The sequence below is a fragment of the Carcharodon carcharias genome, chromosome 2, assembly GCF_017639515.1.
Source record: "Carcharodon carcharias isolate sCarCar2 chromosome 2, sCarCar2.pri, whole genome shotgun sequence".
In the NCBI taxonomy this organism is placed as follows: Eukaryota; Metazoa; Chordata; class Chondrichthyes; order Lamniformes; family Lamnidae; genus Carcharodon; species Carcharodon carcharias.
In genome coordinates this window covers 38228136-38300224 of record NC_054468.1, presented here as the reverse complement: position 1 = coordinate 38300224, position 72089 = coordinate 38228136, and the positions used below count along the sequence as shown (strand labels likewise).

At 44.2% G+C, this 72089-nt stretch overlaps 1 long non-coding RNA gene across 1 annotated transcript; it reads right to left on the bottom strand.

Annotated features, from left to right (window-relative positions):
- Nucleotides 1-33058: 33058 nt before the first annotated feature.
- On the bottom strand, nucleotides 33059-70458 carry LOC121272913. The gene is made up of 3 exons (XR_005941922.1): nucleotides 70387-70458; nucleotides 57242-57316; nucleotides 33059-33217 (listed from the first exon to the last, which is right to left on the bottom strand). It is a non-coding gene; the product is annotated as an uncharacterized LOC121272913 (long non-coding RNA).
- Nucleotides 70459-72089: the final 1631 nt, after the last annotated feature.

Genomic DNA, 72089 nt, shown 5'->3' with positions numbered 1-72089 from the left:
ACATGCAGAAGTCAGAACTTAGCTTTAGGGCCTTGCTCAGATCCTGGATGTCTGAGGAGAAGAAGGTGCTGGAGCTCTACAGCGACTGGACCCTGGAGAAAAACGTGCATCAGGTGCTGGGTGGATCCTCATGCACATGGATCCACCGCGAAGCAGCTCTCGGAAGCTGGGAAATCTCTGTTGATTCTTTGGGCCTGCTTCGAAACATCACAGTCTTGGCTATGGGCTGCTATGGATGATCAGTGAAGGAGGGGAGAGGAAGGTCTAGGTATGAGTGGGAGAGGAAGGGGGGTGTGAGATTGGGAGTGGGGGTTGAAGGTGTTGGGGGGTGAGACTGGGAGGAGGAGGGACAAAGGTGTCTTGGGTGGTGAGGTTGCGGGGGATAACAAGAGTGTCGGAGGGTGCAGTGGGGAGCATGGGGAGAGGAGCGTGTAACGGGGGAGAATGCTGCAAATGGGGAGGTAGGTGTATGGGGGGAGGAAGGTGTAAGTAAGGGAGTTCAGAGAGGGGAAGGTGTCTGGGGGGAGGAGGGAGTAAAGGTGGATGAGGGAGTAGGGGTGGAGGAGGGGATAAAGGGGGGATGTCCAGGTGAACATGCAAAGGAGGAATCTTTGGAGTCAATGGCTGCCTCCTGGGGAGCAAACTGAACATGGGTGTGGTAAGAGGTAATGGTGAGTGTGAAAGGGGGCAGAGGGAGCCGGTAGGCTGGGAGGGTGAGGGTTTGTCGGTAATGGTAGACACAAAGGTGGTTTGTGGGGACCGTGGGGAGGGGAAGGAGGAGGCTAGGGAGATCAAAGTGGATGGAGATGGGATTTTCAGGAAGATAGGCAACGTACACGTTCACCTGGACATCCTGGAATGACAAGGGTGTGGATTGGTAGGTGATGGTAGGGAGATTGCAGGTGGTGATGCCAGGGCGTCCACAGTGATGGAGGAAAGGACATAGGTGACTGGGGGGAGGAGAAAGGATGGAGGAGTTGATCAAAAACTTGACTATGACCATGGTTTCCAAGCCGAAAGTGAGTGGAGCCTTGTGTTGGACGGGCACAGGTGCTGCTTGGGAGTGTGATCAACGGGTGGGCGGAGCTCAGATGGACAACTGAAAGAGAACCCCAACAGGCAGCTTTGAAAATGCTTGGGACAGTGAGATGAATGTGCTGGATGAAGGCTCCGCATGCGTGGGCGAATGCTTGCATGAGGCTCCGAAAAGTCCTGCCACACACACACTTCTCCCTCCAGAATCACTCGTGGTCCAGCTGCATGCAGCTGAAGTGCTGGTGGAGGGGGTATGTAGGGGGAGGACTCGTGAAGCCTGTCAATAAAGCTGAAATCCAACAATACATATATTTTCAGATTATAAAATGGCAAAATGTGTTCACCCATGCAACCACGTGATTAGAATTTCTTAACTTTGAGGCTACCTTCTTCTAGAAGCTGCCTTGACATCGATAGCAAGGGTGGAGATAGCCTGTGCGATGGTTGGCCCTGTTGCCTCTGATGACTTTGGTGTGTGTACTCTGTAGAGCTGAGGTCTTGATGGCCCCAGGTTGCTTTAGCTGTCCTCCTGTGGGCCAGATGCACCCTCTGTGGTGACAGAGGATGAGGTTGAAGGAGTCAAATGCAAAGGGGACTCGGAGGGAGCCCCTGAGATTCCTGATTGGATGACCTATGGGTGTCCAGTTGCTGCTGCTCTTCCCTTTGGGTGCCCAAGGGCCCTGGCCTGACTCCTTGAGGGGAAGGAGCACCTAGAGGGATGTCGAGGTGGCCAATTTCACCCTTGCGGTGCCAATGCAGGAACTCACCCATGGTTCCTGCAATTGAGTGCAGGTCTGTGCACATCTCTGTGTTCTGCTGGACCAGTGTCTCCATGGTGTCCGCCATCCTTTCCATGAGACCTTCATACACATACATGTGGGCACCACTTCACCAGAGAGCAGACAGACGCACTCCTGCGACTCGTGTGCCATTCTGTTAAGAGCTTCCGACAGCTCTGCGTGATTTTCCCCTGCCTTCTGTTGACTCTCCAGGATAAACTGGAAGGCTAAAACCAGAGGCTTGTTGTCTGACTCAGACCTCCCAGATGTCTCTTCCCCAGTAGTCCTTCAAGTGCCACGAAGCTCAGCTGAACCTGCCTCCTCCTGCTGCGGACACGTGTCCATGCGGTGACCACCAGATTGTGAACCCAAGCCTGCTCTAGATTTAGGTCCCACCGAGGGTGTGTGTCTCTGCGCTGGTACAGGGTGTGGGTAAGCCCTGTGACAGGCTGCTTATTTCCAGCTCTTCAATGGAGGAGTTGTGCTTTTGGCTGGAGGTGAGGACCTGGATGGAGCTGAGGGACTGGCTGGCTAAGGGTGTCGGTCACTAGGCCGAGCTCCCTGTGAACCAAAGTAGAGACAATTAGTGCATGGCAGCAGAGTCAAAAGCAGGAGAGAGAGCACTCAGAGTTGCATTGAGAGAGGAATGATGTGGTGCAGGATCCTCACAGTGTTCACCACTGACCTCTCTGTTGCTGCAGGCACAGTCCAGGTCCTTTCCAGTCAGCACGATGACATGCTCCTCAAAGTGAGTGAGGGGCCTAATGTGGGCCACTCCACCTACCACCCCCCCCCCCCCCACCCCCACCACCCCGGTGTAGGACCTCTCCCTGCTGTTGTGAGCCAGTTTCTCCTGCATGAAAACAGATGCAGAAAGCGTAAGCAGGATGCAAGGCACTGGATGGAATGTTTGTGAGCGGATCAATGGACTGGATGAGGATGTGAATTCCAGAGGGTATGAGCCTGATGGAGATGTGAGGGTGTGTGTGAGAGTTAGTGGTCTTGTCCTTTGAGGTGTGAGATCCCTGTGGATGTGTGATGGGTTTTTGAGTGTGAGAGTTGAGAGTGATGAGGTGGTTGACTTATCCTGATGGAACAGATGAGAGCATTCATCCTCTTCCTGCACCTGACCTCCTCTGTGCTCCAGTGGTGCTGACCACCACTGCCACTGCCACTGCCACTGCCTCCCAGGCCAGATTGGCAACTCTGATGGACCTCCTATGGCCTTAGTGGGGTAGAGGACATTGCGGCGGCTTTCCACTGCATGCAGAGGCGTCACTAAACTTGGGGGCTGCCATCTTCCTGGATCTTGGGGCCATCTGTCGCCTGGAGCAGTCCTGATCTGTAGGCATGAAGGAAGCTGCGCTCTGGTGCACTTTAAATATGGCACACGGACCAAGGAAGTTTGCAGGTCAGGGCATGGTGGGTAAATCTGAGCCTGTTTGCCCTTGATCCAGCATGTTTCCTGTAAATGCATTATTAATGAGATGGGACGCATCATGAAGGGAATGATACAGCGTGACAACCTGCTGGTGGGTAAAACGTCTTTGTTCACACCCGCTACTGGACCTAGTGCAAATGTAGGACGATTTTGCCCGAATTTAGGAAACATTTATGACCACAAAGGCTGGTAAAAGTGCAGTGTTCTCTTCCACAAATGATAATTGATGCTAGATCAATTGTAAATTTTAACTGTGAGATTGATAGATTTTCATGAACCAAAAGTATTAAGACATATGGGTAAAGAGGGTATATGGACTTGGGTTGCATATTAGCCATAATCTCATTGAACAGTGGACAAACGTGAGGAACTGAATAGCCTAGAGTTCCTATAATCCTATGCTGGGGGCGGGGTGAGGTGGGGGCAGGTGGGGTGGGGGCAGGGGTCGGAGATTCTTATGTATCTTAATGTGATTAGATCCAGAACTAATCTACATTCTCCCAGCAGAATATCCAACAGTTTCTTAAATGGTTCCAGAGTTTTCCTCATACTTAAAGGTATAAAAGAATATGGGGCAAAGGTGGTTATAAGGAATTAGGTCACAGATCAACCATGATCTCATTGAATGGCGGAAAAGGCTCAAGGGTTTAAACAGCCCACTCCTGTCCCTATGTTCCTATTACCCTATCCGAAACCCAATTCTACATTCACTACTCTTGATCTATCTAACATCTGTCCAAAATTGTTCTTTCACCAGTTCAGACATGTACCTCCTTTAACTATTATCACAATTTAATTTGAAGCAATGTTTGAGATTTATGATTTCCATGGTGTTTATTATTACATACTCTTCTGGAAAGTCACTTGTTAGTCTCTTCCTTTTAAAGCTAAAAAGCCCAAGTTTGTCTTATCTTCCCAATAATCCTTTGATGCAAGGGATCGGTCCCATGGTTCTTCTCTATACTGCCTCCAGGGCTTGAATGTTCTCTTTGTGCCTTCACCAGATATACTGTAGCACTGTTCATCCCAATGTAAAATTCCCCACAATTTTTACTTTTGTGACAAATGCTGGTGAATCTTATGAGGTAAATGTAAATCTAAGTTGTTACAAGTATATACCTAAACATATTTCAAATAACCATCTCAACTCTGAAAAGCATTGTTGAATTAGTTGTACCATCGTTAAGTTTCATTTCTCAATAAATATTAATGAAATAGAACACTTCTCAGAAGACCAGCTAGATCCGATGACTGTGTTAAGCAGTAGACATTAAATAAGCATGCTTGGGCACCAACATCTCAACACTGGAAATAAAGTATGCATGAGTAGATGTGAGATATGCAATTACACAACGACTTAAAGCAGCTTTATTGCACAAAGTATTGCAACTAATAAAGGTTAACTTGGAAAGAACTTCTCTTATAGCAAATATCACAACATATTTTGTGACCTGAAGTTCCAGAAATAACAATGCACTGAAAAGTAAACATAACAGAGATTGTGCAGATGATAAAAAATAGAGCAACTTTTTGTAAATTCTGCACAGAAATCACAAATCGCATTTGAAACAGGGAAAGTAGTTTCAATATACCGAGAAAAGCACAGCTAAGGACTTATTTTAAAACAATACAAGGTTAGCTGTTTCTATTGCTGGTTAACCAATTGCTTTCCAGCTTTACTTGTTCCCATGCTGCGAAATTATAACATTTTAAATATCTATTACAATATTGATGGAAGTAATTTGGATGCTGCATTGTTTCCAGTGAGATTGCTCTGCATTTTATTATATACACTTGTTTGGTCTTATCACTTTGCCTTATGTGGTCAACATGCTTAGTCATAGAGATACAATAGTGAGATCTGTAGTGAAAGGTTAGGAAATCATAAATCAGTTTGTGCTAGCTAGCAATCATCCTCATCATCAGGCAAGCAGCAATAATGGAAAGGAAAATATAAAAGAAAAAGATTAATATGAAAGGAATATAACAAGTAGAGTCTGGGATTTCAAGAATGATAAAGAAAAAACTTTTAATGCATTTTACGCTGACTGCCATGCCATGATACATAATAAAGAATGGATTAAAAATGTCAATTTCTGTGAGTGTTCGATAACTTGGTTCTTTGTTGCTCAAGTCAAAGCCTGTCTGAGTGATGGATCAAAAAGATAAAGAGAAAATGTAAGATGCACAAGCAAAAATGAAGAGTGAAACAGAATCATCGAAAACCTAGTCCATAATGTAATACTTTACAGTAAAGACCTGTAGGGTAGGAGCCAGTCCCATTAGGATGTATCCAAGCAGCACTAAAAGCTAATGTCTTGTCCAATCAAAGCTATTTCTATGGCTACTTGGGCTTCTGCAACACTGTCTTTACACTAGACTGAAAACTCTTTGTACTAATTGCCAGATTGTACCAGGTTTTCTGGTTCAGTTGCATTCTATAATTGGTTGACAAAGATGGGCAAAAAAGGAGAAAAATTCAGGCTCACTACTGCAGGCAGAGGGTCAGATAATGTTTCACAGAGAGGCCATCATCTTCTGGCATTCTGTGCAGGATTAATCAAGCACCATCTGTAGATCTGCTGCTCATCTTCCTCCCTCGGCCAGAGGCCTAAACTTGGGAGGCACATGAAAAGAGTTCCAAATCATTTTAAGTAATTTGTCTATTTTCTTTAACAATGTTCTCATTAAAAGCTTGGGGAATGCTGTTGGCTGTTTTTCTGCAAATGCAGGAGCTTGTCATTGTAATCCCCTAAAGGGATTCTCCTGTTCTGAAGTTTTATGGAAACCCTATTAAATACAGTACCTGTATTTTCCAATACCCAAACAAAAAGTTCAAAATAAAATCAGCTGTTGCATGGAACTAGAATGAAAAAACTAAGTGACACAATGCTAATTACAAATTACTTTGATTTGATAATTACTCAAAACCTCAGTATATTTGCTATAATTTCTTCACACTTGCTTTATAGATGAATAATTTGGTCAAAATAATGGTATGAACATAATGTGGAGTTTAAAGTGTAACATTTTAAGTTGCAATGAGGCTCCTGGCAGCTTCCATTAAATCAAATCTGGAAAACACTTGCTAGCTAGTTTGAGGGAACCAGGAACTAGTTCAAGTCCATTAAGGCCAGACACTGCTTTATAGGGAACATACGAACTGACCTGCATATCCACAGAGTTGTATGCTTAATATTAAAATGTATTTATTATTTCTGATGCAAACATATATGTCGTATGTTAAATGGGAAACATTATTTTATGACAAAGTAACCTAAACAAAATTTTTATAATTGCTTTTGACATTATAGGTAGAAAATAATGTTAGACATACAGAAATCTTGCTGTATCATGCAAAAGAAACTTTTAGGTCTGATTTATGTAAGTTTCTCCCAAGTTTCAATTTCATGTGCCGCACAGCTATTCCTAAAATATTCCAATTTGATTACAAGCAACATGAGTCACCTTCTAAAGTCACGTTTTTTAATAAAGTTTCTTATTTCATACAGACGTATATTGGAATTGGCTTTTATGCAATTTGAATCAATAAAATTTTGGCTGTGCTACAGGATATACAAGTGGTCTACAGGGTCCAATATTGCTTCATGCAGAGTTAATCTTTCTATAGATAAGTCTGGTTTTGATTTTGTGGTAAGTTTATCACAGCAATTTAATGAGATTATTTTGCAACATTAGACATGACTGTTACAAATATAAAGGAACAAAATAAGATCCTTCATTTTCCAATTGCAATCTCCTTTAATTTCAACATCATAAAAAACCATTCTTAAGAAAACTGTACCTTATGTTTACTTATAAAGTTCTCCACCCAACTTATTGCTAGTGGAAGCATCATTCTCCTTCCCCCAAAAGCAGCCCATGGTGAGGAAAACCATATCTGTACTACTAGAAACACTCATTGCTTTAAAACAATCAAATCCAAGAAAACAGTTCAGCCGGAAAATGGAACTTTATAGACAAAAATCAGTTTGGTAAAAATGGCTGCAATATCAGCTTTCCATTCAAGTATAAGTCTATTAACTGTTCAGCAAAGTCAAAACATAAGAATTGTGCAAGGTAGTGATCACTGACATTGGTTGGACCCATATATATGTTTTGTTCCTGTGTTGTTTGGCTTTTGATATTGAGATTCACAGTAACTTTCTGGTAACATAGAACATTGGTGAAATTATGAATTTGACGAAATATGCCGATAGAGTTTTAGAAATTGGCAGGTTCAGCTGGAGTCAGCAAAACAGTTTGTAGGGCTTACCTTCACACAAAATACAGACATCTGTATGAGGCCTAAATCCGCAAATAAATCCAGAGGTTTTCCCGGACACACAACTCTAACAGGTGTAACACTACATAGGTAAAACACAATACCTAATATTAACAAAATAAAATAAGATTTGAAACAGAAGAGAGTAAGAGAGTAAAATGTCTTCCCACAGCCACAACCAGCTCTAATGCAGGGGGAGTTAGGAATGCACTGGCTATAGACTTTTTCCAAAGCTGTAGGTCTTTTTTACTGAAGCAAGATTAGTTCATACAAAACTCAACAATACAGCACTGAAACCCATTGTTGATATTCAACATTTTTCACATAGCGGAACAGAATAGACAATATGGTAGCTAGGAAACCATGGGCTGGATTATAAGTAGATCATATCTCATTCATCCACTGTTCAGTGATCCTTTTTTCTTAACCAATCCAAATGATTATGGGGAGCATAAACCAAAATCAATATCAGTCTGCATAAATGAAAAAAAATTCAATGGAATAAGATGATCGATGCATGGACAAGAGAATTTCTTGATCAAGTAAAATATTGTGATGATATTTTAAAAATTGAAATTTTAATGACAGAGGTCCAGAGAAAAATAAGGACATTTCTGGCTTCAGTATTACAATCTGTACTCTGCTTTTATTGAGCAAAATATGCTACCCTTTGAAATGTACTTTTGAAGAGAGTATCTGACTAGATAACCTTTAACAACAAACAGTTTGAAACATTTAAGTGGAAAAATAAACTATGAATGCTGAATGAAGGGGTATAACCAGAAGATTAGCCTGTCTTTTCTCCTCGGAGATCCTGACTAATCTGCTCTCCATTCCCAGCCTTTAGATTTTTGTTTCAGTTTGATACATTTGCTCAATTCACTTTCCCTTCAATTCTTTTAAAACAAAATAATTTTTGGCTAAATTTAAAAGTATAAACCTACAAAATATTTCTTCCCACAACTTAGCCTTAAAAAAAATCAGCATCAACATGAAACTCCAAAAGCTAATTAAATCTCTGTTACAATGAGGCATTAATTTTTGTGATGGTGTAAAATAACTTGGGTTATGTTTATGTGTCCTTTTTCCCCTATCATTTCCTTATTCCCTTTATTCATTTCTAAATCCCATGTTCCTTTTTTAAAACAAAGATCCAGTTCCCAGTTTTCCTTCAGACCACTGAATGCTCTAGGTAGCCATAGAAGTGATTGTTCCTACCAGCTTCTTTTCATCAGTTCAGCAATTGACCAATTGACAACTGATTGATGGTTATCTTTTCAGTCTTACAATAGGAGAAATTACCATTACTAAAGCTATGTACAGTAAATGCCTCCAGAGTAAATTACATGATTCTAAAATTCTCTTTCACTCACTTAGTACAATAGCTACACAACAAAAAGTTTCCTTTTTTGTCCCCTTTCTTATACTGTAGATTTGGCCTTTCCTGCCAACTGCAGAAAGGAACTTGACAGCTTCTTTAAAAAGAGGAGCATAAAGGAACTTGAATGAGGGATGGCACTGGGCCGGACTTAGGCTCCTATTCAAAGTAAGAGCTATTCTTTGCAGAGAAAAATTAGGCATGTGAGTGTAAGATAAGATGTGTCTGAATAGACCATGGAATACTCAGTTTGACCTTGAACTTTTTCCACATTTTGTTAACTATTAATGTTCTGTACAGTTAATATGGCACTCATTTGAGCGATACTTTTTTATTGGCAAGGAAGCAAAAATAAGATTGATATCTTATAACTAGTATAGAATTGGTGTGAAGCCATTTTACTTTGCACCAACACTAAAATTATATAAAACAAAAACAAAAATACCTGGAAAAACTCAGCAGGTCTGGCAGCATCTGCGGAGAGGAACACAGTTAACATTTCGAATCCATATGACTCTTCAAGAGTTCTGTTGAAGAGTCATACGGACTCGAAACGTTAACTGTGTTCCTCTCCGCAGATGCTGCCGGACCTGCTGAGTTTTTCCAGGTATTTTTATTTTTGTTTTGGATTTCCAGCATCTGCAGTTTTTTGCTTTTATACTAAAGTTATATAGTTGAACTCAATCAGGTCATTCAGGGCCTAGTCTCACACCAGAGCAAAGTAGATGGAGCCTTTACTTGGAAGAAGTCATCTCACTCCAGTTTGTTATAGAGTTAAGTTGGGCCCAGATTTACAGTATATACTACCTCCATTAGTACCTGTGCAAAATTTCAGCCTTAAATGCAGAGTTGCTGCATAAATTAGGCAATTAAAAACAGTGTTAAACTGTTCACTTCTTCTCCAAATATATAATCACTATCTACAATTGTTAGTTATGCTGATCAACTTTATTTAGCTCAGCTACAGGTTTTATTTCGTCTCCAGGGTTTGTAAATTCATAAAAGATAATTCATCAGAATCATCAGAATTAAATTGTGGCAATTAACCTACATCATTGAACTATGTTGGCTCCCATTCAAACAACATCTTGATTTTAAAATTCTCATCCTTACTTTCAGATCCCTCCATGGTCTCGCCCCCCACTATCTTTGTAATCTCCTCCAGCCCCACAAATCTCTGAGGTATCTGCGACTCTCTAATTGAGCATCCCTGATTTTAAATTCCTTCCCCTCAGTCCTAAGCTCTGGAATTCCCTCCCTACACCTCTCCACCCCTCTACATAGCTTTCTTCCTTTATGACACTCATTAAAACCTACCTCTTTGATCGAGCTTTTGGTCATTTGACCTGATATAATTTCATATGGCTCAGTGCCTTATTTTGTTTTAAAATACTCCTGTGAAGCACCTTGGGATGTTTTATTATGTTGAAGGTGGTATACAAATATACGTTGCTGTTGCAGTTATTTCACGAGTGTGAAAGACACAATTCCTGTTTGCCCGAATGAGTTGGGATGGCCTTTTGCACAACAGAAAGAAGTCCTGGCCCTCACAGTCACGGGGTGGAAATGCTACTGTAATTAAAAGACAAACTATCAAAACGAAATGGCACAAAATCAATCTGAAAAGCATATTGCTGAATACCCACTGCTACCCTGAATGGACAACAAAATTCATCAGTTTGAGGTGTAAAATTAATCATTTACTGTCCCCACAGCAAACCCTTGCTTTATACAAGAAATAGCCATTTTGTGAGCAATTATTGTTTGATTACATTTGTCATTATTGTTGACCGATAGTCAGATAAGAAGCTTTACTCATTTATAATAATAAAAAGTGGCAAACCAAATCTTACAATCATTAATTTGTTAAGATTTTGAGGAGATTAAAAAAATTTCAACCTAGCAGCAGAAGAGTTGGAGCGTGTATTTTCGCATGAGCCTAGATTGTCGCATGATCACTGCAACAGCTCCAATGTGACTATCAAAAAGTTCCCCCTCTCCTGTGATGAGAGCACAAGAATCAAAGGAGTTGGAGATCACTCTAAATACTGGCAGGTAAAATGTTAATTAATGAGTGATAATTGGGTCTCTTCTGGTGGCTCAGCAAACAGCTGAATCACACAGGCCAAGAGTGTGCCAAGTTTGATCATTATGTGCTGTAATGACTGACCTCAGCTAGAGTGGTAACAATGCTCAACAATTGGCCTCAGTATTCTTGGGTTAGGGAGGGGGTACCAACCAGAGTTCCCACATTATTGGGAATTGCTGCACATTGCTACAAGATAAGTGGTGTAACCAGGGTCAGATTGGTCACATGAACAGTGAATGATTCCATTGCAATTTATTATCAGTACATCCCCCCCATTTTTTGAATGAGTGTGGCATCCTTTCGGGGGGAGCCAGTTTATCCTCAAGAATAACTTCATCATTAATGCTTCTCACTTACATGAAATTCTCAGTGGACACAGAAAAGACCAATTAAACTCAAAGAATAAAATTCAGTAACTGTCAGTGACTTTTAAAGAGAACATTTAATTTTAATATTTCTTCCTTCTTTACAAAGATTTCATGATTTCCCTGGAAACATCTTTCACAGAACATTGATGGCCCTTTCAAATCTGGCTACCCCAGGGATTTCACATATTTCGAACAGCATTCATTAAGAGATAATGCTACACTCACAATATTTCCTATCATACTGTCAGAACAAAACGGCAGCAGACAACATAATGTGCAATGTATGTCCATCAGAAAGCAGGAATCTGCAGCTTCAGATCACATCAAAGCTGTGTAAATGCCCCAGCATTGTTGTTAAATATGCTTCCTCGTGTCACACTATCCATTTTTCCAAATCGATTGTCTTGTCAGTTACACAGATGTAATCTCAACTAGCCACTATGATATTTAGGCACACCATGCAAAGAATGGTCTCTCATTAACAGTGGTCCTTGGCTGTGTTTGCATAAAGTACTGTTGTACCTGAAAAAGGGTATTCTTATTTAGTATTATTGTCAAACGTTAGGCAGAAATCATCACAGTACAGCTTCAGACACAAACCTGAGTATTTGAAAGCAATAGCATTAACAATATTGCACAGTTGAGAAGAAACATTCTTGCAACATTATGTAATGTAAGAATGCTTGTGCCAAATGACAGTAAGGGGACACTTCAGATCAAAAACAATATTTTATAGTCAGAACTAGCTGTACCAAATAGTTCACTTTATTCCTCAAAAGTGTCACAGAAACCTTCTAGCACTAGTTAGAATGCTGATCAATTTCATTTTCCTCAACTGTTTATTTATAATCAACACAAAATAATTCCCCATTGAATAAAAATAGAAAGTGCTAGAAATACTCAGCAGGTCTGGCAGCATCTGTGTAGACAGAAACAAAAATATTGCTTCAAATCGAACATGACTTTTCTTCAGAACTGAATGAGGGTAGAAGTGTGACGGTTTATAAGCTTTCGGGGGTGTGGGGGGTAGAACAAAAGGGAAGGTGTGGGATAGAGTTGAGGGCGGGAGAGATTAGATGACAAAAATATCATGGAACAAAAGGCAAAGGAGGAGTAATGGTTGTAGTTTCGCTAGTGCTGTTGTGAGGGCTTTAAGCTAACTCAGCAGGGGTGTGGGAACCAGGGGAGAATATTAGAGAAGAATACCAGGGTGCACAAAATACTAGGAGAGACAGGTAGCACTAGTATAGAGATCAGTAAGTTAATAGGTGGAGTTGGAGTAAGAGAGGAAGTCTAAATCAGGGTTACTGTGCATGTATGTGAATGCATGGAGTACAGCAAATAAGTAAAGAAGGTGCAGATTTCCATGTGGAAATATGATGCTGTGGTGATAACAAAGACCTGGCTCAAGGAAGGGCAGGACTCGATGTTAAACATTCCTGGGTACAAAGTGTTCAGGAAAGATAGGACAGGAAGAAAAGGAGGAGGGACGGCGGTATCACTTAAGGAGAGCATTGCAGTGCTGGAGAAAGAGGATGTCCCAGAGGGTTCAAGGACAGAATCAATTTAGCTAGAGCTAAGGAACAAAAAGGGTGTAATTACATTGCTTGGTGTAGTTTATAGACTGCCAACTAGTGGGAAGGATGTAGAGGAACAAATCTTCAGGGAAATTACAGAGAGATGCAAACATTATAGAGTAGTTATAATGGGGGACTTTACTTACCCGAATGTATACTGGGACAGTGGTAGTATAAAAGGCGGAGAGAGGCAAAAGTTTCTAGATTGTGTTCAGGAGAATTTTCTACAGCAGTATTTGTCCAATCCAACAAGAAAGGATGTATGGTTGGACCAGATTCTTGGAAATGAGGTGGGCCAAGTAGATCAAGTTTCAGTAGGGAACATTTAGGAGACAGTGATCGTTGTATCGTAAGGTTTATGATGACAGTAGAAAAGGACAATGTGCAATCCAGAGTAAGAATAATTAACTGGGGGAAAGCAAACTTCAATGGGGCAAGAATGGAACTAGGCCAGATAGATGGGAACCAAAGGTTGGCAGGAAAATCTGTAGCTGAGCAATGGGCTACCTTCAAAAAAGAAATGGTTTGGGCAAAGTCAAGGCATATTCCATCGAAAGGGAAAGGTAGGGCAAACAAAGCTCCCTGGGTGAAAAAGGAGATAGAAATTAAGATAAAGAAGAAAAAGTGTAATTATGACAGGCGTCAGGTAGAAAATACAATTCAGAACCAAGCAGAATACAGAAGGTTCAGAGGGGAGGTGAAAAAGTAAATAAGAGAAGCAAAGAGGGATCATGGGAAAAGACAGGCAGCCAAAATCAAGGGGAATCCCAAAATCTTCTGTCAACACACAAATAGCAAGAGGCTGGTAAAAGGAGGAGTAGAGCCAATAAGGGACCAAAAAGGGAATTTACACATGGAGGCAGGGGGCATGGCTGAGGTTTTAAATGAATACTTTGTATCTGCCTTTACTGAGGAAGCAGATGCTACCTAGGCCCAGTAACAGAGGAGGAAACTCTGTCATGAGGAGGGTTCAAAATTGATAAGGAGGAAATGTTGGATAAGCTATTGGTATTTAAGGTTGACAAGGCAACGGGACCAGATGAGATGCATCCAAGGAAGTAAGGGAGGAAATTGCAGGGGCACTGGCCATAATCTTTCAGTCTTCCCTAGATTCGGGAGGTGCCAGAGGACTGGAGAATTGCAAAAATTATGCCCTTGTTCAAAAAAGGTTGTAAGGATAAGTCCACCAATTACAGACCAGGGAGTTAAACTTCAGTGGTGGGGAAGCTTCTAGAAACAATTATTTGGGATGGAATTAATAGTCACATGGAAAAATGTGGGTTGATTAGGAAGAGCCAGCATGGATTTCCAAAGGAGAAATTGTGTTTAACTAACTTGCTGGAGTTTTTTGAAGAGGTAACAGAGAGGGTTGTTGAGGATAATGCTGTTGATGTGTACATGGACTTTCAAAAGGCGTTTGATACAGTAACACACAACAACCTTGCGAGAAAAGTTATAGTTCATGGAATAAAAGGAACAGTAACAACGTGGTAACAAAATTGTCTGAGTAAAAGGAAACAGAGGATAATGGTCAATGGATATTTTTTGGGCTGGAGGAAGGTTTGTAGCAGAGTTCCCCAGGGGTCAATATTGGGACCCTTGCTTTTCCTGATATGTATTAATGATCTAGATCTTGGTGTACAGGGTACAATTTCAAACTTTGCGGATGATACGAAACTTGGAAGCATTGTAAACTGTGAACAGGACAGTGTAGAACTTCAAAAGGACATAGACAATTTGGTTGAGTGGGTAAATAGGTGGCAGATGAAGTTCAATGCCGAGAAGTGTGAGGTGATGCATTTTGGCGGGGAGAACATGGAGAGACAATATAAAAAAAGAGGTACAATTCTGAAGGGGGTGCAGGAGCAGAGGGACCTGGGTGTATATGTGCATAGATCATTGAAGATGGCAGGACAGGTGGAGAGAGCAGTTAATCAGGCATACAGTATCCTGGGCTTTATTAATAGGGCATAGAGCAGGGAGAGTATGCTGAGCTTACATAAGACACTAGTTAGACCTCAGCTGGTGTATTGTGTACAGTTCTGGGTGCCATACTATAGGAAGGATATGAATACATTGAAGAGAGTGCAAAACAGGTTTACAATAATAGTTCCAGGGATGAGAAACTTCAGTTATGAAGATAGATTGAAGAGGTTGGGACTGTTCTCCTTGGTGGGGAAAAGACTAAGAGGAGATTTGATAAAGGTGTTTAAAATCCTGAGAGAGATGGATAGAGTAGATAGGGAGAAACTGTTCCCGCTAGTATAAGGAACAAGAATGAGAGGGCACAGATTTAAAGTGATTTACAAAAGAAGCAAATGTGATGTGAGAAAAAACTTTTTCACACAGCGAGTGGTTCGAGTCTAGAATGCACTGCCTGGAAGTGTGGTGGAGGCAGGTTCAATCGAGACATTCAGGAGGGCATTCGATGATTATTTGAATGGCCTCCTTCTGCGCCAAATCATTCTGTGATTCTGTGAAGCTGAAAAGGTCACAGGCAAGGGAGATTCGGAAGGGCTGGACACTCAGAGAGTCCTGAGTGGAGATCCCACTGGTGTCCAGCAACTGCTCCTCCTCCCTTTGGGTGCCCGAAGGCCCCTGCCTGACTCCTTGAGGTGAAGGGGCACCTGGGAGGGAGGTCGAGGTGTCCCATCCCCCTCTCACATAGCCACAGCAAAAGCTCACCTATGCCTACAGCGATGGAGTGCATGTCTGCGCCCATCTCCGGCAGAAACTCGGCGTTCTGCTGGACTAGGTTCTCCATGGCGTCTGGCACCCTCCCCATGGAGACCTCGATGCACATGTCAGTACCCCTCATCAGAGAGCAGACAAATGGACTCCTCCACCTCACATGTCATTCTGTTGAGGGCCTCTGACACGTCTGCTTGATGTTCCTCCATTTCTCGCAATAGCCCCAGCATCTCAAGCGGAGCTGATCCCAGAGGAGCGTCATCCAACTTGGACAATACCTCTTCCCCAGCAGTGCTTCGAGCTTGGCTGATCCTCTCTCCTCCTGCTGCGGCCATGTGTCCATGCGGTGAACACCAGAATGTGAGACCCTGTCTGAACTGGATCTAGCACCCACCAAGGTGTGTGTCCCGGGGCTGGTGGAGGGCACAGGTCACTACTGTGATGGGTCTGAAGGTGCACTTTCTTCCTCCTCCCCAATGTACTCCGTCCTCTATGGGCTGGAGGTACTGCTGGACAGGGCTTTCTCTTCTGCCCTTTCCCTCTTCCTGCTGGCACCTGTAAGTGAGAGGGGAGAGACCAAGTGACTGCATGAGCTGCCTCCAACATGGAGGAATGCATGACCCTTAGGGCGCTATGTGACTACATTACGGATGGATCCTTACTGCATGGATCCCGCCTGCCACCTCTCCATCTGCACAGGCTCGGTCAAATTCCTTTGTCCCCCCAGGTTGGGCTGCCAGCTCCTTAAATCCGGAAAGTTCTTGAGGTCAGTCAGGCCCCTTCCCACCTTCTCTCTCTCCTGTTGTGCTTCAACCTTTCTGTGCAAAGAGAAAAGATGGGGTTAAGAGCAATTGGGTTTCATGCATCTTTCTCATGTTCCAGTCTTACAAATAACCCAATGGATTGTATGCCATGTGATTGATGCACAGCAGGTTGTTCTGGGGCAGCACCCTCCAGAGTGGTGAGCCCATGCAGATAGAAGGATAAGGCTCACAGAGGCATGTCATTAGCAGTGCTTGATGGTGCCCTCAATGCCTAACCCCCTTCCCCCCATCCCCCCAGCCCTGACAGCATCTGAGCTCTCTGTGTGGAAGGTTCAGGTACTCATAGTGGGCTCTCTACCTGCTGGCTAGATGGACTACAGTGGGGCTATGAGGCATCACCTTATCATGTTGAGTAACTGTTTTATGTATGGGCTACATGGATGGTGCCCTTGCCACTGAGGCCCATGTCCCCTCTACCATTCAGTGTGGTGAGTGTGAGCACCTATCCTGACAGCGTGGATGAGGTAATTCATCTGTTTCTGGCACCGCAGGGAAGTCCTCCGGTGCAGGCTGTGGGCACTGACCACCCTGGAATCTTCCTTGCATGCATGATTAGTCACATGGCTCGGCATCCTCCGTTTATCCTTGGGATAGAGGACAACCCTCCTGGCCTCCACTGCACTGAGCAGCACTTCGAGGGAAGCATCACTGAATTTGGAGGCTGGAGCTCCCTGGGATTGGCAGGCCATCTTCTCCTTCAATGGTGGGTATGCGACAAATAATTTGATGTCCAGTTGCCTTTTAAATATGGCGTCCGGTTATGAGAGTGGGGGGTGCATGTCATCCAGCCCACCCTGCCGTGCAATATGTTGGGAAACCCCTGACTGCATAATTAATTATGCCAGCATCGTGCAATTCGGTACGAATTCCCCCTGGCCTCTGCGGTGAGGAACACCCCCTGTTCCTGCCCCCAACATGGGACTTAGTCCTGGAATGGAAAGCTCTGCCTAAAGTATTTGTTTAGTTTCTCTGCCATTTCCTTATTACCCATTATAAATTCTTCATTCTCATGGGCCCATATTTCTCTTTCCTAACCTTTTCCTTTTTACATACTTCTAGAAGCTTTTACAGTCGATTTTTATGTTCCACACTACTTTACTTTCATATTCTTTGTTCTCTTTCTTTATTAATTTCTTTATTCTCCTTTGCTGAACTTTAAAATGCTCCAAATCTTTAGGCTTACTCCTTTTTTTGGCAACTTTATATGCCCTTTCTCTTGCTCTAATAGAGTCTTTAACTTCTCTTGTTAACGATGGTTGGATCACTTTTCTTTCTGGCTTTTTGTGCCTTAAAGAAGTGTAAACTTGTTGCAAACCATATATTAATTCTTTAAATGCTAGCCATTGTCTGTCTACCATCATACCTTTTAATGTAGTGCCCCAATCTACCTCAGCCAACTTGCGTCTCATACCCTCGTAGTTTCTTTTGTTTAGATGAAAGGTCCTAGTTTTGGATTGAGTTAGATCACTTTGAAACTTCATATAAAATTCTATCATATTATGGTCACTCTTCCCTAAAGTCACCTTTATTAATTAGCCTTTTCTCATTGCACAATACTAGATCTAAAATAGCCCATTCCCTAGTTGGTTTGTCAATATACTGTTCTAAAAAACTATTGTGTATCCATTCTATGAATTCATCCTCCTCAGCATTAGTGCTAATTAGGTTTACCCAGACTACATGTAGATTGTAATCCCCTTGTACCATGCCCTCCATTACCACTACTATTTGGTGGCCTATAAACAACTCCTACCAAAGTTTGCTGGCGCTTGCTGTTTCTTAGCTCCACCCAAACTGACTCTCCATCTTGATCTTCTTGTCTAAGATCCTCTCTCACTGATGTACTGATCCCATCCTTTATTAACAGTGTGACACCACCTCCTTTTCCTTTTTGCCTATCCTTTCTAAATGCTGAATACCCAGTTCCCAACCTTGGTCACCCTGCAGCCACATCTCTGCAATTGCAATTAGGTCATATTTGTTTACTTCTACTTGTGCCATTAATTTCATCTACCTTATTGCGAATGCTGCATGCATTCAGATTGTGCCTTATTACTTGCACAATCTCTAGCCTTATCTGCTGGCGCACTCTTATGGTTGTACACTCCTGTCCCTTCCTACCATACTTTGATAACTAGTTCCCTTTTTGCTAACCTGCTCTCTAACCTTCTCCTCTCCCTTTAGTCCCTTACATCTTCCCTCATTCTCACTATTTAGTTTTAAAGCCTTCTCTACTGTCCTAGTTAAACAATTTGCCAGAACACTGGTCCCAGCATGGTGAAGTTGCAGACTGTCCCAACGGTATAGCTTCCACTTTCCCCAATAGTAATGCCAGTGCCCCAGGGATCGAAACCCATTTTTCCCACACCAATCTTTGAGCCACACATTTAACTCTCTAATCCTATTTACCCTATACCAATTTTCTCATGGCTCAGGTAATAATCCAGAGGTTATTACCTTTGAGGTTCTGCTTTTTAATTTAGCCATAGCTGCTAATACCCACTAAGCAGAACCTCCTCCCTAGTCCTACTTATGTTGTTGGCACTGACATGGACCATGACTACTGGATCCTCTCCCGCCAGCTGCAAGTTCCTCTCCAGCCCAGAACAGATGTCCTGAGCCCTGGCCTCGGGCAAGCAACACGGCCTTCTGGACTTTCGCTCTCAGCTGCAGAGAATTGTGTCTATGCCCCTCACTATACTGTCCCCTATTGCCACTGCATTGCTGTTAGCTCCCCCCACTGGAATGGCTTCCTGTACCATGGTGCCATGGTCAGTTTGCTCAGGTAATGCGTTGCAGTGTCCATAGTGCGGTCTCTAGCTCAATAACTCTGAGCCAAAGCTCCTCAAGCTGCAGACACTCACAGCAGGTATGTTTGCCCTGGATCACACTGGCTTTTGGGAGCTCCTACATCCTGCAATCGCAGTATATATCCTGCCCTGCCATCCTAATTAAGTAGCTAATTAATTATTTTCTTAATTAATTTTGAATTAAATTAATGCCTCCTCTCACCCCACTCACTGTGCTAATTTAAACCTTAGCAGTCCAGTAATCCAATAAATGCCATCAATTAAGAACAAAAGAAATAACGGACTTACTAGTTTCTTACTTCCCTTTTGTTAGTGTCTCTAAATTAATTATGAGGTAGGTACTTTAGGGTTATTTAAAAGTTGATGTTTTTATAAATTCCAGCTCTATACAGACAGTCCCTAACAGCAATTACCAACAATTGACTAGTGGCTTTCCAGTGAGGTCACTATTTGAATTATTTTCTCTCAAACACAATGCATGCTGGAAGCTGAAGCTGGTCCTCCGCAGGTCCCAGGCAGGTCTGCCTCTCTGCCACTGCTTTTCCTGGCTCTCTCTGAGTCAGTGACTTCTCAATGAAGTCTCGCCCTTTATACCCCCTCTCTTTGCTGAAGTCTTGGTCTTGATACCCCAAACTCCTCATTGAATCTCACTCTTTATACCCTTCTCTTCTCACTGAAGTCTCGCTCTTTTTACCCCATTCTACTCACTGAAGTCTCACTCTTTATACCCACATAGAACCACAGAAAAGTTACGGTGTAGAAAGAGGCCATTCAGTCCATCGTATCTGCGCCAGCCAAAAAAAGAGAAAAAAAGAAACTAGCCGTTCATTTTTAATCCCACTTTCTGGCCCTTGATCCATACCCTTGCAGGTTACAGCTCTTCAGGTGCAGATCCAGGTACCTTATAATTGAGTTGAGGTTTCAGTCTCAACCATCAACTTAGGCAGTGAATTCCAGATGCCCACCACTCTCTGGGTGCAAAAGTTTTACCTCACGTCCCCTCTAATCCTTCTATCAATCACTTTAAATCTATGCCCCCTGATAATTGACCCCTCAGCCAGGGAAAACAGGTCTTTCTTGTCTACCCTATCCATGCCCCTCATAATTAGGTCACCCCTCAGATTCCTCTGTTCTAAGGAAAACAATCCTAGCCTATCCAATCTTTCTTCATAGCTGCAAGGTTCAAGCCCTTGCAACATTCTTGTAAATCTCTTCTGTACTCTCTCCAGAGCAATTATGCCCCTCCTGTAACGTGGTGACCAGAACTGAGCACCAAATTCCAGCTGTGGCCTAATCAGCGTTTTATACAGTTCCATCATTACATTCCGGCTTTTGTATTAAATACCTTGTTCAATTAAAGAAAGTATTTCATATGCTTTCTTTACCACCTTATCCACATGTCCTGCCACCTTCAGGGGCCTGTGGACATGTATTCCAAGCTCTCTCACATCCTCAACCCCTCTCAATATCCTCCTGTTTATTGAATATTCCCTTGCTTTGTTTGCCCTCCCCAAACGCATTACCTCACACTTTTCTGGATTGAATTCCATTTACCATTTTTCTGCCCACTCAACCAAACCATTGATCTCATTTGGAGACAACAACTATCCTCTTCACTATCAACTACATGGCCAATGTCCTCAGTCCTGTGTCATCTGCAAATTTCCCAATCTTGCCTCCCACATTTAAGTACAAATCATTAATATGTACAACAAACAGCAAGGGCCCTAACACTCAGCCCTGTGGAATGCCACTGGGAACTGGTTTCCATTTGCAAATACATCCATCGATCATTACCCTTTGTTTCCTGTTGCTGAGCCAATTTTGGATTCAACTTGCCACCTTTCCCTGCATCCCATGAAATTTCACCTTTTTGACCAGTTTGCCGTGTGGGACCTTGTCAAATGCCTTACTAAACTCCATGTAAACAACATCCGCTACCCTGTCCTCATCAATCCTCCTTGTTACCTCCTCAAAAAATTCGATGAAGTTAGTAAGACACGACATTCCCCTAACAACCATGCCTACTGCGGTAATCTGAGATGCAATACACTTTTAAGAGAATGTGAGCAGATTGACCACGTGACTGTATTATCCAATTGCTGTGTTTCACGGGCTACAATGTTAATCAGTAGGTTAGAACATGGTCTGGTTGGAGAAGCACACATGTATTAGTGCCCTGTTACTTGTGTAAATAAACAGCATGTACTTCACCTTTTATTGGTCTCTGTGTCTGCAGTATCTTGTTTGCCAATTCACCCGCTGGTAGATAGATGTGCAACTATATTCGGTGAGCAAAGCAATCCGACAGAAGGAACATAACACTGACCATCCATGATCAATCTGTGCCTTTCGACAGTTTATCCTGTCTCTCAGAATTTATTACAATAATTTTCCCATCACCAATTGGCGACAAGGCAAAACATGACCAGTTGATGACACCAAGGAAAGCCATGAAAATTCCACTGTTTAGGCAAACTGTGCCTGAACTTGCCTTCTCTGACATCCCTGGCAGCTATGTATGCAGCTACCAGTGCCCTTGCCACATCACACTCTTCCACCACCTACACTTTCCCCTTCTCTTCCTCCAAAGAGACAGAATGCTCATCATCTTCCTCCTTCTGGAGCACATGTCCTCACTGCTGCCCTATGTTGTGCATGCAATACACGACTACCATTCTGGATACCTTGGTTGGTACATACTGAAGGGTCAAGATCTGTCCAAGCATCTGAATTGCATCTTCAGCAACCTGATTGCTTTCTCAGTTACAACTCTGATGCTCAGATGGTTTCTATTTTTACCTTTCCAGGGCATCAGTGTCTGGGCTCTTCACAGGTGTCATTAACTATGTCTTCAGAGGAGCCATCCGCTAACTCTGCTTCAAGGTGTGAATATCTTAGGGAGACTTGACTGGCGCAGGATGAATGGCAGCTTCCTGGGAATCTAGTATAGACATGCATGATGATCTTTTGGTAGTTGCTAATCAGCTAAACATTGCAAGAGTGGAATCCCTTTCAGTTAATTAAGACTTCTGGGTAATCTGTGGGCATCTTGTTTGCATCACATGCACAGTCAATGACTCCCTGGAGCTATGAGAAGGCAGCTGGAATGGCAATCTTGGGTGTCTATTCAGTTGAAAAGCACACCAAAGTGCCCTTTCTGGCAAAGATGGCATTGGGAACCTGTGAGTTGTGCTTGTGGGCAGCAGATTGTGAGAATCTACCAATATTGCCAGCAAATCCCCAGAAGGAGCGAGATTCAAAGAAATTAAGGGCTGTAATAACTTTGATCGTCATTGGCAATACATGATCATCTGGTCCACTTAGCAGGACGTCTTCTTCCAGAGGCTGAAAACATCAGTGGTCACCTGACATGAAACTCTGAGCTCCCTGAGACACTGACGCTCAATCATGGCTAGGAAGTTTACCCACTGCCTGTACTCTCTGTGTTGGAGATATCGCCTCCTGTGAGTTGGGACTCCATGTTCAATGCCCCTCTTTCCTGTACTGCAGCAGGTGGTTAAGCAAGAGGCTATTGCTACTCCTGTTGGTGCTGTTCATCTTGTTTCCATCTGAGGTCCAAGGTAAAGCAGCATTAGTGGCTCCTATGCTGATCTGACAGATGTGAAGTGCGGATCAAAGGCATAAAACCACAAGATTATAGAAATAACCTTCAAAATCTTGGAAATCATCTCCAAGCACAAACTCAGAACAAGTACTGTGAGCAAAAGCCTTTCACTTAGGCAAGGAAACAGGTGTCAGATATCAGTATTTAAAGCATTTCTTGCCTGTCAACTGCTCAGCCACTTCAAAATCTACTCTTTGGTCATTTGGTTTTCCTGATGAGTTCCAGGAAGCCCAGGAAATTATCCACACAATTAAATTTGGAATTCAGGGTTAAAGAAGCAACCAATGAACAGTTTACATGTTTAATATTCCTGGCTATCTCACTGGGAGTTTCCCACGTGCTATAGATCGCACTCAGGTTAAAAGTAGATGCTAGTGGATTCCTTTCGGCTTCCTGGCACTCCAGGAGTTTCAGTTCGTTTAACCTGTCATCCACCTCTTCAGATTGTGTCCAATCCAACAAGAAAAGATGCACTGTTGGACTTGGTTCTTGTAAATGAGGTGGGTCAAGTAGATTAGGTGTCAGTGGGGGAACATTTAGGAGACGGTGTTCATTGTATTGTACATTTTTGGATGATGATGAAAAAGGATGATAGACAATCCAGAGTAAGAATAATTAACTTGTCAAGAGCCAACTTCGATGGGGCAAGAACGGAACTGGGCCAGATAGACTGGAATGAAAGGTTGGCAGGAAAAGCTGTACCTGAGCAATGGGTTACACTCAAAAAAGAATTGGTTTGGGAACAGTCAAGGTATATTCCATTGAAATGGAAAGGCAGGGCAAAAAATCCAGAGCTCCTTGGATGAAAAAGGAGATTGAAATTAAGATAAAGAAGAAAAAGTACGCTTATGACAGGTGTCAGGTAGAAAATACAATTGAGAGCCAAGAGGAATACGAAAGGTTCAGAGGGAAGGTGAAAAAGAGGGATTATGAGACAAGACTGGCGGCCAACATAAAGGGGAATCCTAAAGTCTTCTATAGACATATAAACGGTAAAAGGGTGGTAAAAGGAGGAGTAGGGCTGATTAGGGACCTAAAAGGGAATTTACATATGGACAAAGGGGCCATGGCTGAGGTATTAAATGAATACTTTGCAACTGTCTTTACCAAGGAGGTAGATGGTGACAGATGAGGAAACTTTGTCACTAGAAGGGTTCAAAATTGACAAAGAGGAAGTGTTGAATAGACTGTTGGTAATTAAAGTTGACAAAGCACTGGGATCGGATGAGATGCATCCAAGGATATTGAAGGAAGTGAGAGTAGAAATTGCAGAGGTACTGGCAATAATCTTTCAATCTTCCCTAAACTCAGGGGTGGTGCCAGAGGACTGGAGAATTGCAAACATCATGCCCTTGTTCATAAAAGGTTGTAAGGATAAGCCCAGCAATTACAGGCCAGTGGTGGGCAAAATTCTAGAAACAATTATTCGGGATAGAATTAGTAGTCCCATGGAAAAATATGGGCTGATAAGTAAGAGCCAGCATGGGTTTCTAATGGGGAAATCATGCTTAACTAACTTGCTGGAGTTTTTTGAAGAGGTAACAGAAAAGGTCGATGAAGGTAATGCTGTTGATATGGTGTACATGGACTTTCAAAAAGCATTTGACACAATGATACACAACAGACTTGTGAAAAAGTTATTGCTCATGGAATAAAAGGGACAGTAGCAATGTGGATACAAAATTGGCTGAAAAATAGGAAGCAGAGAGTAATAGTCAACTTTTCGAGCTGGAGGAAGATTTGTAGTGGAGTCCCCCAGGGATCGGTATTGGAGCTCTTGCTTTTCCTGATATATATTAATGATCTAGATCTTGGTGTGCAGGGGACAATTTCAAAGTTTGCGGATGATATGAAGTTTGGGAGTGTTGTGAACTGCGAAGAGGACGGTGTGGAACTGTAAGAGGACATAGACAAGTTGGTAGAGTGAGCAGATAAGTGCCAGATGAAGTTCAATGTGGAGAAGTGTGAGGTGATGCATTTTGGTAGGAAGAACATGGACAGACAATATAAAATAAGCAGTGAAATTTCAAAGGGGATGCAGGAGGAGAAAGACAGGTGCATTTATGCATAGGTCATTGAAGGTCGCAGGACAGGTGGTGAGAGCAGTTAATAAAGCATATAGTATCCTGAGCTTTATTAATAGGGGCATAGAGTACAAGAGCAGGGAGGTAATGCTGAATTTATATAAGGCATCTGTTAGACCTCAGCTGGAATACTGTGTACAGTTCTGGGCGCCACATTATAGGATGGATGTGAACACATTAGAGAGAGTGCAGAAGACGTTTACAAGAATGGTGGGTGGATTGGGGAGATTGGGACTGTTCTCCTTGGAGGGAAGAAGGCTAAGAGGAGCCAAAAGCAAAAAATTGCAGATGCTGGAAATCCAAAACACAAACAAAAATACTAGGAAAAACTCAGCAGGTCTGGCAGCATCTGCGGAGAGGAGCACAGTTAACGTTTCGAGTCCACATGACTCTTCAACAGAACTAAGGAAAAATAAAAAAGAAGTGAAATATAAGCTGGTTTGTGGGGGGGGGGGGTCGGTGGTGGGACAAGAAGAGCTGGATAGAGGGCCAGTGATAGGTGGAGATAACCAAAACATGTCACAGACAAAAGGACAAAGAGGTGTTGAAAGTGGTGATATTATCTAAAGGAATGTGCTAATTAAGAGTAGAAAGCAGGACGAGCAAGGCACAGATAGCCCTAGTGGGGGTGGGGTGAGGTGAAGGAATCGAAAAAGGCTAAAAGGTAGAGATAAAACAATGGATGGAAATACATTTAAAAATAATGGAAATAGGTGGGAAAAGAAAAATCTATATAAATTATTGGAAAAAACAAAAAGGTGGGGGAAAATCAAAAAGGAGGTGGAGATGGAGGAGAGAGTTCATGATCTAAAATTGTTGAACTCAATATTCAGTCCGGAAGGCTGTAAAGTGCCTAGTTGGAAGATGAGGTGCTGTTCCTCCAGTTTGCATTGAGCTTCACTGGAACAATGCAGCAAGCCAAGGACAGACATGTGGGCATGAGAGCAGGGTGGAGTGTTAAAATGGCAAGCGACAGGGAGGTCTGGGGAATGCTTGCGGACAGACTGAAGATGTTCTGCAAAGCGGTCACCCAGTCTGCGTTTGGTCTCTCTAATGTAGAGGAAACCGCATTGGAGAGGAGATTTGATAGAGATGTTCAAAATCATGAGGGGGCCTGAAGATTAGATAGGGAGAAGTTGTTCCCACTCATAAAATGGTCAAGAAGAAGAGGGCACAGATTTAAAGTGATTTGCAAAAGAAGCAAATTTGACATGAGAAAAAGCTTTTTCACACGAGTAGTTCGGGTCTGAAATGCACTGCCTGGAGGCAGGTTCAATTGAGTCATTCAAGAGGGCATTAGATGTTTATTTGAATGTGCAATGGTATGGGGAAAAGGCAAGGCAATGGCGCTTGGTCATAATGCTCATTTGGAGAACTGGTGCAGGCACAATGGGCTGAATGGCCTCCTTCTGTGCAGTTAAAATTCTGTGATTAAATTCCCGCCAAACAGTGCAAGAGCTGAAAAGGAGGTTAAGTTAAAGTAGGTGAATTCAATACCAAATCAGGTACAGGAAGAGAGAGACTGAAAATTTGGATTGTGAAAAAGAGAAAAGAGACAGAAAGAAAAAGTAAGATCTTTTAAAGAAATCTCTTAAAACAAGTCACAACCTGATGGACTGAGACTCCACACTTATAATTGTTCATTTTCTGGACAAGAGGCTTGGGAGTTATTGACAATTATCATATTGTTGAACTTAACTTTCTGCGGCAAGTTTAGTAGACAATTGCTGTGTAAATATAACATCTTCATGAAAGCCACAGAGAGGTTAAGGGCATTACATAGTTTCTGTGAACTACATCAGCGGAGTAGTGCAAATTGACCAGCAACTTGTGGTGATTCACAACTTGCAGGGTATCTCTTCCTCGTTGCAAGTTGCTGGCTGCATTAATAATGTGTGTCATTTAAACCGTGTTATTTTTCAGCAAAATCTAGCAAATATTTATTTATTAGATGTTCTTTCATGCAAGGTCAATTAAAAATCTAAAGACACAATCAAGGGTGCATCAACAAAATCAAATTTTAAAATTAATCCATATTGATGTAAGCAGTTTCCATTTGAATTTTTTGGAACTATGATCTATTTTAGTCCAAGAATAAGAATATGGAGTGTAGTCATCCGACATTAATGTTACTGTCTGTTTAGCAGTCAGAGTGGAGCAGTTATTTTGGCACAAACACAATTTTTGGTGTAATTACTGCAATGTTGAATTTTGCTCAGTTAATTAATCATGGGCGTAATGCACTAAATCACCAAATAAACTAATTATTAAGGGGTTGACATAACTAAAGTAAGCGGACGAGTGATTCTGCATCACTTTTCAAGCACTAATTGAGATACATGTGAATCAGGCCTCCATTATTTTCATGTGAGAGAGAAATTTAAGGGCAGACATTACTGTCATTGATAATATCTGATTATTCCTACGCTCTCATTGTAAATTTGCCATATAAATGCAAAAGTAATTGACAATGATACATTACCTGAAGTTGAAACTTGAGAGAGGGATCCTCTACAGAGTCAGACACTGAGAACAACACTTCAACCACAGTGGTAATGGTAACCCAAGAGTCCCACTAAGCTGGATGTCACAATTACACAATTAATACCGATGGATATTAGTCCCTGAGCTAAGTAGAGGAAAGTGACAGGTGGCAAATTAGTGTAGACTGCTGAGAGAACCATCGTGTCTGGCAAAGATCCCAACTTGTGTTATAAGGATGTGGTGTTATTTTGCTGTTGGCTGAAGCTCGTCAGCAGAGCATTAAAAATATCTTCAATGTCTGATCAGAACACTTTCTGTTGTCTAAACCTGTTTGGTGGGGCAGATGCAGGGGTGTTAAGGGAACATCTTCCTTTATGACTGAGCTGCCCCTTCAGGTTTAGCAATTGTAAACAAGGTTTTCCCAACTGTTGTACAATATGATTTAAAATGAAGTTCCTCAAAATGAGGCAATGGTCTCACACTTTCTCTTCTGTTGACCCTGTGCTTTGCTGACGGAAGAAAACAATACCACAGTAATTTGCAAGTCTTCACTCCTGATAAGGACAGCACGTGGGAACTCTGGTCAGAGATGGGGACAATTCTGTGACCTGCACCCCCACGGTATCAAGGTAGACCTCATGATACATGCTTTGCTTTGTAAATGGCCCCTTATATGTTCGCAATCATGCTCACTCTTTTCTTCAGACAAATTGAAAGCATTTGCTTCATTAACCATAGCTGTGGATGTGATTGAGTTATCCACATAGTTATTAAATTTACCTGGAAAAACTCAGCAGGTCTGGCAGTATCGGCGGAGAAGAACAAAGTTGACGTTTCGAGTTCTCATGACCCTTCAACAGAACTGAGTAAAAATAGGAGAGGGGTGAAATATAAGCTGGTTTAAGGTGGATGGGGGTGGGGGGAGAGAAGTGGGAGGGGGGGTGATTGTAGGGACAAGCAAGCAGTGATAGGAGCAGATAATCAAAAGATGTCACAGACAAAAGAACAAAGAGGTGTTGAAGGTGGTGATATTATCTAAAACAATGTGCTAATTAAGAATGGATGGCAGGACACGCAAGGTACAGCTCTAGTGGGGGTGGGGTGAAATAAGACTAACATGGCATAAAAGGTATAGATTTAAAAATAATGGAAATAGGTGGGAAAAGAAAAATCTATATAAATTATTGGAAAAAACAAAAGGGAGGGGGAAGAAACGGAAAGGGGATGGGGATGGAGGAGGGAGTTCAAGATCTAAAGTTGTTGAATTCAATATTCAGTCCAGAAGGCTGTAAAGTGCCTAGTCGGAAGATGAGGTGCTGTTCCTCCAGTTTGCATTGGGCTTCACTGGAACAATGCAACAAGCCAAGGACAGACATGTGGGCAAGAGAGCAGGGTGGAGTGTTAAAATGGTAAGCGACAGGGAGGTTTGGGTCACTCTTGCGGACAGACTGAAGGTGTTCTGCAAAGTGGTCGCCCAGTTTGCGTTTTGTCTCTCCAATGTAGAGGAGACTGCATTGGGAACAACGAATGCAGTAGACTAAGTTGGGGGGAAATGCAAGTGAAATTCTGCTTCACTTGAAAGGAGTGTTTGGGCCCTTGGACTGTGAGGAGAGAGGAAGTGAAGGGGCAGGTGTTGCATTTTTTGCATATGCATGGGGAGGTGCCGTAGGTGGGGGTTGAGGAGTATGGGGTAATGGAGGAGTGGACCAGGGTGTCCCAGAGGGAACGATCCCTATGGAATGCCGCCGGGGGAGTGAAGGGAAGATATGTTTGGTGGTGGCATCATGGTGGAGCTGGTGGAAATGGCAGAGGATGATCCTTTGAATGCAGAAGCTGGTGGAGTGATAAGTGAGGACAAGGGGGACCCTATCATGTTTCTGGGAGGGAGGGGAAGGCGTGAGGGTGGATGCGCGGGAGATGGGGCTGGACACGGTTGAGGGCCCTGGTTTTCCACCCACGGTCGTTGACAGGGCCCTCAACTGTGTCCGGCCCATCTCCCGCGCATCCACCCTCACGCTGTCTCCTCCCTCCCAGGAACATGACAGGGTCCCCCTTGTCCTCACTTGTCACCCACCAGCCTCCGCATTCAAAGGATCATCCTCCGCCACTTCCGCCAACTCCAGCATGATGCCACCACCAAACACATATTCCCTTCACCCAGCCTGGCAGCATTCCATGGGAACATTCCCTCCGGGATACCCTGGTCCACTCCTCCATCACCCCCTACTCCTCAACCCTCACCTACGGCACCTCCCCATGCATATGCAAAAGATGCAACACCTGCCCCTTCACTTCCTCTCTCCTCACCGTCCAAGGGCCCAAACACTCCTTTCAAGTGAAGCAGCATTTCACTTGCATTTCCCCCAACTTAGTCTACTGCATTCGTTGCTCCCAATGCAGTCTCCTTTTCATTGGAGAGACCAAACGCAAACTGGGCGACTGCTTTACAGAACACCTTCGGTCTGTCTGCAAGAATGACCCAAACCTCCCTGTCGCTTGCCATTTTAACACTCCACCTCGCTCTCTTGCCCAAATGTCTGTCCTTGGCTTGCTGCATTGTTCCAGTGAAGCCCAATGCAAACTGGAGGAACAGCACTTCATCTTCCGATTAGGTACTTTACAGCCTTCCGGACTGAATATTGAATTCAACAACTTTAGATCTTGAACTCCCTCCTCCATCCCCACCCCCTTTCCGCGTTTCTTCCCCCTCCCTTTTGTTTTTTCCAATAATTTATATAGATTTTTCTTTTCCCACCTATTTCCATTATTTTTAAATCTATACCTTTTATGCCATGTTAGTCTTATTTCGCCCCACCCCCACTAGAGCTGCACCTTGTGTGTCCTGCCATCCATTCTTAATTAGCACATTCTTTTAGATAATATCACCACCTTCAACACCTCTTTGTTCTTTTGTCTGTGACATCTTTTGATTATCTGCTCCTATCATTGCTTGCTTGTCCCTACAACCACCGCCCCCCCCCCCCACTTCTCTCCCCCCACCCCCCACCTTAAACCAGCTTATATTTCACCCCTCTCCTATTTTTACTCAGTTCTGTTGAAGGGTCATGAGAACTCGAAACGTCAACTTTGTTCTTCTCCGCCGATACTGCCAGACCTGCTGAGTTTTTCCAGGTAATTCTGTTTTTGTTTTGGATTTCCAGCATCTGCAGATTTTTGTTTTTATTTTTTTTTTTATAGCTATACTTATTAAGTTTGCCTTACAAACTCTTTTGGATCATCACCACTTTTTACAGGCTGCCGAACAATATTTTTGTTTACAACATGGGAATAGGTGTGGAAAGATATGTGTTTTATATGCTGTATAAGTAATCTTAACCTATATGCCAGAGCGTGTTTTTATATTATGAATAAGTGGGTTTACACTGTGAAGCTTTGAACAAGGGATACAAAGAAAATGTTAACTTAAGCACCTACAAGACCAAAATCATTTCTGTAAAATCTTGAAATCTGAAACAAAAATCATTGTCTCACCCCAAATATTCCTTCTGTGCGGAGAACAGCAACATGTTTGTATCATTTTCAAGTCCGAAAATGCTCATGGCATTGAGTCCACTACTTCGAAAGACCAAACAAGGATTAGTCTTAGTTCTGTCTACAAATATGACCGAGTCGCCTTTTGCTTGCCATACATCAGTTTAACTTGTCAGCTGTGGCTCAAGTGGTAGTATTATTGCTTTTGAGGCAGAAGGTTGCGGGTTCAAATTCCACCGGAGACCTGAGTACAATAACCCAGGCTGGCATTATGGCGCAGTACTGAAAGAGTGTTGCACTGTTGGAGGTGTCATCTTTCAGTTGAGATGTTAAAACAAAAGTCCTCTCTGCCTTCTCAGGTAAACACAAAAGATTCCATAGCAGAATTTTGAAGAGGAGCAGGGGAGTTATCTGTGGTGTCTTGCCAATACTTATCCCTCAATCAACACAACTAATACAGATTATCTGGTCATTATCTCATTGCTGTTGGTGGGAGCTTGCTGTGTGCAATTTGGCTGCCTTGTTTCCTCAAATACAATAGCTATTACCTTCAAAAGAATTTCAGTGGCTGTAAAGTGTGTTGCGACGTCCTGAGGCTCTAAAAGGCATTACATAAATGCAAATCTTTATTTCTCGCCCACCCTCATTGTGATCTATCTTTCTTTGGACACCTTCAGATTTGCTGCTGCCCCGGTAAGGAGGGAACATAAAGGACTTGAGGATCAAGGATCAAGGCATCTACTGGGATTGAGACCAAGGTCTTCAGCAGGTAAGGGTTTGGAATTGACAGGAAGGAGAGTTAAAGGCCATCTCCTACCATTGAGGTGACCTCAAGGTCTTTACCGCGATTACATAGGGGCCGCTGGCATCTTCCATGCGGAATTGCAGAGGAGAGTTTCACCCAATATCTCAAAGCAGATGTATACCATGAGTTTGTTCTCATAGAGTTGTTAGAAATTACAATTCAAATGAGATCTTATTGCATTTGCAAAATTAAATTGGTCAATGATCTTGAAATGAAATCAGAATGCTTTGATCTGATTGACTAAAACTATGAAGGGCATGGACCACATTGTTGCTTGTATTGTCTGTGGAATGTAAACAGTGAAAGATGTACAGTAAAAATCTGAAGAATCGAATATCCCAGGCGATCTGTCCACAAATTTGTGTTAAGTGGAGCTTTGTGAAAGCAGAGGAAGACCCATTCCCACATGAATACATCTCTATGTAATCTGATACGCCTGCAAATGTGGTCTATGTCAAAAACAACAGATTCAAAAGCCAAATGAAAACACAGTAAAGTGGCAAATGTGTGAAAAAGTCTTTATTCAATTTGTCCACACCATACAATGGCCTGACCTTATAAAAGGCCGGAGCTTTGCATTGAAATATGTCAGGAATTAGCTCTGGAAAAATCCATAATCTTTTTATGCTTAGCATGTTGTCTTTGGGCGGTCCACCATCAATGCAGTCAAACATGTTTTTGGCGTTTTCGTGCTGTAGTACAAAATCCCAGAACATCTCTACATCCGTTGTTGCATCGACTAAGGAAACAGGCAGGGGAGAGGGCAGGCATTCTCAGGCTCTTCAGTTGAAGAATGTATTGCATCCACGATTGCATCATCTGTCAATTCCGTTGTGCAGTATATGACTTTATTCCACCTGTGGGTAATTTTCCATGGTTGTCTCTGCTGGAATTCCTATGCTGGCCTTCTGCAGGTGAGCAAAAAGTGCCTCACCCTTGGGTTTTGAGCAAAAAAAGTTGTTCATCATCACCCAGCTCCTCCTCGTTGCTGACATCTTGTGCAGTCGTAACCTGTTTGAGCCCAGCGTGGTGGAAGCAGTTGGCAATTGTGGCTTCCGTCACCATCTTTCACACCTTCTTCATCATGAACATAGCCTCTAGAACATTTGGGTTGTATTTCTGCTTCTTATCGATGGCCTCAATAACCTGAGAGATCAGCTGCCATCGGTAGTAGGTTTTCAGGTTCCTAATCACCCCCTGACCCATTGACTGGAGATTGGCAATGGCGTTGGGAGGCAAGAACATCAATTTGACTCTCTTGAAGTCAGTTATGTCGGGGTGTGCAGGGAAACTGTCGGTAATGATGGCAATCTTCCTTTTCTTTCACTGATATGCCTTGTCCACGTTCCTGATCCATGCCTCAAAAATGCTGGAGGTCACCCGGGTTGTTTTCTTAGCCTCGTACTGCGTGGGCAGTTCATGAAGCAACATGGCTTCTTGGACTTTCCTATCACAAGAAATGTAATAACCGCTATTTAGTAGGCAAGTTATACCTTAAACTACAGAAAAGATCCCCCATGTGACTCTTAACATGACCAAAAATTCCACACCATGGTTATGCTTTACATTATCCTTTAAGTGGACATTTTATTCTCCCAGAACCAGTCCAAAGCTATTCTCTGCTCCTGATGGCCTGCTTCTTTTTCCTTTTCTCAGTCAGGTGACTTCTAACCCCAGAACTGACTTCCACTATGAGGGTTACACTGGAGGTTCCTTTTCTTTAGCCCAAGTTAGGCAAATCTTCCAGCCGCCATTAACTCCTCAGGAACTCGGTCTCACCAAACTGAATGCGAGCTCCCACGTGCACTCTGCATGGTGAACAACAGGGTCAGCATTTCTTCTGCTTCAGGAGCAAGAATAGCTACCTGTATCTCCTGCTCTCTCTTTCCCTCCCTCTCAGGTTCTTGTAAGCTCACTTGGGTCTGTGAGGTTCCATGATATGTTAGGAAACACTGTAGCTCAATACTACAATGGCTTGCTATGGACCCCTCCCTTCCCAAAGCCCATCTACATGGCAATGTGAATCACATGGGCCTTGTATCTAGGTAGAAATGTCAATTAGCTATTCTCTAGCGGTGTTCAGATGAAATGTGGGACTGATTTAAATTCTCCATGTAGCATCACTGAGGCTGCTGGTTGTCCATAGGGAGAAAACTGCTAATTATGCCAAAGAATTTCATAGAACCAGAGGGAAGTGAGACATTAGAGGAGAACTGGAGACCTGGAACCCAGGGCAGTCCTGCCCCTCGCTTCATCAATGCTGAACTAGATCTAATGTTGGAGGCCGTGAGGGAGGTACTCTTACTAAATGGTGGTAGGAAGAAGCCACTACATTATTCACAGGACTAAATGGATCATTCAGATGTTTTCCTACTATCTTTATTTACCGTTTTTCTCTATTTGCACTGTATAAATGATAACACTTTAAGCCACGTGCCTGGGACTCCTTTCATTGTTGCCTTAAAACGGAAAGAGGTATGAAGTGGTGAAAGACATAGCAGGATCTTCCATGGAGAGGCCAAAGCATCTGGGCAGACCTGCTGGTGGTAAGTTATTAGATGTTCCAGGTTTCATTTTCCATGTATGTGCTAGCACAGGTATCCCAGATTCCCTTCCATGCCGTGCTTCTCAACCTCGGTCAAAGGGACTCACCTGAAATATTTCTGGATCAGGAGATTTCTGACATTCATGGAATCCTCTTGAGCCCTTTGCACCCTGAGCTGTGCCTATCCACCTTGTTGTGCATCTGAGGCACCTCTCTGTCCAGAATAAACTCCCTCTCCCTCCACTTCCTTCCCTCTCACCTTCTGCTCCTGCTCTTTCCATGATGAGCTGTCTCCTTCTAGGGTCTCAACATCCTCAGGTTCATGTAGAGTAAAGGGTTAGCTCTAATGAAAGTTACTGAGCATGAGCATAAGGGGCTGTGTCATAGTGATGTCACTCATTGAGAAGATCAGTGAGAAGCAGCACCTCAGAGAGTAGCTATAGTTATTCCCTGATGTTCTATAACCTTGCGAATAGTTACTGATGTAAATAGAGGCATTTTGAATGAAAGAACATTGCCACCAGCAAGAATCCCGAGACAAACCCACAATAACAGATGGCGGTAGCAGTGACTATACACAGATGAACAGTAGAGAATGACAGAAAATGCCTAAAGAGAAACCCACTAGTACAGAGAAGAGGGTGAAGGCCTTTGAGGTCAACCCAGCAACCACACTGCAGAGGAAAAACATGAACGCAACCAGTAGCTAGCAAGACAAGCAGTGTGGAAATAAGGATTTGTGACCCAGGGTGGGAGATGGCTCTACTTTACTCCTGCCAGAATCATTCCAAAATATAAAGGGTCCTAGACAGGCTGATCAAGGAAAAAATTGGAGAAGGTGTTTCATCCGGTATCACAATGCTTCAGATCTTGCGAGTAAAGATAACAAAGACCAAGTTAGCACTTCGTTATATACTGTCAGGAGCATCGCGAATGATGTGCTTCCCAGACAGGGGGTGAACAAAGAGACAGCTTCCTACAAGGGTGTCATTGGAGACTCTGACTCATACCGTAATCTATTTAAAAATATTGTGATAGAGAGGGCAAAATTTAATTGATGCAGTCAAAAACAGGGTGAATGGATCGACTCATTAATCAATCAGTTGTATCTCCTAGCCAACAATTGTGAATATGGAACATTAAAAGGCGATCCGATCAGAAATAGAATAATCATTGTTGATTTAGATGAAAACCTCTCTGACATTTTACAATTTCGGAGTTAACTTTAAGTAAAGCTGTACAACTGGCCAGGCAGAGCAAAGAGCTGAGGCAAAATAAGATCTTTGTACAAATGCAAGGAAAATTCCACAAAAACAGCCCAATGAAATTGTTCAGTTTGTGGGTTCTAAAACCAAAGGTATAGCAAGGCAGCAACCAGAGAAGCACCCTAAAAAGGCACCAGCCACCATTTTTCAATGTCCTCACTGTGGCAGGAAGAAGGTCCACATGCTGGAAGAATGCGCTGCCCAAATTGTGCAGTGCCATGGCTGTGGAGAGATAGGCTATTTTAAAGCGGTCTGCCATTCCAGGAAATCTGTTTCCAAGACAGAAATAAAGGTAGGAAAGATAGGACATAAAGATAGGTAGGAAAGTAAGTTGTGGAGAGGACGTAAGGAAGCTAACAAACAGATATGATAGGTTAAGTGAATGGGCAAAGATCTGGCAGATGGAGCATGATGTAGGAAAATGTGAAAAAGGACAGGATTTTTAAGTCTGCGGGCAGGCATGATTGGCGGGCCTGGGATCAGCTGGGGAACGGACTGCCAACCGTGATCAGCCCCGACTACCACCACGAAGCACGCGCTGAAATGCTCAGCCCTGCTGGGGTGGGGGCGGGAGGAGGGCAGGTGTTGACGTAAGTGAGGGCACGGGCGAGAGCTGAATGAAAGCTTCCTGAAGGCAAAGAGCTGCCTCAGGTGCTGAAGACTTGAAAACAATTAAATAAAGTCTTTCAAATCAGCAAAAAGATGTCCAAGCATCACAATCAGTCATCTGAGTATATACAAGATAAAAATGATGTCCATAGATTTTTTTAAAAATTTAATAACGGAAACCTCACCCCATCCTTGGGATGAGGTTTCATGAAAAATGCAGAGAACGCCTGGCTGATTTGCTCGTTCACCAGCCGTAAGGTTGGACTGACCATGAAAAATCAGAGGCAATTGCAACTTTAATTATACTAATTGGCCTCTTAATTGTTGGCGGGCTTCTGACTTCTGACTTTTGTGCACGCCCGCCAACCGAAATATTGCGCGAGTGTGGGATGACGTTGGGACACTACAGTCCTCTGAGGAACTGGATGCAGTACTCCAGATGAGGCCTAGTGTCTTATACAAGTTCAACATGACCTCCTTACTCTTGTACTCAATGCCCCTTTTAATAAAGCCTAAGATACTATATGCTTTACTAACTGCTCTCTCGACTTGCCCTGCCATCTTGCGTGACCTACGTATGTATACACTAAGTTCTCTTTGTTCCTGCACCTCCTTTAGAGGCTGTCCCTTTATTTTATACCATCTTACCATATCTTTTCTGCCAAAATTAATCACCTCACACTTCTCTGCATTGAACTTCATCTGCCACTTGTCTGCCCAATTCACCAACATGCCCATGTCCTTTTGAAGTTCAAGACTATCCTCATCACAGTTGACAACATTTCCAATCTTGGTATCGTCTGCAAATTTTGAAATCATGCCCTGCATACCACAGTCTAGATCATTAATATATATAAGGAAGAGCAAGGGTCCCAAAACTGGCCCCTGGGGAACTCCACTACATCCCTTCCACGAATCTGAAAAACAACCATTTATCACTACTCTCTGTTTCCTGTCACTCAGCCAACTTCTTACCTAAGTGCCCACTTTCTCTTTTATTCCATGACCTAGAATTTTACTCACAAGTCTGTTGTGTGGCACTGCATCAAATGCCTTTTGAAAATCCATATACACCTCATCAACAGCATTTCCCTTATCAGCCTTCTCTGATACCTCCTCAAAAAATTCCAGCAAGATGGTTAAACATGGTTTCCCCTTAATGAATCCAAACAGGCTTTCCTTAATTATCCTGCACTTATCTAAGTGACTATTGATTTTATCCCGTACTATAGTTTCCAGATGTTTTCCTATCACTGAGGTCAAACTGACTGGTCTATAGTTTCTAGCTTTACCCTTGCACCCCTTTTTGAACATTTACAATTCTCCAGTCCTCTGGCACCTCCCCGTTTCTAAGGAAGGCTGGAAGATTATCACTAGTGCCTCTGCAATTTACACTCTCACTTCCCTCAGTACCGTTGGATGCATTTCATCTGGTCCTGGTACCTTATCTACTTTAAGTAAAAATAGCCTTTCTAATACCTCCTTCCTCTTGATTGTAAGTTCTTCTAGTGTACCAGCTACCTTCTATCTCATCTCGGTAGCATCTTCTTCCTTTGTAAAGACAAATGAAAAGTACTCGTTGAACACCTCCACTCCTTCTCCTGCCTCCACATGCAAGTCCCTTTTTTGTCCCTAATCAGCCCTACTCTTTCTTTAGCTACCCATTTATTATTTGCATGCTTATAGAAGATCCTGGGATTCCCTTTTATGTTCGCTGCCAGCCTCTTTTCATGCTCTCTCCTTGCTTTGCTTATTAGTTTCTTCACTTCCCCTCTGGTCCTTTTATATTCAGCCTGATTCTCCACTGTATTTTCTACCTGACATATGTTGTACATGCACTTCTTCCTTTACATCTTTACCTCTATCTCTCTCATCATCCTGGGCACTCTGGATTTATTTGTCCTACTTTTCCCCTTCAAAGGAATATACCTTGACATTGCCTGCAATACCTTTTCTTTGAAGGTGGCCCCTTGTTCAGCCTTCATCTTTTCTGCCAATATTTGATTCCAACTCGCTTGACTCAGATGCATTCTCATCCCATCGAAGTTGGCTTAACCCAATAATTATCCCTGCTTTGGATTATTCCATCCTTATCCATGATTAACCAAAGCCTCATGTTACAATGGCCACTGTCCCCTAGAGGCTCTTCGACTGATATTTGATCCACTTGGGCCAACTCATTCCCCAGGACCAGGTCCAAAAGTGCATGTCCTCTAGTTGGACTGGAAACATACTGCTGCAGAAAATTATCTTGAACGTATTCCAGGAACTGTCACCCCTCTTGTCCCTTTGTAGTATTCCTATCCCAGTCTATATTTGGATAATTGAAGTCCTCCAGTATGATCACACTATAATTCTTGCACCTCTCCATAATTTCTTTACGAATTTGTTTTTCCACATCCCTTCCACTAATTGGTGTCTACACACTACACCAATCAATGTTATTGCACCTTTTTCATTCCTTACCTCTAGCCAGAGAGCTTCCATCCTTGACCCCTCTGGAACATCCCCTCTCTCCAGTACTGTAATGCCATCTTTAACCAATACTGCCACTTCCCGCCCTTTTCCTTCTTCCCTGACTCTCCTAAACAACTTGTACCCAGGAATATTTAATGCCCAGCCCTGCCCTACTTTCAGCCAGGTTTCTGTTATAACAATATCATAATTCGATTTGTCAACCTGTGCCTGCAGTTCTCCAATCTTATAAACCACACTCCGTGATTCACATACATGCACATTAGCCCTGATTTAGGCTTTTTTTTTAAACTTTCCCCTTTATTCTGACCTCATCTAATGACTTACTATTGCCTGCTCTAATTCTATCTACCTTGATACTACTCTCTGATATATGCTCGTTATCAGTTGATGCATCACTACTTCCCACTGCCAGTTTTTCTCCTCTGTATTCTGAGTATCCCCTCAGGCTCCCATTCCCCTGCCAATCTAGTTTAAACCCCCAACAGCACTAGCCAACCTCCCCACAAGGACATTAGTCCCAGTCCTGTTAAAATGTAACCAGTCCTTCTTGCACAGATCCCACCTGCCCCAAAACTGATCCCAATGCCTCTGAAATCTAAAGTTCTCCCTCCTACTCCATTTCTTCAGCCACGTGTTGAACTGCTCAATCTAACTATTCTTATGCTCATTAGCACGTGGCACTGGGAGTAATCCTGAGATTATTGCTGTTGAGGTCCTGCTTTTTAATTCCCTTCCTAACTCCTTAAAATCTGCTTTCAGGGCCTCATCGCTTTTCCTACCTATGTCATTGGTCCCAATGTGGACCACAACCTCTAGCTGCTCGCCCTCCCCAAAAGAATGTCCTGCAGCCGGTCTCTGATAGCCTTGACCCTGGCACCATGGAGGCAACATACCATCCTGCAGTAACATCTATGACCACAGGAATGCCTGTCTGCTCCTCTAACTATGGAATCCCCTGCCACTATAGCACTTTCACTCTCCCACTTACCCTTCTGTGCAGCTGAGCTAGCCGTGGTTCTTGCTACAGTCCTCTGAGGAGCCATCTCGCACACCAAAATGGAAAAACGGTTAGAGGGTGAAATAGCCTCAGAGGATTCCTGCACTACCTGCCTGTTTCTCTTAGATTCTCTGGCGGTCACCCATTCCCTCTCTGCCTGTGTACTTCTTAGCTGTGATGTGATCACCTCTCTAAACATGGTATCCACATAATCCTCAGCCTTACAGATGCACCACAGTGACTCCAGCCACTGCTAAAGTTCTGCAACCCAGAGCTCAATTTTCTGCAGCTGGTGACACTTTCTGCGGTTGTAGTTATCGAGGGCACTTTGTGCCTGCACAACTTCCCACATCCCACAAGATTCACATTCCACATGGCCAAGCCGCACTGATATACCTTAAACTTTATATAAAGTGTTTACTCACCTGTCACTCAACAATTGTCTCCTCCTCTCCCTCTTGTGTCTCTTTATGAAGTCCTGCTGCTTTCTCCCTCTCGTGCTCTTTTATCTCCTGGGTTCCTCTCTGGTTCTCTTTGACTTCACACTTGATTTTCTCCAAATCTGGTCAGTCCACTGAGACACACCAACAGCACCACAACTAGCTCCTTTTTGAACTCTCCGCTCCTCTCGCGCTCTTTTATTATGTGTTAATTAATTAAATTATTTTTCTTAATTTACTTTATAATTAACAAATCCTACCACTCAGGATAAACTTACTACTATTTATAAACTGTACTGATGCTAATAAAACCTTACAATTACAAATAAATGACCAATTTGAAAGACAATCAAAGAAAAGGCAATAGATACTCACCAGCCAATCACCTACCTACTCCCTTGTGATGTCACACCTTGATTTGTCTACACCAAAGAAGGTCCTACACTCACAACTGAAAAGAGTCAGGAGTGAGGTAGAGGTGATGCTTAAACAAGGGGTCATTTAACCCATCACTAAACCAGTCAGGTGGTGCTTTGGTATTGTGGCAATCCCAAAACCTGATGGCTCCATTTGAACCTGCGTTGACCTGACATGTTTCAACAAGGCAGTAGAAAGAGAAATCCATCCAATGGCATTGGTAGATGAGAACTTGGCCAAATTTGCAAAAAGTACATTCTTCACCAAACTTGATGCCAACAGCGGATTCTGGCAGCTACCACTGGATCACAAGTCAAAGCTCTTAACCACTTTCTTTACCCACTTTGGATAGTACTGCTTTAACCATCTGCCATTTGGCATCACAATCTGCCCCAGAAATTTTCCAATGGACCATGCCCAACTTACTGGAGGGCATGGAAGGCGTCATATGCCACATGGACGACTTTTAGATCCATGGTTCAACAAAAGAAGAACATGACCAACAGGTCAGGGAAGCCTTATTAACACTGAAAGAGGTTGGCTTGGCACTCACTGACAAATTTGAGTTTTCTAGGCCCACGATAATATTTCTAGGTCATATTATACAAGCAACTGGAATTACCACAGACCCAAAGAAATCAAAAGCATCAAAGAAATTCCCACCACCCAGAAGTATAACAGAGCTACAAAGGTTTATGGGCATGGTCAACCAATTAGGTAAAATATTAGCCCACTTAGCCCAGATAAATGAACCCCTCAGACAATTTTCACGACAGGACCAGGCTTGGTGCTGGACTAAGCATTAGCAGCAATCATTTGAACAAATCAAAACGATGCTAACATTCTCAAGGTCCTATCCCACTACGATACTAAACTTCTCATGATTGTCACAGCAATGCATCTGCAACAGGTCTGGAAGCAGTGCTATTTCAGGTCCAAAGTGATGGCAAAAGAACACCTATTTACTAGGTCATTAAAGAAGACTGAATAGCACTATGCGTTATAGAAAAAGAAGCACTTGCAGTGACTTGGGCATGTGAGGAATTCTTTGGTTACATTGTGCGCTTGCAGTTTGAGTGAGACCTATCATAAGCCACTCGTAAACTTGTTGAACACAAAAGAAATCGCAAAGATGCCATCCATGATCAAGGGATTCAGATTAAGACTCATGTAATATGATGCTACCACTGAGTACATAGAGGGTAAATATCAGACTAAGGCCGACACTCTATCACGCAAACCCACAAATTAAACCAGCACAGAAACTAAAACTTTCATTGAAGAAGTTGAAATCTTCACAACCCTGACTACTCAATACTTGCCAGCAACAGACCAGAAGTTGCAACAATTTTGTGAAGCTCAGAGGCAAGATGAAGAGTACATTTAGATTTGCCAGGTCGGATAGCCACATGAAATTCCAAGCAACACCATGCTGGGGCAATACTTTGAACTAGATTAGTGTCATAGATGACCTTCTGGTATACAATGAAAGACTGGTGGTACCATGAGCTCTCTGCCTGGAGGTCCACCAGAAGATTCACCAAGGACATTTTGGGTTTTTTTTTATATTCAATCACGAGACGTGGGCATCACTGGCTAGATGGTGTATGGCTTGAAGGGGAAATTCCAGGTGGTGGTGGTATTACCAAGTGTCAAACCAGGGCACAACAGTCCATATGGTGGCCAGGTATTACATGCTCTATCGAAGACATGAAGTGAAATTTTCCATGCCTGCTGGCGTCAGATATGTTTGGCACTGTGAGCAGACAATATGGTGAGAAGGCCAAAAATCGGTTTCATGACGTCGTGAAACCAGGTTGCAATCGTCTGCTCTGCCTGTCAATGGCAGGCTGCGTTTCCCACCATCGGATGTCAGGAACTTCATTGTAATACATCTGCACATCATTATAAGCCCAGCTTGCTGGAATCATCCCCCCACGTGAAATTTACCGCCCATGTTGGCAGTAAAACATGCTGGTGCAGAACATATCTTGACAAGTGTAGAAGCCAGGACTTACGTCAGGGTCTTGCTTACATTGCTGACATCTGAAGAGCAAACACACAGAGCCTGACAGCAACGAGACCTGGAGGAACGTCCATCGCATGCTGGGTGGGTCTCAGGAAGGGGGAAGGAATAAGTTGGGGGGGAAGTGCAGGGTGATGGGGAGAGTCCAGGAGGTGAGTGGGGAAGGAGCTCGAAGGATGGAAGGAGTGCCAAAAGGGGAAGGATTTCGGAGGGGAGGGATGTGCAGGTGAACGTGCAAGGGAGAGGTCTGTTGAGTTGATAACTGCCTCCTGGAGAGCTAACTGAGGGAGGGTGTGGTACAGGGAATAGTGAGAATGACCGAGGGTAGAGTGCGGCAGTAGGGTGGGAGGGTGAGGGTGCAACGGTATCGGTAGAAGGGACAGTGAGGGTGGTTGGTAGGGACCCAGAGGCAGACATGGACCCTGGGGGTGGGAAGGAGGAGGTCAGGGAGGTTAATGTGGATGGGGTGGGATTTTCAGGAAGGGAGGGAACATGCATGTTCACCTGGAGGTCCCAAAAGAAAATGGTTGTGGCTGGTAGGTGATGGTGGTGAGGTGGAAGGTAATGGCGGGGGGGGGGGTGGGGTCATCAGTGATGGGGGAAAGGAAATGGGTGACTGGAGGAGGGGAAAGGATGCAGGATCTCAAGAAAAACTGTAGCACTATCATGCTTGCTAATTCGAAACTGAAATGAGAGTCATGGTGGGTGAGAACAGGTGCTGCATGAGAGTGTGATCAGTGGGTGGGTGGAGATGCAGGTCAGCTCAGATGGACAACTGAAAGAGAACCCCAGCAGGCAGCATTGAAAATGCTCAGGACATTGAGATGAATGTGATGGAGGAAGGATCCGCGTGCGTGGGGGAATGCTTGCATGAGGCTCCAAAAGGCCCTGCCACACACACAATTCTCCCTCCAGCTGGCTGAGTGCAGCTGAACTACTAGTGAATGGTGGGTTGGCAGGGGGTGGGGAGGGGGAGGGTGCAGAATGGGATGCAGTGGGAGGACTTACAAAGCCTGTAAATGAAGGTAAGAGGCACCATTACACATTATTCAGTCAAAGTGAATATATTTTCAGATTATAAAGTAACAAAGTGTGTTCATCCATGCAACCAACTGTGATCAGAATTTCTTAACTCTTCAACGCCTTAGACTTCTAGGTGCTGCCCTGACACCAACTGGATGGGTGGAGACATCCTGTGCAATGGTTGGCCCTGTTGCCTCCGATGACTTCAGCATGAGTCCTCTGTAGAGCTGAGGCCTTGGGGGCCCCGACTTGCTTTGGCTGTCCTCCAGTGGGCCAGCTGCTCCCTCTGCAGTGACAGAAGATAAGGTTGAGGGGAAAGGGGACTCGGAGAGAGAGGACAGCCTCTGAGATTCCTGAGTGGATGATCCGAGGGTGACCAGCTGCAGCTCCTCCTCCCTTCGGGTGCCCAAGGTCCCTGGCTTGACTTCTTGAGGGGAAAGAGCACCTGAGGGGAGATCGAGGTGCCTCATTTTCATTTGTATTGCCCCTGCGGGAACTCACCTATGGCTACCGCGATGGAGTGCAGGTCTGCGCATATCTCAGCATTCTGCTGGATCAGAGTGTCCTTGGCACCCGCCATCCTTCCCATGGAGATCTCCCATGGTGTACATGTGGGCGCCACTTCATCAGAGAACAGGCGGACGCATTCCTCCGAATCACATGCCACTCTGTTGAGGGTTTCCAACAGCTCTGCGTGATGCTACTTCGCCTTCTGCTGACCTTCTACGATGAGTTGGAAGGCCAAATCCAGAGGCTCATCCTTTGAATCGGACCTCACAGATGCCTTTTCCCCAGCTGTCCTCAGAGTGCCGGGGAGCTCGGCTGAATCTGCCTCGTCCTGTTGTAGTGTCCACCAGATTGTGAACCCGAGCCTGCTCTAGATTTATGTCCCACTGAGGTGTGTGTCTCTGTACTGGTAGAGGGCATGGGTAAGCGCTGTGATGGGACTTCCAGGCTGCTTATTTCCAACTCTTCAATGGAGGAGGAGTCTGTTGGCTGGAGATGAAGACGTAGATGGGTGCTTGGCTGGCTGAGGGTGATGGCCGTTTGGCCGAGCTCCCTGTGAACCAAAGTAGGGATAATTAGTCTATGTCTGCAGAATCTAAAGCAGGAGAGAGAGAGCATTCACATTTGTGCTGAGAGAGGGGTGATGATGGTGCAGGATCCTCAGGTATGTTTTTGCTGCTGACCTCACTATTGCCACAGGCACTGTCCACGTCCTCACCAGTCAGCATGATGGCACACTCCTCAAAGCGAGTGAGAGGCCTAATATGAGCCACTCCACCCACGGTCTAGGACCTCTTACTGTTACTGTGAGCAGGCTTATACTGCATGGAAACAGATGGAGAGAGTGTGAGCAGGGTGCATGACACTGCCTGGAATGTTTGTGTGGTGCGTGGAGCTATGGACGTGATGAGGATGTGAGCCCCAGGGGATATGAGCCTAATGGAGATGTGAAAATGTGTGTGAGAGTTAGTGGTATTGTCCCTTAAGGTGTGAGATCCCTGTGGATGTGCAATGGGTTTGTGAGTGTGTGAGTTGAGAGTGATGAGAAGAGTGAGTTACTCTGGTGGAACAGATGAGACCATTCACCTGTAGAGGCACTAGGTGGCTGTCCTCTTTTGCAGAGCATTGGTGCTGACCACTCCTGCCACTGCATCTCATGCTGGATTGGTAATTTTTTGCTGCCCCTGCTGCGGCCAGAGCGGTGATAGAGGACATCACGGCAGGCCTCCACTGCATCCAAAACGCACTCGAGGGTCATGTCATTAAACCAGAGGGCTGCAGTCTTATTGCCTTCCAAGGCCATGTCTTCTTTGCAGCAGTCCTGGACTGGAAGCACTGAGAGGTGTTCATGTGGCTGCACTTTGAATATGGTGCATGGTGTGATGAAGGTGGTGAGGTGATGGCGTAGCAGGTGAATGAGCCTGCCTACCATCGAAATGGCATGTTTCCTGGTAATATGTGATTAATAATGTGGGATTGGGTTGAAACGGCATGAAAAACCGCCATTGTGGCCAATGGGCAAAACGTCCTTTTTCCTGCCCGCTACCGCACTTAATGCAAATCTGGGATGATTCCACCTTTGGTCTCCAACTGCATCACCTGCACCATTCACAGCAGGAATAGAAAGAGCCACCTCTGCTGTCCTTCCCATCCAAGTCTTGGGAACGCCTTGGTATGGACTTGTTCGAATAGAATGAGAAAATATTTGCATTGTAGTAGACTATCATTCCTACTGGATAGAGGTGCAAAAGCTACATGGCCTCGGCCCTGAAGCCATTATTACCTCCTTGAAGAGAATGTTCTCTACACGTGGCATTCCGGAAATTGTCATCTCTGACAATGGCTACGGTGAGGAGGGTGGAGGGGCCAGGATCAAGGGAGGGGCAGGGAAATGCTGGGGGGCCCTCCATTGGGTACAGCAGGCATGCACCCCACCCCCAATCCATTACGCAGCCAGGTGAAAACTTGGAGATGCCCCCCTCCCCTCCCGCTGCAGGTAAAATCCCTCCACTTAAGTAACCTCTTAAGGGCCTCAATTGGCCCACAGGTTGATGAGTGGGTCATGTGATGCTACCCTTGCTGCTTCAATATTACGCTCCCCTACCTACTATCCTGCCCAGGAGTCTGTAAAATTCAGTCCGTTGTCTTTTTCTTTGATGAAAAATGGAGCAATAGTGAAAATTGCCCAGAATGTGTTGTGCTTTCAACAGTAACTAAATAAGAGCATTGCCACGATAAATCTTCCGGGTCATCAGGCCAGAATTTGCATGCAAAGTAACAGCAAGCTCAGTGTACATGTGTTATTAGTGTGTAAACCATTTAGCTACTTAGGTAAATAAAATATATGCTGTGAATTGTGAATCACCACAAATTACTGGATGATTTGTGCAAGTCCAGTGTTAGGTTTGCAAAAACAGCAGCTTGCTGTCAACCTCCCAATGAATTTCAAGAAGCTGCTTTTGCATAATAATTACCAACTAAGCTCGCTGCAGAAAGTTAACGCTGGTACTTAACAGCACATGGATCTTGACGAGATTTAGCTTCCTGCAATGTCACTCATTTTCTTTGGCCCAGGAAAGGAACAAATGAAACTGTGGAGTTTCATTCCTGCAGGTAATAAATTGTTCTTGGAATTGTTTAAAATTCTAAATGTTAACTGACATTTGTTTCTCTTTTCTCTCTTGATCTCATAATCCAATCCTTCTTACATTTTCTATTTCTCTTTCTGTACCTGATCTGATTGTAATTCACCTTTACTTCCTCCTTCATCATTCCTCTGTTGCTTTCTCAATCCTTAAATGTCATTGGCTAAGGAGGTTGCTCATTTGTCCTGTACCATATCCCAGATGTCCCAATGTCTCACCACATCTTTATGAGCTCACGCTTCCAACAATTTGCAGCACAGAAATTTTTGAACTGAATGGTGAGGGAAAAATGCTCAGTGCCAGCAAATACTGGCCTATTAAAATATTGCAAATAGCACATTAGAGCCCAACACATGACAAATTTCCCTGGCCATTTGTACCTCATTGGCTAAAATTTTCACCACCGTAAAGTAGCAAATGAATTACAAAACAGGCAGGTTTTCCTACTTCATGCCACAGACCAAGTTTAGTCTCTCTCAGGAAAGATCTGGAAATAACAGGACAATGTGAAAGAGGTGGAGACCTGGTGATTCTGATCTCCAAACTTTTTCATAAGATTTTAAAATCAAAAGAAGCAGGAGTAGGAGTAGGCCATTCAACCCATTGAGCCTGCTTCGCTATTTAATAAGATCACGGCTGATCTATTTGTGGTCTTAACACCATTTTCCTGCCCGTTCCCCAAAACCTTTCACTCCCTTGTCGATCAAAAATCTGTCTAACTCAATCTTGAAAATATTCAATGACCCAGCCACTACTGCTCTCTATGGAAAAGAAGCCCAAAGACTAATGACCCTCTGAGAGAAGAAATTGTTCCTCATCTCTGCCTTAAATAGGGACTCCTTATTTTTAAACTATGCCCCCTAGTTCTTGTTCCCCCCTGAGAGGAAACATCCTCCCAGCATCTACTCTTTCAAACCCTCTCAGAATCTTATATGTTTCAGTAAGATCACCTCTCATTCTTCTAAACTCCCATGAGTATAAGTCCAAGCAGCTCAACCCTTCCTCATAAGAAAACCCCTTCATTCCAGGAATCAGCCTGGGATCAATCCAATGCAAGTATATCCCTCCTCAAGTAAGGAGACCAAAACTGAAAACAGTACTCCAGGTGCAGTCTCATCAATGCCCTGTCCAGCAAGACTTCACTACTTTTATACACCAGCCCCCTTGCAATAAAGGCCAACATTCCACTTGCCTTCTTAATTACCTGCTGTAACTACATGCTAACATTTTATGATTCATATACAAGGGCACTGAGATTCCCCTGTACACTCTTCAGTTTCACTCAATTTAAATAATATTCTGCTTTTCTATTCTTCCTGCCAAATCAGACTTGCTTTCCTACCTATCTTGGTATCATCAGCAAATTTAACTACAATACAGTCTGCTCCTTCATCAAAGTCATGAACATCGATCGTAAATAGTTGAGGACCCAGCGGTAGTCCCTGCGGCACTCCACTAGTTACAGTTTTGCATGCTGAAAATAACCAATTTGTCCCAACTCTCTGTTTCCTGTTAGTTAGCCAATCTTCTATCTATGCTAATATGTCACCTCCAACACCATGAGCTCTTGTCTTGTGCAGTAACCTTTTATATGGCACCTTATCAAATGCCTTTTGGAAATTGAAATAAATACATCTACTGGTTCCACTTTATCTACCCTGCTTGTTTTATCATCAAAGAACTTTAATTTATTTGTCAAACATGATTTCCCTTTCACAAAACCATAGAGCTGTAGAAAGGTTATGGCACAGAAAGAGGCCATTCAGCCCATCCTGTCTGCGCTGGCCAAAAAAGAAAATATATAAACTAGCTGCCCATTCTAATCCGATCTTCCAGCACCTGGTCCGTAGCCTAGCAGGTTACAGCACTTTAGGTGCAGATCCAGGTGCCTTTTAAATGAGTTGAGGGTTTCTGACTTCACCACCAAACTAGGCAGTGAATTCCAAATGTCCACCACGCTCTGGGTGAAAAAGCTTTTCCTCATGTCCCCTCTAATCCTTGTACCAAACATCTTAACTCTATTCCCCCCGGTAATTGACCTCTCCACTAAGGGAAACAGAGCATCCCTGTCTGCTCTATCTAGGCCTCTCAATCTTGTACACCTCAATCAGGCCACCCCTCAGTATCCTCAGATCCAAGGAAAACAACCCCAGCCTTTCCAATGTTTCCTCACAGCTGCAATTTTCAAGCCCTAGCAACACTCTTGTAAATCTCCTCTGTACTCTCTCTAGAGCAAATATATCCTTCCTGTAATACGATGACAAGAACTGTACACAGAATTCCAGCTATGACCTAACCAGCATTTTATACAGTTTCATAATTATATCCCTGCTTTTGTATTCCATACCTCATTCAATAAAGGAAGGCATTCTATGTGCTTTCTTTGCCACCTTATCCATCTGTACTGACACCTACAGGGACCTGTGGACATGTATTCCAAGGTCTCCCACTTCCTCTACCCTCCCAATATCCTCTCATTTATTGTGTATTCCCTAATTTTGTTTGCCCTCAACAAATGCATTACAACCATGTTGGCTTTGCTTGATTGTATTATGACTTTTTAGATGTCCTACTACTGCCTCCTTAATAATGGGTTCTAGCAGTTTCCCAATGACAGATGCTAGACTAGCTGGTCAATAGTTTCCTGCTTTCTGCCTCCCTCTTTTCTTGAATAGTGGTGTTACATTTGAGGTTTACTAACCTGTTAGGATCTTTTTAGAATGTAGGGAATTTGGAAGATTACAACCAATGTATTCACTATATTTGTAGCCACTTTCTTTAAGACCCTAGGATGCAAGTTATCAGGTCCAGGGGACTTGTCATCCTTTAGTTACATTAGTTTTCCTAGTACTTTTTCCTTAGCTATCATAATTGTTTTAAGTTCCTCCCTCTCTTTTGCCTCTTGATTTTCTACTATTATTGGGATGCTTTCTGTGTCTTCTACTGTGAAGACTGATACAAAATATTTGTTCAAAGTCTCTGATATTTCCTTGTTTCCCATTATTAATTCCCCAGTCTCACCTGATAAGGGACCAACACTTACTTTAGCTACTCTTTTCCTTTTTAGATATTTTTAGGAGCTTTTTTTTATTTATTCACAGGATGTGGGCTTTGCTGACTGGTCCAGCATTTATTGCCCATTCCTAGATGCCCTTGAGAAGGTGGTGGCGAGCTGCTTTCTCGAACTGCGGCAGTCCATGTGGGGTAGATGTTAGGAAGGGAGTTCCAGATTTATGACCCAGCAACAGTGAAGGAATGGCAATATATTTCCATGTCAGGATGGTGAGTGACTTGGAAGGGAACTTCCAGGTGGTGGTGTTCCCATCTATCTGTTGCACTTGTCCTTCTAGATGATAATGGTCATGGGTTTCGAAGGTGCTGTCGAAGGAGCCTTGCTGAATTCCTGCAATGCAACTTGTAGATGGTATACACTGCTGCTACTGTGCGTCATTGGTGGAGGGAGTGAATGCTTGTGCATGTGGTGCCAGTCAAGCAGGCTGCTTTGTCCTGGATGGTGTTACTGTCAGTGTTTATATTTCTTGCTAGTCTTCTCTCATACTCTAATTTATCTCCCTTTATTCTATTTTTTAGTCACCTTTTCCTGCTTGCTAAAATTTTTCTAATCTTCTGGGCTACCACTAATCTTTGCAGCTTTGTACATCCTTTCTTTCAATTTGATACCATCCTTAACTTCCTCAGTTAGCCACAGATGGTGTATACTTCAAATTATGCCTTTCTTTCTCAATTGAATATATCTTTGTTGAGAGTTATGAAATATCTCCTTAAATGTCTGATGCTGCGTCTCTACTATCTTACCTTTTAACCTATTTCCCCATTTCACGTTAGCCAACTCTATCTTCATCCCCTTGTAATTGCCTTTATTTAAATTTAAGACCTGAGTTTCAGATCCACATTTCTCACTTTCAAACTGAATGTGAAATTCTATCATGTTATGATCACTCCTATCTAGAGGTTCCTTTACCATGAGGTCATTAATTAATTCTGTCTCATTACACATTACCAGGTCCAAAATAGCCTGTTCCCTGGTTGGTTCCAGATTGTATTGTCCCAAGAAACTCTCACAAGTATAGCCAATGAACTCATTCTCCAGGTTACTTTTACCAGTTTGATTTGAAGATTAAAATCTCCCTTGATTTTTGCAGTAATTTTCTTACAAGCCCCTATTATTTCTTGATTTATACCCTGTCCTACAGCGTTGCTACTGTTGGGGGGGGGGGGGGGGTGTATGTTATAAACCACTCACTCCAGTGCCTTCTTTCCTTTACCAATTTTTACCTCCACCCAAGCTGATTCTACATTTTCCAAATCAAGATCATTTCTCACTACTGTACTGATCTCATCCTTTATTAACAGAGCCACCCCACCTCCTTTTCCTTTCTTCCTGTACTTCTGAACTGTCAAATATCCTTGAATATTCAGTTCCCAGCCATGGTCACTTAGCAACAACTTTTCTGTAGTGGCTTTTTCATACACGTTTATTTCTATTTGCACTATCAACTTATCCATCTTGTTACGAATGCTTTGTGTATTATGAAAAAGAGCCTTTAACTCTGCCTTTTTACCATTTTTCCTTACTCTGACCTTATTTGCTGGTGCACTCTTATGTTTGTATGTTCTGTCTCTTCCTGACATACTCTGGTTATCATTACTCACATCACTACACTGCACTCTTGTAGATTTCCACCTTGACCTGGTGGAGAGGCTTGTGCGCTTTGATGATTCCTTGAGCGATGCCATCGCTTGCTCCTTGCACCCATGGTGGCAAGGTCAGCGAGTGGTGGCAAGCAAAGTGCAGTCTAAAAGTCCCCAACAACAGAACAGGCAAAAGATGACTGTGCATTTCACCAGCTGCGATGGTGGAAGAAGGCTGCAACAGCAAGGTGGTTCAGGTCATTGTGGTTTAACACATCATCGAAATCTGACCACCAACCCATCAAGATCACATAGATAATAGCAGTGTCCCAAGGTGTGCATGTTAAACAAGTTACACGCAGGCTTCTAAAAGATCCAGGCAAAACTCCTGTAAAATCAACTTTGGTGAACTGGAACTGTGTCCAGATGGCTGAAAAACTTCACCCCAACCAGGTCCTGTTTTCTCAACTCTCAAATGACCAGCATTCCATAGGAACAACGAAAATGCTTGAAAGACACTCTGAATCTCTCCATGAAGTGTGGCGGCATTGACATTAATGATTGCGAGGACCTCGCTACCAATCGTTCAAAGGTGAAAACTTGACCATCCATCTGCATCATTCTTTGAGTCCAAACACCTTAATGATGAGGCAAAGTGGTGGCAGAGAAAGAAAGAAAAGGAAGGAAATGCTGCACACCTGTTCACACTACCTCTTAAGATGTCCTGCCCGATGTGTCCAAAGATCTGTGGGTCAATAATCAGCCTATTCAGTCACATGAAGACCCATGGCAGAAACTCACGATCCTGAGTAGATGTCATCTTCGAATTGAGGGACAGTCACTGCTGCTGCCAATGATCCAACACTATTTACTTGTCCTTTCTTTTTAACTTTCCAAATCTCTCCTCATGTGAACCTTCTCCACCCCGCCACTATTTTGTTTAAGACACTCTCTGAGCCTGAGTATATGATTCGCCAGTACACTGGGCCCAGTGAGGTTCAACTGAAGGCTGTCCCAGTTCTGGTGCCAGTGCCCCATGAATCAAAACCCATTTCTCCCACACCAATCTTTGAGCCATGCATTCAACTCTAATCTTATTTACATTATGCCAATTTGCTCATGGCTTAGATAGTAACCAGAGATTGCTGCAGTACCTTTGATGTTCTGCTTTTTAATTTAATCCCTAGCTGCTCATACTCCTTCAGCCTACACAGATATCTATATCGTTGATACCCTTGTGGAGCACAACAACTGGATCCTTCTCCTCCCACACCAAGATCCCCTCCAGCCCCGATGAGATGTCCTTATCCCTGGCATCGGTTAGACAACACAGCTTTCGGGACACACTCTCTCGACTGCAGAGAACAATATCTATCCCACTAATTATACTGTCTCCTTCTACAACTACATTCCTTTGTAACTCTTCACCGTCCAAGGGCCCAAACACTCGTTTCAAGTGAAGCAGCATTTCACTTGCACTTCCCTCAACTTAGTCTACTGCATCCGTTGCTCCCAATGCGGTTTCCTCTACATTGGAGAGACCAAACGCAGACTGGGTGACCACTTTGCAGAACACCTTCAGTCTGTTCGCAAGCATTACCCAGACCTCCCTGTCGCTTGCCATTTTAACACTCCACCCTGCTCTCTTGCCCACATGTTTGTCCTTGGTTTACTGCATTGTTCCAGTGAAGCTCAACGCAAACTGGAGGAACAGCACCTCATCTTCCGACTAGGCACTTTACAGCCTTCTGGACTGAATATTGAGTTAAACAATTTTAGATCTTGAATTCCCTCCTCCATCCCCACCCCCTTTCCATTTCTTCCCCCTCCTTTTTGTTTTTTCCAATAATTTATTTAGATTTTTCTTTTCCCACCTATTTCCATTATTTTTATATGTATTCCACCCTTCGTTTATTTCACCCCATCCTTACTAGAGCTACCTTGCTTATCCTGCTCTCTTTTCCATTTTTTTAATTCTTTTAGATAATATCACCACCTTCAACACCTCTTTGTTCTTTTGTCTGTGACATCTTTTGGTTATCTCCTCCTATCACTGCTTGCTTGTCCCAACAACCACCCCCCAATCCCATTCCCACCACCCACCCCCCCTCCAAACCAACTTATTTTTCACCCCTTTCCTATTTTTACTTAATTCTGTTGAAGGGTCATTAGGACTTGAAACGTCAACTTTGCTCTTCTCCGCCGATGCTGCCAGACCTGCTGAGTTTTTCCAGGTGTTTCTGTTTTTGTTTTGGATTTCCAGCATCCGCAGTTTTTTGTTTTTATCTCTGTGTTTAATTGACTGCCAATTCTCTTCAAGAAATGCCTACCTTGAAGAAGTTTTGTTTTACTCTCCGTCAGGATTTTCAAATCTCTCTTTTGCCTTGTTCACCCTCATTGCTTTCCATTTCTCTCCTGGTATTTGACAAGGTGTTTACTAAAACCCGCTTTCACAGCCAAATTTCCTTTCTCAGTGACTGTCTCCGTCTCCGGCTTACCCCATGTGGATTTCAACTGAAATTCCATCCTTCATGTTTTGAACCCACCCAGGATTACAGGTATCTCTGGGACATAAAACATTTCTCGGACTGCTGTTCCCATCGCATTCTGAGATCCACGCTCATGCGCACCATATGAACACACTCGACCTCTCCCTCCAGCAGCACAGCCGCACCCTTTTTCAAAGCTGCGTGTGCCCCCAGTTTCATTTTATTCTTCGTCTCATCCGATGCCTCAACACAAAACTTTTTCTCTTTCTCTCAAGTGCTATGGAACGCAAGCTCCAACAACTCATCGACACCAACACCCATCCAGGACTCTCCTCCCCTGCCTGTCCCTCTGTCCCCACCCCATTTTTCAATCCCAGACCCGGCCGTGTATTTACCATACCCCCTGACCTTCCCCTCTCCGACGCTGAAGGTTCAGTGCTCAGCAAAGGACTTAGTTTCATACCCTTACGCCCTCACCTCAATGAATATCGGGCTCGGCACGATGCTGAACTCTTCTTCCGCCGCCTTCGTCTCCGTACTCACTTCTTTGGGCAGGTGTCCTCTCCCCATTCAACGGATCCTTTTACCCACCTCCAATATTCTCCCTCCACCTGGACAGCTCCCTCTAGATTCTTGCCTTCTCTTGATCTTTTCATTGAGAACTGTTGGCGTGACATTAGTTGTCTCAATTTCTCTGCTCCTCTCACCCATTCTAACCTGTCTCTCTCTGAACTTAATGCACTCCGTTCTCTCAGGTCCAACCCTAACATTGTCATCAAACCCGTTGACAAGGGTGCAGCTGTTGTTGTCTGGCTCACTGACCTCTACCTCGCGGAGGCCGAGCGTCAACTCGCAGACACTTCCTCTTACCTCTCCCTGGACCATGACCCCACCACCGAACATCAAGCCATTGTTTCCAGGACTGTCACTGACCTCAGCTCCTCTGGAGATCTTCCTTCCACAACTTCCAACCTGATAGTCGCTCAACCTCGGATGGCCCGCTTCTACCTCCTACCCAAAATCCACAAACAGGACTGTTCTGGCAGACCGATCGTGTCAGCCTGTTCCTGCCCCATGGAACTCATTTCTCGCTATCTTGACTCCCTTCTCTCTCCCCTTGCCCAGTCCCTTCCCACCTACATCCGTGATTCCTCTGACACCTTACGTCACATCAACAATTTCCAGTTCCCTGGCCCAACCGCCTCCTCTTCACCATAGACATCCAATTCCTCTACACCTCCATCCCCCACTGGGATGGTCTGAGGGCTCTCTGCTTCTTCCTCCAACAGAGGCCCGAACAATCACCATTCACCACTACTCTCCTCCGCCTGGCTGAACTTGTTCTCACACTGAACAATTTCTCCTTTAACTCCTCTCACTTCCTCCAAATAAAAGGTGTGGCTATGGGTACCCGCATGGGCCCCAGCTATGCCTGTCTCTTTATGGGGTATGTGGAACATTCCTTGTTCCAGTTCTACTCCGGCCCCCTCCCACAACTCTTTCTCCAGTACATCGATGATTTCTTCGGTGCTGCTTCATGCTCTCGTCGGGACCTGGAAAAATGTATTAATTTTGCTTCTAATCTCCACCCCTCCATCATTTTCACATGCTCCATCTATGACACTTCCCTTCCCTTCCTTGACCTCTCTGTCTCAATTTCTGGTGATAGACTGTCCACTAATATCCATTACAAGCCTACCGACTCCCACAGCTACCTCGACTACAGCTCCTCACACCCCTCTTCCTGTAAGGACTCCATCCCATTCTCTCAGTTCCTTTGCCTCCGTCGCATCTGATGATGCTACCTTCAAAAACAGTTCCTCTGACATGTCCTCCTTCTTCCTTAATCGAGGTTTTCCACCCACGGTCGTTGACAGGGCCCTCAACTGTGTCTGGTCCATCTCCCATGCATCCGCCCTCACGCCTTCTCCTCCCTCCCAGAAACATGATAGGGTCCCCCTTGTCCTCACTTATCATCCCACCAGCCTCCGCATTGAAAGGATCATCCTCCGCCATTTCCGCCAACTCCAGCATGATGCCACCACCAAACACATCTTCCCTTCACCCCCCCGGCGGCATTCCGTAGGGATCATTCTCTCCGTGACACTCTGGTCCACTCCTTCATCACCCCATACTCCTCAACCCCCTCCTACGGCACCTCCCCATGCGAATGCAGAATATGCAACACCTGCCCCTTCACTTCCTCTCTCCTCACCATCCAAGGGCCCAAACACTCGTTTCAAGTGAAGCAGCATTTCACTTGCACTTCCCTCAACTTAGTCTACTGCATTCGTTGCTCCCAATGCGGTTTCCTCTACATTGGAGAGACCAAACGCAGACAGGGTGACTGCTTTGCCAGAACACCTTCGGTCTGTCCGCAAGCACTACCCAGACCTTCCTGTCGCTTGCCATTTTAACACTCCACCCTGCTCTCTTGCCCACATGCCTGTCCTTGGCTTGCTGCATTGTTCCAGTCAAGCTCAAAGCAAACTGGAGGAACAGCACCTCATCTTCCGACTAGGCACTTTACAGCCTTCTGGACTGAATATTGAGTTTAACAATTTTAGATCTTGAACTCCCTCCTCCATCCCCACCCCCTTTCCGTTTCTTCCCCCTCCTTTTTGTTTTTTCCAATAATTTATATAGATTTTTCTTTTCCCACCTATTTCCATTATTTTTAAATGTATTCCACTCATTGTTTATTTCACCCCACCCCCACTAGAGCTACCTTGCTTATCCTGCTCTCCACTCTTAATTAGCATATTGTTTTAGATGATATCACCACCTTCAACACCTCTTTGTTCTTTTGTCTGTGACATCTTTTGGTTATCTCCTCCTATCACTGCTTGCTTGTCCCAACAACTGCACCACCCCCCACCACCTTCTCCCCCCACCCCCCTTAAACCAGCTTATATTTCACCCCTTTCCTATTTTTACTTAGTTCAGTTGAAGGGTCATGAGCATTCGAAACGTCAACTTTGCTCTTCCCCGCTGATGCTGCCAGACCTGCTGAGTTTTTCCAGGTATTTCTGTTTTTGTTTTGGATTTCCAGCATCTGTTATTTTTTGTTTTTACATTCCTTTGTACTCACCGCACTTGATTGGCTCCCTGCACCACGGTTCCGTGGTTAATTTGCTCATCCTCCCTGCAGTCCCTGCTCCCGCCCACACAAGTTACAAGAACCTCAAACCTTTGAACAATTGCAAAGGCTGAGGCTCCCCAAAATCTTAAAAACTCACCTAACCAGCACTTACCTGCTCACCTAATTAAAGCCTTGAACAGCTTCTGGAGGCTGAAAAACATATAAAAAACAGCAACTCCTTGCCCCTCTGCACCAAATTCCCACATCCACCAAATTCCCGAGTTAGCACTCGTACCTTGTAGCAGTCAGGTCTCGTCTCACTCTGTGCTCCCATAATGTTGGTCATCACACCCAGAGAACTAATTGTACCCTGAGGACAAAGAACAGGAAAAGCTACTATTTTTTGTTCAACTCAATTTGTAATTTCTAAGTTGTCTCTAAAATTACAGTTGTTTTTATTGTGTATCATCTGCAACTTCAGGCAATTTGTATTAAGCTCCTGGATTCAAGTCACTGATGCGAATAAGGAACAATGGGCCGTAACTTCCTTAGAGTGGCAATCAACATCGGATTGCCACTTCATGCCCACTTACCTATGCCAAATTTCTTTCGTTCCTGTCTTGCTTGACCTTCCAACTCAGGCTGGCAAAGTCCAGGTAGTGCAGCCGTCTCTAAAGTCCAGCATCAAAGTCCAGCAGCATCGAATTGAAGGAGGACTTACCCCTTTTTTACGGTACTAGCTGGACATTGGGGAAGGTAGCGGGTGCTGGGGGACCAGACATTGGGAGGGGGTCAGGGGGCTCCGACATCGGGATGAGGTGGAGCGGGCTGGACATTTGTGGAAGCTGGGGTGGTTGGCCATTGGGAAGGGGTGGGGGTGGGATGTTAGGCATTGGGCAGGGGGTGGGGGGGTGGGGGGGCGCTGTGAGGGTTGGACATCGGGAGGGTGGAGTGTGCTGGACATTCAGGTGGCTGGGAGGGGGGTTGGAATTTCGAGAGGTGTGGGTCAGATGTGGGGGGGGGGTGGGGGTGGGGGGTGGGGACGCGGGGTCAGATTCGGCCCGCAGGGGTAGGGGATTAAGAGTCGGGCCCGTAGGTGGGGTGGGGGGAAGAGGACGTTGGGTGAGGAGTCCTGTGTGGGTAGGGGGCATCCCATGTGGGGTAGGAAATACCTTGAGGGGGCATGGTTAGTCAGGGGTGGGGGAGTCACCTGGAGGGTTGGAGCTGTGAGAGAAGTCCCATTGGGAGATCGATCTGGATCTTTACAATAGTTACTAGAAGTTAGAAGAGGTTTTAATTCTTCTAACTTTTTCTGGGTAACTATTGGTATAACCCCGGCAGAACCATCCAAAGTTTGCGATTGAAACTGCATTTTTGGATGGTTTTCTGTGCAGTGCAATTGTCCAGAGAGAGTGTGCACTTTTGGGCAATTGCCATGCAAACTCTTACCTGGGAACTTCCCAGCGAGATTCCCCAGCCCATCTTTGGGGTACCCCCCAAATCCGATGCTGGGGAGAGCTCAGAGGTTATGGCCCTATATTCATCTCAACACTTCTCAATGGGAAAATTACTGTCTGTAAAATAATGCCCGTAACAATAAAGATAACAATCGCAAAATTTATACATAATGGATGGAACTCCTTCATATGTTGTCTCTTGTGTATTTGAAATGTCTTGAATAATACAATCAGTTGGGGATTCATTCTTCTCTGAGAAACCTGAAGCTCAAGTTCAAGAGGTTACCCAGAACTTTGTTAGTAATTAAAATCTTGGCAGAATCGTCAGTAAGACCATATTATTGCAGTCTCAAAATCTGACAAGTTTACAATTGATTTCTGCAGTCAGATGACGGAATAGTTTGGGTATCTCATAGTGGTACAGCTGAATCTTGATATAATTTACCAGAAAAACCTTCACTTGGATTAGCAATTTTATAAGTTTTGTATAAAAATGGTTTGCATAAAATTTTTGCACCAGTTCCTATTCAGGCAGCAATTCAGTTTGGGCAAAAATAGCAGAAACAAGTTATTGGAGTTCTAAAACGTGTGACTATGATGATATGTAGTAGAATTTGGCAATGATTCCCTATATTTAGGGTGGTGTTTTGTGTTGCTTTTAAAGGGATAATGATTAAAAGACAAGTTTGAATCACGAACGTTACATACAGTAGAAATAAATTGGCCATGGTACAAAGGAATTCTGCTTCTCGATTAAAATGATGCTTGCAGGAGATATGCAGCTTCACTGAACTCAATGCACTCAGGGAGGTGGAGAGCTCAGTTCAACACTAGACAATCGATGGGGAAATTAAGTGTAAGTTTTGGCATTTATGTCAGCCTTGACCAAGTTATTGGAGGTGAAAGAAGGTAAACTTGCCAGCCAGAAAGCAGGGCACCATTCTTAGATTACTCATGCATACCTACTGGCATGTCAACAAAGTAAACTGATAATATCTGCCAGTTGGAGACACTTAATTTAGTTGCTAAACTCATGGCTCCTGGGTAATGTACCAATTTTGAAATGCTTACTTCTTGTCAACAACAATAATTTGCACTTATGCAACAGTGACTACACTTCAAAAAGTGCTTCATTGGCTGTAAAGTGCTTTGAGACATCTGGTGGGTTCTGAAAGTCCATTCCTGCTTCCCTCCCTTTCTTCCTTCCTTCCTTCCTTCCTTCATTCCTCCCATCCTGCCTTCCTCCCTTTCCCTCTCTCCCCTCCTTCCCTCATTCCTTCCTTTCTTTCTTCATCCCAAGGAGCTCAGCAAATAAGAGTAACAAAACAAAAACAATGTCAGGAAGGTTAAGATGAGGCGGGATGGCTGAAATCATGGGTGAAAGCTTTGAGATGTTTTGAAAAGAAAGCTGGAAGACTGAGTGGATAAGGAAGAAAAATGTAAAGAGCAAGGTAAAGGCAGCTGAAAGCAGGTTATCAGTGGTGTAGTGGTGAGAGGGAGATTCAGAGGTGGCGAGAAGCAGATGAATGCAGAGACTGCAAGGGGATTTTGGGCTGGAGCAGATTGCACACCTCAAATGGTGCAAGGGCATTTGGGAAATTATAAATAAGGTCAATGATTTTGAATTTAATGTGTTTAGGCGAGTGTAGGTTAGTGAAAAGTGGGTAATAGGTAAGCATGACCAAGTGCAGGATAAGATCTGGGCAGCAGAATTTTGGATGAGATGCCAAAGATGGAAGGTCAACAAGGAGAGATATTGTGTAATCTAATCTTCGGCGACAAAGACACACTCATTTCAGTGCCAGAGAGGCTGAGGTAGAGGCAAAAGTAGGATGTGTTGTAGGAATGGAAGTCAGCAGTTTAAGTTATTGATGAGGCTGGAGCTTTAAAGTTCACCTCAGCCCTGAAAAGAATGCATTAAATTGCAATGGTCTAGTTCAGTATCTTAGTGCAGCCAATGAGGTGGGTAAAGACAGCTGAGTTTGTGGTGGAATTGAAGACTATGGCATCAATCCTGCCACTAATGAGTTGGAGAAAGTGTTGCCTCTTTGAGGATGATGTTGGATAAGCAATTTGATAACACAGGCAGTTGAAGGATCAAGAGAAGAGGTGGATAAGTAGAGCAATGTATTATCAACATACCCCTAAAGCTATAGATCTTGTGACAGTGGAGGGAGAGACGAGAGCATTGCTCGAGATCCAGGGATTGCATTCAGATTGACAGGATGAAACTTGGTCAGGAGCATCACAACGGTGTCATGATGGGATGGTATGGTTGTTGACATTAAGGTAAGCAGCAAAGTCAATATTCAGTACCATTTACAATTCCTCATATTCTGAAGCAGTCAGTGCCAACATGCAGCAAGACCTGGACAATAATCAGGCTGAGGTTAGACCATAGGGCAGAATTTTTCCGTCGGCGTGCTGGGGGCGGGGCCCGTTCGCCGACACGAAAATGACGCGGGATGACATTGGGGAAACCCCCAACATAATCCCGCCCCATTTAAATATTCAGGAAGGCGGGGGGACAGTGCGATCAGCTGTCCACCCACCGACCTGTCAATGGCCAATTGAGGCCATTGACAAGAGAGTTAAATCAATTAAAGGCCCTGCCCATCCAACCTTCAGGCTGGTGGGCAGCCCAGGAGCCCCAGCGGGCTTCTGAAAAAACATGAAACCTCATCCACCGGCAGGTTGAGGTTTCATGTCAGTTTTAAAAAACTTTAATAAAGTTTCTGTGATATTTATTAACATGTCCCATCTCGTGTGACATTGTCACACGAGGGGGACATGTTAATAATTTTTTTATTTTTCTATTTTTAAACTTTCAAACACTGTCAGCGCTCTCCCTGAGGCAACACTTAGTCTTAGGGAGCTGTGCGCTATTTCGCGTGCATGTGTGAAAGAGCGCACTCTGGCAGTTGGGGAATCCCCCCACCCGCACAGGAAACGCATAACACTTATCGTCAGGCAGCCCGCAGGGTGGACCTTAATTGGCCTACCCGCTTAAAATGGCGGCGGGGCCCGTTTCGGAGGCGGCAATCGGCTGCCCACCTGCCGCTGATCTGGAGGGGCCCGCCCACCCGCCCATCAAGGGCAAAATTCTGCCCATAGAATCGTGTCTGTGCCGGTCATCAAGCCTTTATATACTCTAATCCCATTTCCCAGCACCTGGCCCGTAGCCTTATATGTTACGGCATTACTTCTTCAATGTTGTGAGGGTTCCTGCCTCTATCATCCCTTCAGGCAGTGAGTTCCAGATAACCCCCAACTTCTGGATTAAAAAATCTTTTCTCAAAACCCTTCTAAATCTCCTGACCCTTACCTTAAATCTATGCCCCCTGGTTATTGACCCCTCCAGTAAGGGGAAAAGTTTTTTCCTATCTACCCTATCTATGCCCATCATAATTTTGTACACGTCATTCAGGACTCCCTCAGCCTTCTCTGCTGTAAGGAAAACAACCCCAGCCTATCTAGTCTCTTTTCATAGCTGAAACGCTCCAGCCCAGGCAACATCCTGGTGAATCTCTTCTGCACCCTCTCGTGTGCAATCACACCCTTCCTATATTGTGGTGACCAGAACTGCACACAGTGGGCAGAATCATACATCCCGCGGGCTGGCGCATGCCTGACCCAATCAGCGTAAAGTAGCATGCGATGACGTCAGGCGAGTGTCTCGACGTCATCGCGCACTCGTACGATATCTTGGTCATGGGCCACACACAGGAGTCGGCAGTACACCCGCTGACAATTAAGAGGCCTATTAAGGCCCTTAATCAATGAATCAAAAGCAATTTTTTGCTGCCTGTCTAACCTTACGATTGGTGGGCGGGCGAATCGGCCAGGCGGCCTTTAGATTTTTTAGGAAACCTCATCCACAGGCGGGATGAGGTTTCCGACAGTAATTCTAAAAGAATAAAAATTTTTAGACATAATTTTTATTATATTCCTGCTAGTGTTACTATGTCGGGACATGTTTCTCTCATTTTTAAAATCTTTATTTTTGTATCCAAAATTCTTCAGCTCCCTGAGGCAGCTTTGTGCCCTTGGGGAGCTTTCAGTCCACGCTCCCCTGTGCATGCACAGACATCAGTGCTTGCCTTCCTCCTGCCCCCACCTCGGTAGTGCTGAGCTCCTCAGCACGTCTTTCACCCTGGTTGGCCATTAATTGTGAGGTGATACACTTTGGAAGGAGTAATTTGACAAGGAAGTATTCAATGAACGGCATGACACTAGGAAGTTCTGAGGAACAATGGGACCTTGGCGTGTGTGTCCATAGATCGCTGAAGGCGGAGGGGTATGTTAGTGCGGTAGTGAATGGGACACTTGCATTTATCAATCGAAGCATAGATTACAAAAGTAGGGAGGTCATGTTGGAGTTGTATAGAACCTTGGTGAGGCCACAACTGGAGTACTGTGTGCAGTTCTGGTCGCCACATTATAGGAAGGATGTGATTGCACTAGAGGGGTTGCAGATTCACCAGGATGTTGCCTGGGATGAAACATTTAAGTTATGAAGAGAGGTTAGATAGACTTGGGTTGTTTTCGCTGGAGCAGAGAAGACTAAGGGGCGACCTGTTCAAGGTGTACAAGATTATGAGAGGCATGGACAGGGTGGATAGGGAGCAGCTGTTCTCCTTAGTTGAAGGGTCAGTCATAAAGGGGCATAAGTTCAAGGTGAGGGGCAGGTGGTTTAGGGGGAATGTGAGGTAAAGCTTTTTTACCCAGAGGGTGGTGACAGTCTGGAATGCACTATCTGGGAGGGTGGTGGAGGCGGAGTGCCTCACATCCTTTAAAAAGTACCTGGATGAGCACTTGGCACGCCATAACATTCAAGGCTATGGGCCAAGTGCTGGTAAATGAGATTAGGTAGGTAGGTAGGTCAGGTGTTTCTCAGGTGTCGAGGCTCGATGGGCCAAAGGGCCTCTTCTGTACTGTGTGATTCTGTGATTCAGTGAAATCGCGGTCGCGGGTGACGGACTGTTTCCCAGCTGCTACTGGATCCACCAGCCCAATGACTAGAAAATCCTGCCCAATATTCCAGGCATGGCCTAACTAACGCTTTATACAGCTCCACCACAACCTCCCTGTTCTTGTATTCAATGCCTCGACTAATGAAGACAAGTATCCCATTTGCCTGCTGCTTTCGAGGATCTATGGACATGCAAACCAAGGTCCCTCTAATCCTCTGTACTTGCTGGGGTCCTACCATTCATCGTGTATTCCCTTGCCTTGTTAGTCCTTCTAAAATGCATCACCTCACACTTTTCAGGATTAAATTCCATTTGCCACTGTTCTGCCCATCTGACCAGCCTGTCTATATCGTTCTGTAGTCTAAGGCTTTCCTCCTCGCAATTTACCATGTCACGAATTTTTGTGTGATCTGCGAACTTACTGATCATACCTCCTACATTCATGTCTAGATCATTAATGTACATTACAAACAGCAAGGGACCCAGCACCAAACCCTGCAGTATGCCACTGGGCACAGGTTTCCAGTCACAAAAACAACTTTTGATCATCGCCCTCCGCCTCCTGCCACTAAGCCAATTTTGGATCCAATTTGTCAAATTGCTCTGGATCCCATGGGCTCTTACTTTCTTGACCAGTCTCCCATGCAAGACCTTGTCAAAAGCCCTACTGAAGTCCATGTAGCTTACATCAACTGCATTACTCTCATCTACACAACTAGTCAATTTCTCGAAAAATTCAGTCAAATTTGTTGGACATGATCTCCCTGTAACAAAGCCATGCTGACTATCCTTGATTAATCCTTGTCTCTCAAAGTGGAGATTAATTCTTTCCTTCAGAACTTTTTCCAAAAGTTTCCCTACCAATGATGTTAGACTCACTGGCCTATAGTTCCCTGGTTTATCACTAGCACCCTTCTTGAATAATGGTACCACATTAGCTGTCCTCCAGTCCTCTGGCACCTCTCCTGTGCCAGAGAGGATTTGAAAATTAATATCAGGGCCCCTGCAATTTCCTCCCTTGCCTCTACAGCAGCCTGGGATACATCTCATCTGGGCCTGGGGATTTATCCACTTTTAAGCCTGCTAAAACCGCTAATAACCTCCTCCCTCTCAATGTTAATTTGTTCAAGTATATCACAGTCCCCTTACCTGATTTCTATATCTACATCATCCTTCCCTATAATCTTTCAGGTTAAACCAATTAAACCAAATCAACAAAATGAGGACAAATCAAGCACAGCCCCTAATTCAGGTCAGCTGTAAAACTAAAGACAAAATTTAAAGGAAACTTACAACTTCAAACCAAAATGTGATTAAAGGGGTCAACAAAACACCCCAGTCCCCGCGGTGCCCAATGAGCATGGAAGGCCTCGAGAGTGCCAGCAGACACCGCGTGCTCCCTCTCCAGGGACATCCGGCCGCGAACGTAGCCACGGAAGAGGGACAAACAATCGGGCGGGACTCCCCCGTCGATCGCCCGCTGCCTGGACCCTTTAATGGCCAACTTGGCCAGGCCCAGGAGCAGGTTCATGAGGAGGTCCTCCTCCTTCCCGACCCCCTTCCGCACCGGGTGTCCATAGATCAGGAGCGTGGGGCTGAAGTGCAAACAAAACATCAGTAAAAGGTTTTTCAAGTAACTAAAAAGGGAGTGCAGCCTACAACACCCTATATATGCATGGTCCACGGACTCCACAAGACCACAAAAAGGGCAGGTGTCCTGGGAATCCGTGAACCTATGCATCCTACGATTATAGGGGACTGCTGCATGCAACACACTCCAACCCAGGTCCCCGATAGAAAGGGGGAGGACACCTCCGTAGAGGGCCTCCCATCAGGGGTTCCACCGCCGGACGAAAACAAGGCACGCCAGGGCGTGTCCGGGCGGCAGACAAGGGCGAGAAAATGGAAGGTGTGCAGCAGCAATCCGTACAAAAAGCTCCTCTTTGCCGTGCCAAAAGGCACAGAGGGCATGTCCCCGAGGCGGCTCATATTGCGGGGCACCAGCACCCTAGGGAGGGTTCGGGGCTTGGGGCCAGTGTGGAATTCTGTCCGAACAGGGGAACGTTCAGACGGAAGACCACCGCGCACCTGGGCCACCTCAAGACCCAAAATAACATCGGATCCGAGCAAGACCGTTCTCAGGTCTTGGATGGCATCGGCTGCGACCTGGACAGTCACAGATGTGCGACGCACCAACTCCTGCGGGAGCATCCAGCCCAGTCCTCCGCCACCCAGCACGTCCCCGATCCTGGTCACCCCTGTGGCCACAGCCCTCCTCTCCGCCAACCACTGAAAAGGATGGAGAGGCGGATTCCTGAGCAGCGGCTCTCTGACGATAGCCGCTACTCCTGACGGGCGACAGCTGCGTCGCGAGGCAACCACATTCCAGACTTTGATCAGGTCCTGGTAAAAGACAGGCAATGCCTGCAAGGAGCCACCGAGGCCCCTCTGTTCTATAAACAGGAACTGCACGTCATAATTCAGGCCGTGCACCTGACGGAAGAAATACGTCATCAGGGCACACCATCTAGGAGGAGGCTCGACGTAAAGGTATTGCTGCAGGGTCTGAAGGCGGAAAGTCGCCACCTGTGTGCGTAGGCACACTAGCGCTTGACCACCCTCCCTAAGCGGGAGACTCAGAACCTCAGCAGCGACCCAGTGCAATCTTTTGTCCCAGAAGAAGTCGACTAACAATTTCTGGATTCTTGTGACAAAGTCCGGGGGAGGGGTCAAAGTGACCAGTCAATACCACAACATGGCGGCGATCAGCTGGTTTATGACCAGAACTCGACCCCGGTAAGATAGCACTCGGAGCAGTCCTGTCCAGCGCCGCAGGCGAGCGGTGACTTTCGTCTCCAGTTCCTGCCAGTTCGCCGGCCAGGATTCCTCAGCAGGGCAGAGATGGACCCCCAGGTAGAGGAGGCTGGTCCTGCTCCAGGTGAAAGGCCTGAGCTCCTTGGGTAGGGGATCCATTTGCCACTGACCGACCAGGAGTCCAGAACATTTATCCCAGTTGATTCTGGCAGAAGAAGCGGCAGAGTAGACCTCTTGGCACTTGCGCATCCTCCGCAGGTCAGCCGGGTCACTAAACATAAGTGATCATCATCCTTCCCTATGGTGAATACAGATGCAAAGTACTCATTTAAAACCACACCTATGTCTTCTGACTCCTCACACAAATTGCCATTTTGGTCCCTAATAGACCCTTCTCTTTCTCTAGTTATCCTCTTGCCCCTAATATGCTTATAAAATGCCTTTGGATTTTCCTTTATTTTACCCACCAGTGTTTTATCATGCCCCCTCTTCGCTCTCCTAATTTCTTTTTCAAGTAACCCCCTGCACTTTCTATAATCCTCTACGGCTTCTGCTGTTTTGACTCCTTGGTATCTACCATAAGCTTCCCTTTTTTCCCTTATCCAATCCTGTACATTCGTCGACATCCAGGGTTCTCTGGACTTGTTGGTCCCACCCTTCACCTTTACATGAACATGTTGGCCCTGCACTCTCACTATTTCCTTTTTGAATGACTCACACTGCTCTGATGTAGATTTTCCTACTAGTAGCTGCTCCCAGTTCATTTTGGCCACATCCTGTCTTATCATGTCAAAATCGGCCTTCCCCCAATTCAGAACCTTTTTTCCGGTCCATCTTTGTCTTTTCCATAACTATCTTACTGAGTTATGGGCACTATCACCGAAATGCTCCCCTATTGACACTTCTACCACTTGCCCAGCTTCGTTCCCTTAAACTAAATCCAGCACCGCCCCCTCTCTTATAGGACTTTCTACATCCTGGCTTAAAAAGCTCTCCTGGATACATTTTAAGAATTCCACCACCTCTAAGCCTTTCACACTTTGTCTATCCCAGTTAATATTGGGGAAGTTGAAATCCCCTGCTATTACTACCTTATTATTTTTACACCTCTCTGACATTTGCCTACATAACTGCCCTTTTACCTCTCCCTGACTGCTGGGGATCTATAGTACCCTCCCAGCAATGTGATTGCCCCCTTTATGTTTTTAATTTCTACCCATATGGCCTCATTTGAGGAACTTTCTAAGATATCATCCCTCCTTTTGCAGTAATTGACTTCTTGATCAATATTGTGACACCACCTCCTCTTTTACACCACCAACAGCACTAGCAAATGGAACGGGACCAAGGATGTTGGTCCTGTTCCAATTCAAGTGCAACCCATCGGACTTGTACAGGTCCCACGTTCCCCAGAAGCAGACCCAGTGATCCAGAAATCGAAAGCCCTACCTCCTGCACCGACTCTTCAGCCACACGTTCATCTGCTCTATCCGCCTATTCCTATACTGACTAGCATGTGGCATTGGGAGTAACCTAAAGATTACAACCTTTGACCCCCTGCTTTTCAATCTGCTAGCTAGCTCCCTAAACTCTTGTTGCAGAACCTCATCCCCCTCTCTACCTATGTCGTTGGTACCAATGTGAACCACAATCTTTGACTGTTTGCCCTCCCCCTACAGCCATTCGGTGACATCCTTGACCGTGGCCCCAGGGAGGCAACGCACCATCCTGGAGTCATGCCTGGGGCTGCAGAAACGCCTGTCTATACCCCTCACTATTGAGTCTCCTACCACTATTGCTCTTCCTCCCTTTCTCCTCCCCCCCTTGTGCAGCTGGGCTCAGGCTGCACTCCCCAGAGGAACCATTACTCTCACTGTTTTCCAACACAGAGAAACTGTTCTTGAGTGAGATGCACTCTGGGGCTTTCCTGACTACCTGCCTCCCTTCTTTCTCCTGACTGGTGGTCACCCATTCCTTCACTGACTGCACTTCCTTCAGCTGCGAGGTGACCATGTCTAAAAATGTGCTCTCCGTGTAACTCTCAGCCTCGTGGATGCTCTGCTGTGCCTCCAGCCAACGTTCAAGCTCCGAAGCCCGGTGCTAAAGCTGGTCAAACTGGTGACACTTCCTGCAGATGTGGTTATCCAGACTGCCAGGAGCATCTAAGACTTCCCACATTCTGCAGGCCATGCTACACACAAGACTGAGCTCCCCTGCCATACTTTTAGGTAAAATACTCTTACCCTAAATTTAAGCCAAGTAGCAAATTATTTAAGTTTCTTTCTTTTTTAAAAAAGAAAGCTAGAGCTCTTACCTTCCCTTAATGTAGGTTTAAAGTGGAGAAAAACAATCTACACACTACCGACCAATCAGCTCTCTCCTTTGCACTGACATCACTTTCATCAGCCTTTTCAAATTCTGGCAGGGTTCCTACTGGGGTTAGCTGCTGCTCCCACTGGCTTTGACCCTCAGGCTTTTAGGAGTTGAAAACAGTGCTGAACATTGTGCAATAATCAGCGAACATCCCCACTTCCAACCTTATGATGGAAGGAAGGTCATTGATGAAGTAGCTGAAGATGGTTGGGCCAAAGGCACCACCGTGAGGAACTCCTGCAGCGATGTCCTGGAGCTGAGATGACTGACCTCCAACCACCACAACCATCTTCCTTTGTGCTAGGTATGACTCCAACCCGTCAGCTTTCCCCCTGATTCCCACTGACTCCAGTTTTGCCAGGGCTCCTTGATGCCACACTCGGTCAAATGCAGCCTTGATGTCAAAGGCAGTTACTCTCACCTCAACTGCTTTCTTAACCTGCCCTGCCACCTTCAACTATTTGTACAGACATAGCAACCCTCACCCACCACCATCCCCCACTCACCAACTGCACCCATCCTCCACCCCCTCAGGTCCCTCTGGTCCTGCACCCCTTTAGAATTGTATGCTTGATTTTATAATGCCTTTCCTCAATGTAAACAGATATTTTAACAGTAGAAACACACACCAAACATTCTGGATTCAAAATATCACTTCATTTTGCCTGTCAAAAATTAAAAACCATAGGTATTTACTGCAAAATTTATATGATTAGATATTTTAATTCTAATAGTAAGAGAATCAAAATCATAAACATATAAAAGTTAAAAAATATGATTTCAATAATTTGGCATTTTAGTCTACAATTTAACAGATTATCAAAAAATATTCATACAAAGTTACAATGAAATCAAAGTAATTATCACCAAATATGTATTTATATGCTAACATTCTACAACACAAAATTCTCTCAAAGGAAATCAGTTGCTTTACTGAACCATGATAACCTACAGAAGTGTGGTACTACAATTAATTCTGGATTTTATCCCATTCCCTTCATTTTTGTCTGAGCTTTCTCACATTATCCACTCTATCAAATAATAGAGCATACTACCAATCTGCTATGTTTTTATATGACTTACACACACATACTGTACCCTTATATAGACACTCTAACCCATCATTACAATTTCACAGGCTTTCTGCAGTCCATTTCCTTGTCTGTCAGCCATTCATTTTCTATAAATTGCTGAGAGAACCAGTAATCAAACCCTAATCATTGGCCTGCATTACCAGAAAAGCTCCCAGGAGACAATAATATGACCTGCCAACCTTAAGGTAAGCTTCTGATTTTTTTTTTCAGTATTTCTCAAATGTTACACAACAGTTTGGACAACTTTCGGTTGTCTGTGATTGAGAACAGCTGCCTGTACATCTCCATGGTCTGACTTGGCTTGACAGCTTCTACAGTAACAAGATTGTTCTGGTATTTTACACTTTGTACTTTTCTCCAGTAAGGACAGTCACAAGCTGAGCAACCCAAAATAATGTCACATGCACTAGGATTTTAAGTTTCAAACAATGGAATAAGACTGCTAAAAAACTTCTAGTGTTATACTGTCTGGATTGGACAAAAACTAACACCTGGTAACAGCATGGGGCCTACAAGCGTTTGAAGACCACGATGTTAACCAATGCATGCTCAGGCAAGTGAAGTGCTGAGCTATAGTTGCTGAGCTGCTTAGCTGCATACTTTGTCTTATCCCTGTAGGAATCTTTTGCTTACTGCTAGCTTCACTGTGGGGGATTAACAGCTGCTTTGTAACTAAAAATTCTAGATCTATTTGGGGTAGCCCCCAAACTGGCATGCTGGTCTTCTTACCTTGGGTGCAGCCAATCAAAATCGCAGCCATAGGAATGGGAATCATGACTGAAAAGACATACTGGGACTCCACATGGTATTGAATGTCATCTTCTGCTTTATATTCATGCAGGCTTTTTATTCACTGACTTCATGGATTAGGAATGAAGCTTGCTTCCAAACAATTGAAACATCTGTTTTCTTTTCCCTCTCTTAGTAACTAGGACAAACTTTCCCCTCAACCTCGACCCCCACTCCAGAACAAAAAAAACCTATATTGACCAGGCCTGTCTGTTGTATATGGAAAGCCCGTGAAATTGTAATGATGGGTAAATTCAAAGAAATCCCTTATTTTCAGAGTTGATCTGTAATGTGGTCGAAAGGAAGGAACTGCAAATGAGTATTTTCCCTGGGGTTTCTGATGACATGATAAGTTTGAGTGATTTATACACATCACATGAACCTTGAAACCCAATAAATTTCAGATTTCTATTCACTGAAATTAAAAAATTTAGGTGATTTATGACTCACTAATATGCCACAGTATAGACAGGATTCAGAATTGTCTCACACGCTTAATGAGAGAGAAGAGGTTTTGCAAGCCGGTAATAAGTAAGAAAGCGAGCCATATGAATAATGTGACAAGTTGGTGGTAAAGTTTAATGTTGGTCTTATGTTATATTTTTTGTGAAAATGCTGAACAGCAAGATTGTGAGACAGGTTTAGATGAAGGCAGCATTTCAGTCTATTTAAACTTACCCTTCCAGAATATCAGCCCTATCATCATTAATGACAACATCAAGCTGCTCCTTGAATGAGTCCAGTGTCCTGACTCAATTGCTGCATGAATAATGGTTTAACATATTCGTAACTGCTCTAAATGAAGTTGTGCTCACATTAGCTAAAAGTGCCTTTGTGTTCAGTGGATGGATGGAATCCAAAACTAATGTGCAACAGACACTGTTTACAATCCAGGTGTTGTATTTGACGCTTTTGCTCACTCCAATTTTTTTCATTGAATTGTAGTTAGCCAACTCTATCAGTGTTACTATTCAACTGAAATTTGTTAGTTTAGAACAGTTACAAAGTGCAAGGAGTTTCAATTAAAACAAGAAAGTTTAAACAAAATTGAGTCTCTGCTGCCCCAATGCACTATCTGACAAGGTGTTGTACTCAGTCATACAAGTGTGAAAGACCTCAGGTTTGACCCCGGATTTATACTGAATTGGCCAATCTGAATCATAAGAGGTATGCAGGTGCTGCATTTATCCTTAGATTAGGGAGTGGGAAAATCAGCCAGAGCTCCTCCTCTTGATTATATCCAGTGATCCTTGCCGTCAAGTATTCATGAAAAGCTGTCAAGTGAGAGCAGTTTCAGTCAAAGCTATAATGTTCTTAGAGATCGACTGTCTTTCCAATACTCACTCTCTTGACTCATGGATGAAAAGGAGCCATGATGGTAATGTATTGAGGGCTACTGTCATCTGTCCATAAACTACAGCTTTTACAAGAGGAAGGAAGAATAATCCCATAAGTGTGATAGCCATAATCTCTTTAAGAATCAAAACCCAGCATTTCTCAAGCTTCCTATTATCTTCTGCAGCAGGAGTGGAGAAGCAGCTGATCTTGTTGAGGCAGGTGGCCTCCTTAATGGAGGATTTTAAGTTGACCCTCTTGGAACATATGTAGTATGTAAACTGATACATTACTATATATAATAAATA